At 42.2% G+C, this 72,089-nt stretch overlaps 1 protein-coding gene across 3 annotated transcripts; it reads right to left on the bottom strand.

The window, feature by feature from the left end:
• Positions 1–15,169: 15,169 nt before the first annotated feature.
• On the bottom strand, positions 15,170–56,789 carry CSNK1E (casein kinase 1 epsilon). Of its 3 annotated transcripts, none has more exons than XM_044441054.1 (11): positions 56,709–56,789; positions 52,142–52,229; positions 39,520–39,630; positions 39,245–39,393; positions 38,458–38,686; positions 24,660–24,830; positions 22,575–22,723; positions 21,564–21,756; positions 21,180–21,319; positions 19,519–19,584; positions 15,170–16,692 (listed from the first exon to the last, which is right to left on the bottom strand). In XM_044441054.1, the coding sequence occupies exons 2-10, from the start codon at positions 52,215–52,217 to the stop codon at positions 19,552–19,554; spliced, it is 1,251 nt and encodes a 416-aa protein (XP_044296989.1). In that variant the 5' UTR covers positions 52,218–52,229; positions 56,709–56,789; the 3' UTR covers positions 15,170–16,692; positions 19,519–19,551. The 3 variants fall into 3 exon arrangements, with proteins under 3 accessions (XP_044296989.1, XP_044296990.1, XP_044296988.1); XM_044441055.1 differs by lacking the exon at positions 56,709–56,789 and adding an exon at positions 56,184–56,352 and having other exon boundaries at positions 15,170–16,601; XM_044441053.1 differs by lacking the exon at positions 56,709–56,789 and adding an exon at positions 56,184–56,351.
• Positions 56,790–72,089: the final 15,300 nt, after the last annotated feature.

Genomic DNA, 72,089 nt, shown 5'->3' with positions numbered 1-72,089 from the left:
GCATTCTGCTGCCCGGCGCACTTGCTGAAAGGTACAAGGGCTCTGATAATGTCTGCTGCATCTGGTCCCACTGGAATAGCTGGCACTTTGCCCACCTCCTGCTGCCCCCCCCTAAAACTTTTTATCTGAGGTTTTCTCCTGAAATCAAACGCTCTTCTCTCTCCTGCCCATATATCCCTTTTTACAGAAAGGGGTGTCCTCGACACACAAACGTTAGAATTTATAGGGTGGTCCCACCATTTATAGAACAATTTCCCCATTCCATCCCGCCTGCTGCCAAATTTGTCATCCCTTTTGAATCAGGGTAAGATGACCTTTCAAGCCTTTAAAGACATACATGGACAGCCAGGGGCTCCAGAGGATTACCCATCCCAGGTGTTTTTACACAGTCATTCTTTGTTGTTTATTTTCAGCCATTTTTATTATATTTTTATTGCATTTTATTATCATGTTTTATGGATTGTTGTAAACTGCCCAGAGAGCCAGCTATAGACAGTATAGAAATGAAATAATTAAAAATAATGTGTAAATTAGGATAAGTACATTGGCATAAATAATTCTATGCATTTTCGGTACCTAGCGCCAGTCCTGTAAAAACTGCTTATTGCAAAAACAAGTCTTCTGGCAAATTCGAAAGTGTACCCACTTGTCTCTGACAGTTTGGTTGATCCTAATCAAGATGTTGCCTTGGTATGGATTTGAAATAAAATAAGAACTCACACATATGAAAAGGATTGTTTGCTCTCTTTTTTGCCCTTATTAGATCCTTCTTCTGGTCTGACTCTCATAAAAACCACTCTTGGCGTCACTGCCTTTTTCCTGCTTGCTGATCCTCTGGTGTTTTCCTAGCTTTGGTGCAGTAGTCCCTTCCCCTTCAGAAAGATTTAAATGAGGTGGCTTATATTGATGTATATATTCAAGATAGAAATGTTAATTCTTTTTCAAAGCTTGTGTTTTTCCCCCTTCTCCCTACATCAAGAGAGAATGATTGCAGTATATTAGTGTATATTGATATGTTTCATGATACAATTTGTTGTTGTAGTTATTTTTACCATACTGTGACTAATGAAAAGATTTTTGAAGAATGTTGAAATGCCTTTCCCAAGGCTTTGTGACTGGCAGGAAAAACTTAAAGCTAAAATAGGATGTTATTCTTTGCAATTTAGCTCCACCCATTTTGCCTTCAGCCCCACCCACCAGTGGAATGCACCCCTCCCCCAAACCCTCCCTGTGCCAAAAGAGTTTCAGCACTCCTCCACTGGAAACAAAATAAATGAGATTTCAAATTCCAGGTTAGTATACTTGTGGACTCTACAAAATGTGCATGAGTGGAGAGGCAAAAGGCGACTTGACATGGATTTGAAAATCTGCTTTGTACCCTGGCCAAGGCAGAAGGGAACAGGCAAGGCAAGGGTTAAGTGAGCTTTTATTTTATTTTCAGTTGCGTATCACCCTGGGAATCTTGCACTAATGGATACCCTGTAAATAAAGTAACATGTGAAAAACGGGGGGGGGGGGGAATCTTGCAGCTACCCTTTAAAGCCCTAAACTGCTTAGGATCAGAGTATCATCATTTTAGGAGTGGGCCTCCATAAGGTCTGGTCTACAGATATTATCATCCTTCATCACTGCTTGTGCTGCCTAGGGCTGGTGGGAGTTCTAGCCCTCAAAACCACTGAGGGCCACGGGTTACCGAAGCCAGCTTTGGAGGAAAATCTCCTATATGTACCTGTCCAGAATCAACAGTAGGTGGGTGACTGAATAAGGGAGAGCCTTCTCACTTCTGGCATCCCATTTATAGAAATCCCTTGGTAAGGAGGTTTATGTGATGCCTGCATTATTATCTTTACAATTCCAGGTGAACGTCTTTCTTTTCTGCCAATCACTGTAGAGCACATTCTACAAATTCTGTGGTGTTTTTGTTACATAGTTTTATTTGCCGTGTGTTGTTTGTTGTTTTGATTTGTATTATATTTGAGCTTTTCTGGTCTTATATTTATTCTTTTAGCTTTTGTAATCAACCTACTGAACATCTAGTATGAGATGGATTAAAAATATAATAAGGGCTTGTTTAGACAGAAACAACCCTTACAACTCCTAGCGTTCCTTCAGCCATCCATACTGAATGGAACACCCCTGGAACTGTAGGACTATATTTTCTATCTGAAGGTGCATAGAATTGCACCCTAAATAAATAGAACTAAGTGCAGAATCAAACTAGAAGCTGCGGGAGGAGGGATGGAGTATGGCAGTGCCTGACTTCTACTGGATTTTGACTCCAGTGCTTGTCACTAGGTAGATTTACTAGTAGAACAGCAGGGGGTTGGACCCGATGGCCTTCATGCTGTCCTGCAACTCTACTATTCTATGATTCTATGATGGTTGGTTGTTGGCAACCTAATCATTTTGTGGCAGATCCAAATATAGCAGACTTCCTTGCCGTCCGTTTCCTGCAGAAACCCTCCACATTCCCAACCCTGCAAATGCAGGGAGACCATACTGAACCAGGTGAACTGTGTTGCAGCAAGGAAGGGGCGGTCTCGCACACCCCAATCACGAAGAGGCATTATCCTTGAGTGGAGCTCCATTCAGGGAAGGTGCCTCTGCCCAAATCTGAGGGATTCTATCTTTTCCCCTCATTCAGCATATACCCCCAACTTTCTGTACAGTTTTCAAGGGGCTAGAAGGGCTGCTGTGTGTGACAAGGGGAATCTCCTTCCACCAGTGCATTTATATATGCCTCATTCTGGATCCAGTTCTCCTTATTTATTTATGAAATCTCTAATATTATAAAACCTAATAAATTGCTTTACATATAAATAAAATTTGCATTTAACATTTATCAATATGCATGTAAAGTAAGTTCTTTTATTTTACTTCTAAAGTACCTACATCTAAGACTCAAATAAAATAGGATGGGATAAAGATAAAATGGAATAGTAAGGAAGTGCCTGTGGTTTACAATCTACTAGATACATTCCAGTGGTAAAGGAAATGGAAAAGAAAGAGGAAAGCAAGCTTTGCAGCAGCTATTCCTTTGCAGGCAAGTGGATGGGGTCAGACTGACCTTCCACTTGCAATGTTATTTTTCCTAAGATGCAGAGGGTACAACCTCTAAGCAGCTTTAGGTCCCCTGGCCTGTGGCAGAGGACACAGGACACAGTATGCGTCCATTTGGCTCTGCAGTGAGAGGAGAAATAGGTTGTAGCTGTATGTACTTTTGCCATGGAGGGGGAAGCAAACGCCCTCCTGCTTTGCCTCAAAGCCAAGATAGGGATTCACTGGTGAAGTTTTGTAATTTCACTTGCAGTGCCATGGTAGGCTGAAGTCAACCCAGTGACAAAAATATTGTAGGGCTTTTTTTCTATCTAAACTTGTAGTAGATTGTGCCTTTACTGTACATTTTTATACATAACCACTCATAAGTAAGCTCCACTGAGTTTAATGAGCCCAGGTATGTGGGTATAGCAGAGATGTTGAATTCTGCTTTGATGAATAGGAGAAGAACTTTGCTAGATTAGATCTAGTGTCCATCCAGCTCAGATTTCTGTTTTCCATGGTGGCCAACCAGCTGCCCACAGGAAGCCCACAAACAGGCCATGAGTGCAACAGTACCTTCCTTTCATAAACAAATTGCTACTGAAACTGGAGGTAGCATATGGATAGCAGAATTAGTAACTTCTGACGACCTTATCTTCCATGAATGTATCTTATTCCCTTTGAAACCCTTTTAAAACTGTCCAAATTGATGGCTACAACATCTTGTGGATTTGAATTTCTTAGTTTAACTATGTGGTGTGGGAAGAAATATTTTCATTTATCTGACCTTAATCTCAGAGAGTCCTGTAGGACTATTGAATGTGGTATATAAGATCAACAAGCAAATGAATGAATAAATCTACCTATAAGTTTCATTGGATGACTCTGGATTCTAATTAAAATGTCTCCATATCCATTTTCTCCACACCATGCATAATTATGCGCACCTCTACCATGTCTTCCCTTACTCATATTTTTTCTAAGCAAAATTATCCCAGCTGTTTTTTTTTCTCATAGAAGAGTTCCTCAAGACCCTTAATCATTTTAGTTGCCCTTTTCTACCCTTTTCAATTTTTTATCTTTTTTTAGGTGTGGTGACCAGAATTGTACACAGTTGCACAATGAATCTGTATAAAGACAACATGATCTTGGCAGTTTTATTTTCAAATTCCTTCCTAGTTATGTCTAAAATGGAATTTCCCTTTTTCATAGCAGCAGCACACTTGATCAATATTTTCTACATTATGCGTCCATTGCAACTGCAAGAGCTCTTTCTTGATTGATCAGTGTTAACTCAGATCCCATCAGCTTATAACCAAACTTGGGATTTTTTGCCCCGAAAGGGAATCAATTTACATTTGCTTGACTGGAACTGTATTTGCCATTTTAATGCCCATTCTCCCAGTTTGGAAAGATCCTTTGGGAGTTGCTCATAATCTCATTTTGTTAGTGTCTAATTCTAGAATATTGCATTTCAGTTGTGGGAGGGGCCAAAGGCAGTACGAGTAAAGCCAAAAAATACCACCCTTTTAAAATGAAGAAAATTTCATGCAAAAACTAGGAAACCACAAATAGTTGGCAGCTGGGGGAAAGGGTTGGGATCATAGCCATTTGGGGAATCCCAGAGGGCCAAGCTAAAATCCTAGGCAGGCTATATTTGGCCTGCAAGCCTGAGATTTGACACTATGGGTACAGGATTGCAACCTTAAGATGTTTTGGATGGGTCCAAAGCCTAATATTTTATTCCTAGAGATAAGAAATCTCCCTTTTTTGTCTTCATTAAAGTCTATTACCAATTGCCTATTTCTAATTATATGTTCAAACATCCACCACTCAACATTTAGCAAGAGGAAACTTTTCAAACATTTGTCTAATACATGATTTACTTTTCTTAAAGCAGCTAGGAATTTAATGACCATGCTAGAATAATAGGTAAGAAAAATATTTCCTGTTCTCATCTCAATAGGACACTAGGGGACACTCTTGTTAGCTAGATGCCAAATGCAGGAGGATAACACATATCTAAGACAGGGATTTTGTTTTAACACAGTCCATCTGCTATTGTAGAGGCTGATGGGATTTCTCCATTACACACACACTGCATTTCAACATCCTGTTGCTACATTTACTCCATGTATATCCAGTTAACTTCTTTCTCCCTATGTATTTACCTCATATACTATCAGAATACTCTGTCACTGAGTTTATACATAGTAAACAGTCAGTCATGCCAAGAGGTGGCATGCAAGAATGGCTAAACAATTTCCTGTATCATGGAGTTCTCTTCATTGCAAATGGCTGCTGCAGACAAGTTGGCTTTCCTGTGGAATGCACAGCCTGAATTGCAAGAGTATATGTTGTGCAGATGAAAAGGATGTTCTCTAACTGTCCAATAGCTATAACAAACACATTGTAATTAAGTTGCTTTTCTTTAGTTTTTCTCACATTAGCTTGCCAGAGGAAAAATACTCCTGAACCTTTGCCAGGAAACTTTGTACTTTAAGACTGTTCTCCCAGGTACACAGATCTAGATATAACTAATGGGAGTTTCTTCTGAATAAACTTTTTTTTTTTGTTTAGTCACAAAGTCGTGCCTGACCCATCACGACCCCATGGACAACATTCCTCCTGGCAATCCTGTCCACCGCCATCCCTCGGAGTCCACCCAAGCCCACACCCACTGCCCCAGTGACTCCATCTAGCCACCTCATCCTCTGCCCTCCCCTTTTCCTTTTGCTGTCAGTCATTCCCAGCATCAGGGTCAACCTGCACAGCTGTAATCCTGAGAATATGTGCTAAAAAGTAAGTCTCAGTGGGATTTATTTATATGGTTAGATCATGGCTACATAAATACTACGTACATTATAAGAACATATCTGTCTCCTATTACATTGAAGCTTTATTAACATAATATTTTTAATTAGTATATTTTCTGCTTGGGTAGAGTAGCAGTCCACCAACAAACCGTATGATTCCAGATTGCTGAGGCAGCCACTTAAATGGTAAACAAAGTGATGTGCAAGAATCTCCAGTATGTGCAGAAACTTTTTTTTTTTTTTGAGAAAGGTTCTCAAATTCCCAAATTTGCAATTGTGTTTGAAAAATGTGTGTGTTTTTTAAAATGCACAAAAATGCACATTTTCATGTTTTAGTCAATGAGAGAAAGTATGCACTTTTAAAAATGTGGAAATGTGCATTTTCCTATTTATATGAGCTGAAAAATAGGTAGAAAAATATAAAGGGGAGCAAATCAAAATGAGCATCAAAGTGATTATTTGGAGAATTTAGGTGAGCTCCAAAAGTAATGCTTTTCCCATACCTAGGTAAACTTCCTACCTGACTGGGTGTGTTCACATGTCACTACAACCCCCCAGCAATAAGTCAAGATGAGTCGGTTGCCATGTGAACATCATACATACTTTGTATACTTTCCTGCTTCTCCATTTTTTTTAAACTCTAAGTTCTACTGAAAAAAATGAAGCTTTAGCTTTGCTAGCTTTCAAAAGTAATGGGGGTGGCGTGAGGTTGTAGAATCTCTTTACCTGCAGCCCCCCAGCACATTGCCCACCGGAGGCTCTCTATTTCCATACGTGCGTGACTGTGAACATCCACAGTTGTACATGTATAGATAAAAAGTATTATTATTTCCACAAATTTTTGTGAAATTTAGGGGGGGGGGAGTTAAACAAATTGCTGAACACTGGCAGCCCCTCCAAAGTGCTGCTGGGGCTCTTTGATGGGATTGCTGTAGCCATCAAAGTGGAGATTTTGAACGCCAGCTTGAGAACCAACTTTTCCAATCTCCAGGCCAAAAAAAAAAAAAAAAAAAAACAAATTAAAATAGAAAAAACCCGCAGTAGGGAAGGGGAAAGTTGATGCCAGCCGTCACCAACTGCTGCTTGAGCAGAGCATACTTGAGAAAAGTGGGTTTTTGCCACTTTTACCATGTGAGTCCGTGGCCAGTCCACGCTTCCTATGATGGTGTCAGTTGCCCACCCTGTTACCCATCCATGTGTAATTGGGCATTTGGCATGTGCACCATGACTTTAAAAAATGGAAAGCATTCCCAAGATGCCACAAAATAAATGCTAATACTGAACCCTACACAGCAGTAGGGTTACTGTGTCATGCACACCTAGCCATCATTTAATAACATTCAATGGCTCCTTTAAGTTCAATGCAATCTTCTCTGTAGAATTTGACAGCAGTTATTTTGTGGCACATCTGGAGTGCTTTCCATTTTCTAAAGTCATGGCACACATGCAAAATGCCCAGTTACACACTATTAGGTAACAACGAGGCTGGTCTGCACATATTGCCATTTTCTGTACACCAAACATAATCCTATCACAAATCTGAAGCTTATGTCTTAGATATGTGTATTGGAGTTAAAGGTTACATTGCCAGAATCAACCCACTTGCCCCCAACTGCTTTGCCACATGGAGGAAGAATTTATTTTTGTTTGCTTGTTGAACTACTTGTATACTTCTTGATATCCAAAGGGTTCAGCTCAACACACATGTAACCAAAGCACATACTCGTAAGCCTTGGAACTCAGAGGCTTATGCCAATCCAGTACGCAGAAAGAGATGCAGCACAGGTGATCTTTGCTGCCACTATGCCCCATGCCTGCATTTTAGCTAGATGGCTTGTCCCTTTTCCTTCTCTCAGAGACTGATTTGAAATCTCAAAGAGGCAGCCTCTGTGGTTCATTCCATGTTGGCTGTGTAAGGGGTTGGGCAAGAGGGGAGCCTGGCCTTTGGAGACTCAGCACCAGGGTTAGAGGACTTCAGAACTGGGGCCCTGGAGGATCCTGTGCCGCCCCTTTCTCCAGACAGTGTTGGGAGGCCATAGTATTGTACCTTAAAAGCACAAAGTGGTTTCCATGAAAATTAATATAAAATTTAATGAAAAATATAAAACTATTAATATACTTCCAGAATAGTGTCATTACAAGAAAGGGACAGACCGAGCAAAGCAGATCTTCCTTCAAGAGGAGACTAAGAGCAGCTTGGACTACACTTGAGGGAGTGTTCCAGAGGGTGGATGCCACTACTGAGAAGGCTTGCTTAACTGCCTTTACCTGACAATACGCTGTTTGTCATGGAATGACAAATGAGGCCTCAGGAATCAGTTGACACAGTTACATAGAGACTCTTGTGTTGTATCACAATGCAGTACCACCATAGCTTACATCCATCTTTGCCTTTATTGGAAGTGCCATATCTTGCAAAGTTTAAGAGAGCCACAAATGACAAAGATTGCAAACAACCAGTGCAGATCTTACTAGATCCTCACTCATGTAACATCTTCCTCTGGCGTTTGTACACTGATAAGCAGCAGGCTGCCTGGCAAGCTGCAGGGCCCAGCCCCAGGGATGGTTCTAGGTACCGGGGCTCAGGCACACAGGAAACAAATCAATTGGCATACATTAATTTTAAGTCTGATTGTGAGTCTCTGAAGAACCTAGTCTCCTAAGGATACTTCTACTCGTAGAAAGGGTTCTATGGACAAGGGAGAGGAGGACATTTGAATTCTGGAGTAAACCTCAGGTAGTTTTCAGGGTGGGGCAGCAGTAGGTGACACACGTGTGGGCAAAAAAGGCAGGGGGACCAGATACAACAGAGATCATCAGGGCCTTGTCCCTTTCTTTCAGCAAGTGCACAAGGATAGCTGGGTGGTGGGGCAGCAGCCTTTCCAGAGATTCAGGGCTCCAGTTGTAGTGGGCCATCTCTGTCCAGCCCCACAGTAATTTCTACGCTGTCAGTTACTTTCAAAGCAAAGCGCTAAAGCAGATGCCTCCTAGGCTTCTTACAAAGCTCATAAAGTTTCAATTCTTTTTGTGGTCTGAGAATGTGATCAAATCTGGTTGATCTTGATACAGTCTCTACTCCTTTGAAATAGTGTTTACCTTAAATCAGTTCACTCTTTCTAGGCAAATATCTACCCTTCATCTGCTTTATAGAAGCTTTTGAGTCAAATCTAAATGAGTATTCCCACTAATCCCTTTATGTGGGATTGCTTGAACTAATGACTCCTGGAGACTTTGTTGTTTGGGACACAAGATTTTATATGTGGCCTTCTGAACACTTTGTGAGACTTTAGATACAACATAGCATAACATTAGTGATAAGCAGCAGCCAATTTCCACCTGCTCCAGGAAAACCTTTGTAAGAATGGGAAGATTCCATAGCCTACATAAGTTATTAAAACATACATATATTTATTTATTCTGTGCTATTCCAGTTCAACCCCAGTTCAAAACTCCTGTTCCACCCTCAACACAAGTTTTTGAGATAACACAAAATTGCTCATTCACTTTCAATACTATAAGGACTAAAAGCTTAAATTTAAAAAAATAATAATGAAAGCTGAGATTCTTCAGATGCTGGATCCATCATTTATACCTGTTTCCACAAATTTGGGATTGCCAAATGCAAGAGACCTGTCAGGTGTTGTGAGCACTGCGTGCCCTATACACAACCAGGTCCTGCTGCCCGCCCTTACATCAGCTCTTGCTTTGTGCATTGTCACTTTGACAGTGGGCAGAGTACCACTGGTGTGATTCTGGTGCCTGCCACAAGCCAGCTTAGTACAGCTAAGGACACTGAGCTAGGTTCCAGCTGTCTCAACTATCATAGGTTCACTGCACAGCCTTTAGGAAGATACTTTTTCCCAAGCTCAGTCTCCTTTCTTTGAAATAAGAATATTACCAGCCATTGTGATGGCAAATAAAATTAAAGTTGCATAACATTTTGCATGTTGTGATATAAATAGAATTAGCAGGAGTAACAAATATTCCTAATTATAGCTCCCATGGTCTATCTAGACAGCTAATTATCACAACTACTATATTGTTTCTGCTGTTACAGGAAATGCCTACAACTAGTGCCTCTGCTTATAATTGGTTACAGTGCATTGTGGGAACAATGTTATCTCCTTTTTCTGGAGACGAAGCTGGCAGCCTTTTTGAGCAAATTTTGCAATTTGAGAGACTGTCCTGGGCCTCACCATGGAGTGGGTGTGCTGCAGGCATTAGCGTCAGCCAACAGGCGCCCAGAGGCCTCCCTGGGAAGGAGAAAAATGAGAGCAGCTGGAGGCCTTCGCTTTGCTTTACGACATCCCAGCTTCCGGTGAGCAATCCTGTTATGTAACAAGCAGGAGGGTCGGAGCAACTTGGGTATGAAAAAAAGTGTTTCAAGGCCTTCTTGTGTACACATGACCTATAAAGTGTGTGTGTGTGTGTCTGGTGGGAGGCGTATAGAAGGGTCATAAGGGTATAAGAGGATGCCAAGTTTCCACACTTTCTCAGCAACTGAATAGAATGGTACCTTGGATCACAAACTTAATCCATTCCACAACTCTGGTTGCAACCCAAATTCGTCGTGACCCTAGTTAAATTTCCCCATAAGGTTCAATGTAAATAAGGTTAATCCATTCTGTAACCATGTTTTTTAATCACCAAAAAATGAAACAGTGACAAAGAACAACAAAGATCACGGCCATCTCCCCCCCAAGCCCCTGAGCACGATTGCAGCCATCTCCCCCCTACCGAGCATGACTGTGATTGCACCCTTCTTCCCTGCATGAGCATGACCATGATCGCAGCCATCTCCCCCCCCCCCCCCACTGCGGTCATGGCCATCTCGCCCCCCAGCACGACTGCAATTGCGGCCATCTTCTCTGCACAAGCGCGACTGCAGTCATGGCCATAGACGGGCATGATCACGATCGCGCTCGGGCAGGGAAGACAGGTGCAATTGTGGCCATCTCCCCCCCACCCCCCAGTGTGCCCGTGATCACGCCCATGCAGGGAAGACAGGCACAATCACAATCATCACCCGATGCGGAGTTCATGATCTGAGGCAATTTTTTTCTGAAATTTCTGTTCACAACCTGATTTGGTCATGAACTGAGGCGTTTGTGAGCCGAGGTACCACTGTAGCATTTTTGAGATGGGGGAAACCAGAACTGTACCTAGCCACTCAAATATGACCACTCAATTGTTTGATAGAAAGGCAGCACAATACTGGCAGTTCTATTTTCAGTCACTTTTCTAGCAATCTTCAATAATTGAATGTGCCCTTTTCACCAGCTCCATAGCCAATTTCACTGATTTGCACTGAGCTATAACCCCCATGAACCCATCTATTAATGGTTAGCCACTAACAGGCTGTGTTCACATACAACAAGCCATGCTGGGAACTGCACAGGTATGGCTTGCTCTTACGTGAAGCGTGGCATGTTTGGTTTCCATGACTGGCACCTTAGATAGGGTAGGTTCTGTGATTAGCCTATGCAGAGAGAAAGCAGGCTCCTCATGTGAAGCCTGTCCAGAGTAGTCCATCTCCCCCACTCTGTCTTTCCCCCACTTTGGGCTGTGGGGCAGTCATGGTCCTTATGCTTACATGGGAAATCTTTGAAAAGTGTGCTTGGGAGGACATACTCCCTCCATCCCTGGCACTCCATGTGCCAAGCTGGAGGCAGCAGCAGTGCACCCTGGGATTGATTCCCATCTGTGCTACCATTTGGAGGGAAGATGGAGGCATTTGGAAACTACTCATGAATAGACACCACATGAATGTGTGTACACAGGATAGAAGGTGAGATATCATGCCACGTGGTAACCATACAGCATTGTTTAGCACTATGTGTGAGAACACCCACAGTGTATATGTGAAGCCGAGAATTATTTCCTTTCTCAAAATTGGGACAATTGTTAATTGCCAACAAAAAAAAAATCTTTAAAACCATTACCATCCCTCCCAAGTTTTTATGAAGAGGCAAGATAGAAACCACACTTCTTGCTGTAACAAGGCAGGGTGCTTTAAACAAAATTGTCCTCCTTAGCCAGGGCCGTATATCTGATAGAATGACACCATCCAAGTAGGAGGAGGATGACTTCCTAGTGTAAATTGTTCCCCAGACTGCACCATGGAAGGTAAATCAGTTGCCTCTGTAATTGCTGTTTTGGCACATCTCACAATCGATGCCATACTTGGATACACAGCCAGCTAAGTCTGGCAGGAATGTGGAGCCTTGCTGAGTCAGTTGTCCCAGCATCATCTTGCATAATGAGCCCTACAGGTTTGATGGGGAGCATAGTGCTGAAATTACAATCAGCTGAGTGAAGGGTGTGCTGGGCTGACGTCAAGAGTAGGCACAGTTGGGCACCTGCCAAGGGTGTCTGCCCAGCAGGGGTCTGCTGACAAAAGCCCCCTAGAGTTGCTCTTCTTCTTCATCATTGCAACCTGCAAGGTCACCTACTTCTTGTTCTGGTTCAGACAACAGGGGTGGTGAGGAGCAGGAGATATCCCTGCCTATTTGGTCACCAGCTGTTTCAGTCAAGCAAGCAATAAGAGGTAGGACTCATGGGAAACAGGACAACAGCAGCTGGTGACAAGTGCTGGTGAAAAGCTTCATCTGTTCAGGGTGGGTTGCACAAGGGCCCTCAAAACCCTGGAGCCAGCACTGAAGGTGCATGAACAATAAATACCAAAGAAGAGATTTTTAAATTTGGAAAGAACTCCGTGAAAAACAGCACAGTGCACCTATCCAGGTACTGCCCCCCTCCCGCCACCTGTACACTAAGCCTGAAGCATCCCTAAAGTCATTAGCAACCAAGGATACCACAGCCATCTAAGTATTGCCAGCTGAACTGCTGAGCTGTGCTCAAATGTCATGCGTTATATTTTAATGAAGATACACCTATTTCCTTGTCTTGACTGCCTTTCATCAACACAGTTATGTTATTTCACCATCCTGCTTGATATTGCCTTAGCAGTTTTGCTGAAAGAACAGTCAAAATATTGTAAAATTAGACTGTGCATAGAGACCCCCTCTTGGATTCATACCTTAACATGGTGAGGGGGGTTGAGAGTGTCAGAGAAGTCTTAGTTCTGTAGGTCCAAGCCACAAAAGCTTTGGTTTTGAGTGAAAGGAAGTGTGTCCCTTTAAAATACTCAGAAGTTGCAGCCTGATCCATTCCCAATGACCACTTGAGCATTTTCAAGGAACATGTGCCAAGTTACTCAGGCATATTCCTCACTCCTGACAAGGCATCTCGTATTTCTGTGACATCACTGAGAGTGTAGAACTCCCTCTCAAGGGAGTGTAGACACACACACTGCTAAGGCCTTCTTTTTTCACCAAATACCTAATGTTGATTCAGGTTCTGACTCCATATTTTTATGAACTGACTTACTTTACAATTAATTTTAATGACTTGAGCTGATGTATTGTATGCAATTTTCTGTACTCTGGATTGTATTTATATCAGGACCAGAGGCAGTGTTCTGAGGAACAGCAGGAGAGGGTTGCATTTAACCTGATGTGTTGCTGGTGGGCTTCCCCAAAGCCAGTGAAACCAGACATTAGACTTGCCAGATCTTTGGGCAGGCATGTCATGAGTGGAGCCAGCTGAAGCCGGGGGTCAGACTAGATGGCCTGGGAGGATCCTTCTGACTTGCTGTTTCTGTATCAGAAGTTGTGCTTGTTTTTTTTTTTTTTTTTAATACTTATGCCCAGTTGGGTATCCATTCTCAAACACTTCTCAGAGTGTATTGCTTTTACATCTGGCCTTGCTACCAAATGCTGCTCAAGGCTGCTTTTAGGGAGTGTCAGGGGTTTCCCCAGAGACTGTAACACATGGTCCTAACTTTGGGAGAGTTTTTTTTTTTATTTCTTTCCCCAGCCCTTTCTTATAACCCCCTAACCTGATAGTTTTGGAAAGCTTAGAAACTAAAGTATCTTTTGTGTCATATTTATTGGGTCCTAATACTGACCAGTTGTAAATTTTGAATTCTCTTCTCCCTGGATTATCTTATTCATGGCACAAGACAGCTGTATCTGTTTATGTAAAATAAAGTTTTGTACAGGCTCAGCAGGGGCAAGCTTTCCTACACAGATCTTCCCCCTTCAGATAAATCTCTGCCTGTCTTAAGAGAACAAACCTTCACTAGCAGCACTCACTTCCCTATTCCAAAGTACCAAATACAGAAGGCTTCAGATTACGTCAAGGCCAGGTAGCCACAGCAGCTTCTGCCATCAGTCTTTCCCCCAGTTTGCTGACTTGGTATCAGTTGGGATCCCCACCGAAAGACACTTTTAAGATGTGTGCCAGCTGAAATCGTAATCCTTACCTATGGAGGCTCCCACCTGAGTTGGTGCTACTGCAGATATCAGTTACTAAGTTATCAGATTTGGTACTACTGCAGTTACAGCCCGGGGCCCTGTGGACAAGGCACCCTAAGTGGACTTCTCCTTCAGTATGTATCTTCTCACTGCCATGGTCACCAGCTACTATCAGTCCTCACTCTCTTTTACATCATTTTCACAAATTTGCTGAACAAAGCTGGTGAGAAAGTAGGCTTTGGCAAGTGTCTGAGCCAGAGCAAGAGGCAAGTGAACAAGCAAGTTACAATGGTAAATCTAAGCAACTCCAGGGGGCCTTGTCAGGGGAGCCATGCTGCACTGTGAGCGCTTGAAAAGTGCCCAACCATGCCGACTTTTGACTCTGGCCCTGACTCCAGTACTGCTTCTTCTGTCATTGTACCATAGTGATAGAACCTGGACCTGCAAATAACCTTTCCTTCTGTTCAATTACTATACTAAGAGGATAGTAAGATCTGCTGAAGGATCTTAATAACATTAGTGGAACCATCATTTATCTTCTGTGGCTGAAATGAAATTGTTGAGTGTTATCTTAGGTGTTTGCTTGTTTTTATGCAATTATGGTATTTAAATTCTAATGGAGTTCACAACTACCACAAAGTTGGAAGTGGAATTTTAGGCTTGTGCTTATCCCTTGGACACCAGACAGAAACTCTAGAACTCTGCACCAAATTCGGGCTTTCCACACATTATTCTTTCCTTGAATCCAAAGTTCAGGCCGCATGTGTTGAACTGTTTCACATAGCTCTTCTGCTATCAGACCAATATCAATTATGTATCTGAAGGCCAGATCTGCTTTATTTTTAGGTGTGCAAATGGTGTACATTCTCTTCCCAGTCCATTTTTTTCCTGGAACTTGGAAAGAGAGCAGGAGGAGACTGTATGCAAGATGATACTTCCTGCCCACATGATAGGGTGGTGGCAGGGAGGGAGAGTAAAAAGAGACAGATGCTTCTATCACTTTATCATTTTCTACTTTATTACTTCAAATTAACAACCACGATAAAGCTCAAAAAAGTCCAATATTTACACAGGAAAAAGTACAAAATCCCCCCCGCCCCGAAGTCCAAGGTTTTTTTTGTTTGTTTTTTTAAAATTACAAAGTAATAAAAAGTTTTTTTACTTTAATTAAAAAAAAGGAGAGTGAGAAAGACACAGTAAGCAGGGCAAATAAATTAGGGGAGAAACAAAAAGAACTGTGTGTTAAATAGAAAGAACAAAAAGAACCAAAAAACCAAGCCTCCCACCCCCCAGCTTCAACACTCTCCAACATCCTCACCCCCCTGCCCCCAAAAGTGTGCCAAGCCAGAGGCTGGAGAGTACTGGTGAGGACTGCTGCAATGCAAAACCCAGGACTGATTGGTTTTCTCGGGTAAAACCTAAAATTTAAAAAGGAGGAGGAGGGGAGAAGGAAGAGGGGGAAACCTTTTAGCCAGGGAAGGTTGTGCATCTGAGCAGAGTTGCGTTTTTAGAAACAGGTGGTGCAAGAAACAACCTCTGCAACCATATCAGCCACTCTCCCTGCACTGCCATTCACATATCCCTCCATTTTCCTCAACACCCTCCTGATCTCCTGGAGAAGTAAAAAAAGAATTAAAAACTAAACACACGCAAACAGTTTTTTTGTTTTTGTTTTTTTGAGAAAGAGAGATCCCCAGTACCTGCATGAAAGGCAGGTTACATTTCCACATCCTTCACATTTGCTCCTGCCTTGCACAGCACACATCCCTACCCATATGCACACCCTTTCCGTGCACGCACACACGTGCACGCACGCACACACACACACACGCTTGCTGCTGTGCCAGTATTGTTCACCTTATTGGTATGCCTGCAGCATCTCCCAACTTGCCCATGAATGCACACGGAGGGGCAGCGGTGTCCCCTAGAGAAAGAACGCCTGCATACAAAAAGCAGCCTTCGTCTGCCTGCTCTTTTCCAGAGGCAGTGCCAGCATGCAACTGCAGCCGATTTTGAAAATGAATGTTAAGTCACCTACTGACACCACTCAGGGCTGGAATTTTAAAGTCTCCTGTAAACATCCTCTCTACCCAGCCCTCCATATCTCAAAGTAATTTAAAATTAAGGTGGCAACCATTCCATCTCAGACAAACTAAACCTTAAAAAAATGGAGGCAGGGATTATTATTATTATTTTGGAATAATACAAATAGATCAAAAAGGGAAGTGGAAAGCTGGGGTGACTGGCCACGGCCTGCTGGCATGAGATGGGGCAAGGCCTATGGAGACGATGTTGCACGGTAGCAGTAGAGGCGTTTCTGCAAGGCTCCTGTGTCGGTGACTTGTTGAAGGCAATTGGGCTCGGGAACGCAGTCGGCGATCTCAGAAAAGACATGAACGCCAGTACAGGGCAGCTCCTCTCCTTGTCGCTGGCGGAAAAAAAATTGGGGGGGTTGTTTTTTTGTGTTTTTTTAATTTGTTATTTCGTTTTTTAAAAAGAAAAAAAATACAGTGAAGACACTAGGAAAAAAGGAAAAGAGAGTATTGTTAAAATGTTTTCACCACCTAGTAGTTACGACAGTGAAAGTCTTGTAACAAAAGTCTTAGCATGCTCCCGGACACGTTTGTACCAGTCCCACTCACGCCAATGGAGACAGCACAGGATATTCAGTGGAGTGTACCATTAATTTGCCTTTAAAATCAACAGTCATCAGTTTATACAAAATATTTCCTACTCCTCCCTCAACTTCAAAGTAGGCACACACTATTTTATAGCCAGAAGCAAGGATAGATATTTGTCCTTATTAATGTTTGAAAAGTCAGATCAGGATGATACTAGTATTTCCCCTTCCAGAAATCACATTTCTACATGTCAAGAAAGGTTGGTTTAAATCAGAAGGGATAGTGATTTCATGTGATACCCTCCACATGTTTTCCTGTGGATCTTTGGAACTAATGAGGGCTAGAAAACATCACAAAACAAAACAAAACAAAACAGGGAAACGGGGATCTTCTCAATTCTGAATGTCTGTATCAGTAAAGTAAAACCAAAACCGTAAAGCAGAATCTACATAGCCCCAAGTCATAAATGAATGCTCTAGGGATGCAAACAAGGAACCACAGACAGCTCACTTGACACCTGCCAAGCACCACTCTCTCTCTCATTTCTTTTTTTAACAATGGCATTACTTTCGGTGCCCTGGAAGCAAGCACTTGTCTCCAGGCACTCTGCCCCCTCCATTTTCTTTTCCTAGAATTACATGGGCTCAGAGGAACCTGGAAAGGAAGAAGGTTAGGCAGCTGGAGATGTCTGCTCTGCTTTCCAGTGTCTAGTCAGGTGCCTATTAAAAATAAATGAGGAATCCCCAACCTTCTTGAACCTTTGGGCACATTTGGGAATGTGCAAAACTACTGTGGGCACCACTCCAAAATGCCTCATCAAAGGATTGCTACTTTGGCTTGTACCTATTAGATCAATGGATCTTGGGCTGTTTTGTGTCCATTGGACACCACAGTGTCTCTTTAACAAAGGATCATCTAATTCAGTGAATTGCTAGCAGTATTATATAGCTAATGTTTATTTTAAGTATTTCTGGTGCTAATGTCTAGTAGATGCTTTTGGGGAGGAGCTTATTACAAAGATAAATTTTGTACAGGAACTGATGTATATGCCCCTTTAACTTATTTACCTGGTACATGGAAATAAATGGTCAAAGAACATGGATGCTCAACAAGCAGCCTCTTGACAGCCAAAAGGCTGGTATTACAACATGAGAACGAAAAATACTCGCTTTCAATAATACAATGGATTGAGGACCTTACAGTAATTTGATATAGATGGCATATACGTCTTTGAGTATTCAGTCCACTTGTGCTGAAACCTTTGTATGACTGCCCAAAGTTGTATGTATTTCATAAAAATCCATCTATGTGTATTAAAAATTGAAAAGGGGGGAATTCCCCCAGACATGTTAGGGCCCACTTCATGGGTGCCACTAGAAATGCCCAGTTAGGAAACTTGCTGGTGCCTGGTAAACTTGGAGACCAGGGAAGACAACGGGAGTGACCTGGGCAGTTTTGCTTTGTGTCCTTTTTCCGGAAGAGGTGCGCGCACATGTCCTTGAGCAGAAGCAGTTTGCCTTCTGCAATTCCAGCATAGTTTGCTGAGTACTGTGGGGTAATCTGGGGTTTGGTCATTTGGGGTTCAAGCCCAACATCTGACTTGTATTCAATCTGGGAGCAATCTGCTTGTGACTTTTGGGACTAGTTAGGTTCCCATAGCAGTCTTTTGCGATGGTGCCCACAACAAATACACAAACTTTGCAATGCACCTACTAACCCAAAATGGCTAGGGATTTCCCTGCACCAATCTATAGCAAAGGTTGCAAAAGATGCTTTTGTGTCTGACCATTTTGACATTAAAATCACACACTGCTTGGAGTTTTCTATCAGTTCTACACCTGAGGGGTAAGATTTTTAAAAAGAGCGTTCAGAAATGCAACAGCTCTGTGGTGGAGTCAACTTCTATACTGGCCAAGACTAAAGTTTGCTTAGGTTATCTAAGCTAGGAGGAGGCCCGACTTCAGTTAATACTGGCTGGATTCATTTATGGCTAATCATTTTAAGAACAGCAGCAGCACTTTAATTCTGCATTCCCAGCTTTACACTTATCAATAGTGATTAAGTCTTGGATTTTTCCTCTTCATTGCTGCTTTCTTGCATCCATAGTTCCAAAAAGTGCAGAAATTATGCATATTCCTTTACAAGTGAGCAAAGAAATACAGAGCAGGTTCTTTTTTGAGAAAGGCATTCTGATCAACTATTTGGACTCAAGAGACAAGGCAGTCACAGGCTACTAAAGAACCATGGATGTTGTCATTTCCAAGAATCTCAGGTGGATCAGTGGCAAATTATTGCGCAAAAGTGAGGCCTACAAGGCATGGAAACATCCAGAAGTACAACCAGTTGCCAAGGTGAATGCAACATTCTTGAGGCATAGCATGCCTATCTTAACATGCTGGTGATCACATTTTTCTGAATAAACTACATGGTTTGTTGCATCCTAACACAAAGTTACTGCAGGAAAATGGCTCTCTGGTATTAGGTGGAAAATTATCCAGTCATTTACCAGCAGATAAACAATGTTTGACTCTTCCTATCATGGCTTTTGAACATTTGGGGGCATTCAAATATCTCACCTTCTCCCTGCTTGCCCTCTTTCCATAACCATAGGGCAGGATGCTGGGATTACATGCAGGAAGTATGTAGTGCCACTAAGATCCACCATCCGCATGCACATAAAATAATCCTGCCATGAACAAAAGAGGTGCCAAGGCAGACACTCACCTAAGCAAACACTGGTCCGGTGGAATCCTTTCTTCACTTCCCCAGGTGATCAAATGGCACACTTGTCTGGAAATGAGCAAACAAATGAGCAGACTGAGGAGGGGGCTAGAGAGGGAAGGTAGATGTGCAGCACCAAAACTGTCCAAATGCTTCCTCCAACCCTCCTTTTTAAAGACTGGCCTGTCCCTCCTTTGCAGGAATGCTTTCTGCTGCCTGCAGGTAGAGGAAGATTTTCATAGAAGTACTGCTGAATCATTCAAATAACTGAGTGCACTTCTGCCTGGCGCCCAAGTTTATTTAGCTGTACTTGAATCTGCTGAAAAAAGAGGGTTTCAGTCCTTCACTGGTGACTAGTCAATATGTTGACTAGGCCAGTGACAAGCAGGGTCCCCCAGGGCTCTGTCCTGGGGCTGATCCTGTTTAATCTTTCCATCAATGACAAGGAAGAAGGGGTGAACAGTCTGCTGATCAAATTTGCAGACGATATGAAAACCGGGGCAGTGGCCCCAACTGAGCAGCAGGTTCTCCAGATCCAAAAGGATCTGGCCAGACTATGGAAGTCGGCAGGAGACAACAGGGTGGCATTCAATGTGGAAAGTGCAAGGTCTTGCACTTGTGGCATAGGAATGGCTGTCGTAAGTACAGGTTAGGGGACAAGTGGCTGGAGAGCAACACCGGTGAAAGGGAGCTCGGGGTGCTGGTTGACTGCAGGCTAAACATGAGTCAGCAGTGTGATGCCGTGGTCAAGAGGGCGAACACCACCCTTGGCTGGATAGCCAGAAGTGAGGCTTCTAGATCAAGAGAGGTATTACTACCACTCTATATGACTCTGGTGCACTCACAACTGGAGTATTGTGTTCAGTCTTGGGCTCCTCGTTACAGGAAGGATATAGCCAGGTTAGAATCAGAACAGTGTAGGGCCACAGGGTTGGTGGCCGGTTTGTAGGGAGTGGAGCTGGCTGTAGCCAGGGGTCAGACTAGATGAGGCCCCTTCTGACTTGCTCTGTTTCTATGTTTCCATGTTAAAAGCAAATCCACAAAAGGAGGAAGTAAAGGCAAGGGAAAAAAACCAAGCATGCATCCTAATTTCTGTAAGTTCAAAAAGAGATTACTGCAATAGGACTGCCTTTAAAGAGCATTAAGGAAGTTTTGGCTGGTCCAAAAGGCAAGTGCCTGCCCTCTGTTGGCACAGGCAGACGGGAATGTACAAAGCTCTACCTCAACAACTGCACTACATGCCTGTTGGCTTCCAGGCACAATTCCAGGTGCTATTATTAATCTATAAAACCTGCAAGGGCCAGAGCCCTACATATTGGGAGGGGGGGAGAAATGCCACAAAAGCGTTGTTCTTACTTTGGCACATGAAAAATCATGCAGCAGTGCTATTCTACTTCTCCTGCTGGGCTGAGAGGGTTTTCAAATTATTCATTTCAAATTACATGGTAATTTCTTCCCTTTTGTGTAAGAATGTTCTTGCCATCTTTCTCATGGAAGTGGCAATTTATTAAAACAGTTCCACACAGAAGTAGAATAACCACATGAACCACTGAAGGAAAGACCAGTCTCTACAGTTTGGGGCCCTAATTCTACAGTTGACTTAATCCAGCTTTACTGCACAATCAAATATACATCTGAGTTAATGACCACGAGTAAGAACCAACCTGTGATGCTGAAATCCGTGACACCTCTTGTCGTCCTGTGAGGTCAGATGAGGAGATGTTGGCAGGAGCCCCTCGGTGTAACCTCATGCTGACCTTTCGCTCCCTGTCCACCCGTGAAATTGCTCTGGGGGATGTGTTTCCTGATGGGAGGGACAATTATTCATGAACACTGATTATTTACAAAGTAACAGAAACATAGAAAGATGACCCTTTCTCAAAAAGCTTATCATCTAAGATTCATCCATGGGTCAAATGATGTTTTTATACACACACATGGGGTCTATTTTAAAGCAGGAATTTTACCCAAGAGACGGATGCAGATGCCTGGCTGTGCTTTCACTGTGACTTAGGGGACCACCTGCCCCAAGTGGCATCTTTACTCACCAGACTGCTGGATGCGGGAGGTGGGCGTGGAGGCCATGGGCTCAGCGACATTGCGGAGGCGGTTAGCTGTGGCTCCAGCAGGAGGCCCAGGAGGCAATGCTCGTGTGGCAGAACCCCTGAGCTGCCCCATCCTCTCCTCTCGCTCGTGTTCTCGCCTCTCCCGATCCATGTCCTCAGGATTCCGGGCCGCTCCCTGAAAGATCAAATGCCCCAGAACACAGCTGTCAGTAGCAGGCCAAAAGGATGCCAGCTGCTTGACACTGCTACGCCAGTGGTTACAGCGGTGACTAGATAGATTTAGAGAAGAAAAGCTAGACTTCTACATGCAGGACTGTCTCTGTACTTTAATTTTGCAGAAATGTTTCTTCCAGCCATAACCTGAATAAAACCTGGCCTCAGGCCCCTTCCTTGAACACGCAGGCTTTGCTTTTGATCAGTCTCTATCCTTTTCATTTAGCTAGTCTAAAAAGGGAAATGTGTAGGTAATATACAGAGATCCAATTTGGGGTAGACCTCTCCTACCATGCATTGTTCTGGCCATAAAGTGCAAAGGTATGTGTATGGCTGACAAGCATTCAGGGCTTATTAAAATCTAATGAATTTAAAATCACTTTAATATACTAATTAGTATTTTAGAAAGAACCCTACAATGGTAGCTGGGTATACGAGTACCTTCAGGCCCCTGCATCAGAAAAGAGCTGGCTATAGGCCAACAAGGACTGAGGCAGCCCATGGCAGTCTTACTTAGCCCTCTTCTCTCTAATTCTCTTCTGAGATTTTATGCACTTGGCTCTCAAGCTTATTTCTACACCCACAAATGGTTCTGAACTTGTTCTTTATGAGAAAAGAAGCAAGAAAATTCTCAGTTCACAGAATTCAATACCACACATAGACTGCAAATGTGTGAAAACACACAGCTCAGCACTAAAGAGAGCATTTCCCTGCCCTTCACCCACGTCAATCTGAATGCTCCACCCGGAAACAAAAATTCTCAGAACCAGCATTACTCACAAACTTGAGCATGTTCCAGTCAAACACATAGTCATAGGAGAAACCCTGGCGGTGGAAGAGGTTGCGGAACAGCTGCCTCAGGTAAGAGTAGTCTGGTTTGTCGTCGAACCGCAGTGAACGGCAGAAGTTGAGGTATGTAGAGAACTCAGCTGAGGAAAGAGCGGAGGGAGATGATTTTTCAGAGGCACATCCCCATCCCAAGAAGGCACTGCTACTCCTTCTCCCTGCTGTGGCTTCCAACAGCATTATCCTCTGCAGAGGCCACAGCGGCAGCATTCCCATACAAGAGAAAGGGACCAGGGCCTTCAGGAGCCAGGCCTCTTGCCTCCTTTGCAGTGGTAATGAGGACATTAACTACAGTACTTTTGAATTGCTTCTAATAGCTGTCTTAAGTGTTTTACATTAATGTATTAGCTTTTCATATAGCAATCCTATTTTAACATGGTAATTTCTTTTTTGAAATACTTAACATATATTTTTAAATATGTTCAGTGGTAGACACATCTGTCAATTAAATTAAATCAATAAATAATACTCCCTTCCACCACTGCAAAAACCCTGAATGAACATTATGCCTACACAGAAATTCCAGGCAGGCAGACTGGCAGGGAGGACAACTCTCTGACAACGGTGCCCCTTCACCTATTTTCAGCAAGAAGCCGAGCCTCAAAAGACACAGCCCTCGCTCTTGCACATATACCTCTGTCCCCCTGGGCTCAGCAGAGCTCAGTGGGTAAGCACAAGCCCCTAGCACTGATGTTAGAGGGCAAAGACATGCCCTCAGCGGGAGAGAGCACTTTGCTTGTAGCCAGCAAAGAAAGTTTGTTAATTATGCAAGCTGAGGTCGTCTTCATCCATGTGATGTCCATAAACACCCGCCTCAAAACCCACAAGGCCTCCTGACCCTACTGACTTCTTGGTTTTTACACTGGGTGTGCTGCAAAACAAAGTACCAGCCACCCTCCATCCATTCGTTTCTCAAATTGCCCCAAGTAGTTACCCAGTAGGGATAGCAGAGGAGGAGAGGAGAAAAATTTTAAAAGCAAGAAAATAGTGGGGGGCAGAGAGCAGTGGAGCAATCTCTGGGGGAAGAGGAGGGAAGTGCAAGAGTTGGATGAATGGGGTGTACCACTCAGGGGCTGTGGGGTACATATGCATGAGAAAAAGGTGGCTTGATTCGATCTCGAGAGAGAAAGTTTGGAGTGGGCACTCTTGGACAATTGTATGTGTTTGGGTCACAGTGCTGGGAGAAAGGGGTTGCAAGAAAATGTCTTGGGCCAGGCCTGATAAGTTGGGTTGGCTGCAAATCATTTACTTCCATGCCTCAGCAGGTTGCTCTCTGTGCAATGGGCATTTTGCCTGGCTCTGTGAGGGTCAAATATGTGGCTCAGTGTTTGTGGCCACAATCCAAACTCTGCTTTGTACTCAGTTTCTTCAGTAAGCATGGCAGCCATTTTGTTACAGCACCCTCCCCAATGTGTGCCCAGAGAACTAGTAAGGCTGAGGTCTAGGCAACACACCTGAGTACATACATTCATATTTTCCTATGCAGGACATGCTATACATAGGTCTGAAAGCCCCCTCCCCAGAGGCTAACATGCGGAAGCCCTAAAATGAGCTTGCCTAGTGAATTACTTCACTAGGCACTGACTTTTGTGACAGACCCCTTACTTACTCTTTTCAGATGGCTACTAGGGCTGAATTTCTTAAAACTCAGTATTTCTTGAAATATTGGTGAATGCCTGAGGCTTTCATGACAGGATGGCATGCACACACACACACACACACACACATATATATATATAAAAATACATACATACATATTCTGCCTTTAGAAGATACAACATTCCCCTAGCTCTTAAAGTGGCAGCAGGGTTTCACAACATTTGTGAAGATTATGACTAATCAGTTTGAGTACCTTTGCATCAAGGTGGGCAACCAGTAGTCCTCCAGATGTTTTGACATACAACTCCCATCTGCTCCAGCCAACCTAGCAATTGGGAGGTCCACAAATTTCCCTTACAGGCACACCTAAATGTAAAAGAAGCTAAAAGAAATATGCATGCACACATAGAAAAACCTTACAAGGATAGCCTTTACAGAGCACCTCGATGGGCGTTGACATCTTCTTTTCACTGATACGTTCATATTTCTGGCGCTTTGTGGCAGCTTTCAGGCCTTGCCAAGGCAGCGAGCCAAGATTGAAGTACATAAGCACATAGCCCAAGCTCTCCAAGTCATCACGGCGACTTTGTTCTGGAAAAAGAGGATGCACACACACAGGCATAAGCAGAGATGTTCCAGCAACCACTCAAATGACGTCAAGGGAAAAAGAAAGGCGGGGGAAAATCCCAAGATGGGGATACAGGGAAGCTGCAGAATCTGGTCAATTCTGCCAAGAATCTAGGCGTTTATTTATATTTTAAGATACTGAGAAAGTCCTGTAAAAGTATGCAGGAAATTTCAGCTACAGGCTGGGCTGTCTTGGTGTTGTGTAATACCATGCAACAGCAGGAGACATACTGACTTTGGTCCAGGTACAGAAATCATCTTAAGAGACACAGCTTCTGTGCATATGAAGCTTTTCAAATCGTGTAACTCCAAAGAGGATTACAATAGTGTGTGCATTATCTAGTGCAACTGTTGTTGTTAGGGTTTGGAACAGTGGGGCAGGAGACACACAAACAGGATTTCTTGTGATCAGATGACAGAGCTTCATTATTTGCTCTTCCCTATGATCAGTAGAAGCCAAGTTGCATGAACAACACAATCCCATCAGACCTGGATGCTTTTTAGAATCCAAGCTTTGCTTTAAAAATTCTACCAAACCAAAAGAAAACAACACAGGTCATTTGCATGAAGGTAGCATCCACTGTCTTAAAGCCAGTCCTGGAGCCAAATAAAGCAATATATTCACCAGTTTGGCCCTTGCATTTTGTTTTTTTGCTTTAACCATTGGTCTCTCTTTACAAGCCAGTTTCCCTCTCAATGCAAGTTGTAGCTTCAGGAGAACAATTTTCACCAGGACCTTTATTTATCCCCAGTAAAGGGATGATTCTCCTCCTGGATCTGCTATTTAAAGTTAATTTTTCAATACAGTGCAATAGCACATGTTGAACTTATAGGTTGGTCCCCATAGTCAGATGTGTCTATCTTTCTGCTTTTTTCTATTTGCTGCTCTCCCAAAATCTCAGGAGTCAATGTCTTCTTTCCCTAGCTTACAACAAAACAGAAGTAGTAGCACATTATATTTAAGAGAATATACTTTATATTTAAGAGAAAATTATTCTTTCCAATTAAAGCATGAACAGGGTGAGTGGGAAGAGAAGAAATCCAGTACAAAGCACTCAGGTTCACCATTAATGGACATAAGCATGCTGAACTGTGGAATGTTACCCTGATCTTTCATACTTGGCCTCTAGCATCTACTTAGCCAAGTCCTTCTAGTGTAGTTGGATTTTCCTCCCTAGTATCAGTGCCATTTCCTTGCTGGGATCTTATCAGCAAAAGATGGAAAAAATGTTACTAAGGAAGTGGCCTAAAGTTTTGAAAGATTTTTCCAGGCAGGAAATAAAAAAATCTAACCTTTCAAGCAGAAGTGCAGAATTTTAAACAAGTCAATGTAAGACAATACCATTTTTTTAACATACTGCTTAACTATTGTACACATTTCTCCAAGACTCCCTAAGAACCGATCTAGTTTGTGAACATTCAATCTAGGTTACAAGGCTTCTTGATCCAATTTGATGCCCACCTTCTATACAGTAGCCAAGAAGCAGCAATGGCCCAAGCAAGCTTTTAATGACCAAGAAATTATTTCCGCCTCCCAAGCATGATTTGTGCAGCCTCTCCCAGTCTGGTGTCCTCCAGATATGTTGGAATTTGACTCCTAGCAGTCCCTGCCAACATGGCCAAGGGTCAGGAATGTTGGGAGTTGAGGGCACCCAGTAGGAGAACGTTGCTACAAAACCAACAAAGCATCAAATCCAGCATGTCCCTATACTCTGGAAACCTAGCATGTTCCTGTTTATCTTAGAGTTGTATTTCTAACTAGTTTTACAGACAGGAAAACAAGGAGACAAAAGAAAGTTGAGAGATGCAGTTTGCATTTTCACAGGTCACACAAATTCTAAAGGGGTGATAGCCATGTTCTGTACTATATATTTTTTCTATTCTATTGCCATTAGTCATCCTGACATCATTTGGTAGAAAGGAAAAAACAACGAACAAAGAAGCTTGTCTGCCCAGAATATGATGCAGAGGGGATAGACCTGTATCTTTAAATGCAGCCCTCTTCAGGTTATATAAAAGCAGGGGAGGGGGAATGGCAATTTTAAGATGTATAGTCCCTGCACCTGCCATGCACCTCTTCACAGCTTCTTCCCCAGTCACCCTGGCAGTTCTCCTTTTCCAGCATGAGGGCCCAGCTGAATGAAGAGGCACAGATTTCAGGGAAATAAACTGATGAGAGGGAGGGAGGGAGAGAGGGAGGAATGGAGTTGTCAATTTTTGTTTCTTCCAACCATAAATTAACCCCATTCTGCTTCCCTCTGAGGTGATGATGATGATTATTATTTTGGAAGAGCTCTCACAAAACCTTGCATGCATTTTTGGGTTCATTTCTTCTAAAATATACATTTTTGCATCCTATTTTCTATAATTTAAATGTAGGGGTTATTTTCTTACATTTTCACTGAAATGCAATTTTGATACCACTTTTTTATTTGAGAACTGCAGCAAAAAATTTAGAAAAGTGCAGATATAAAAGTGCAGCTGCATTTTGGTTTGAACAGTGAAACACAACTTGGGAATTATATTTGCATTAAAAATTAGATTGCATTAATTTCTTCCCAAACCCTTCCTATGGGTGAGGGAAAAATATTCAGCACTTCCTCACCTATGCCATTTTCTGGCTGTTAAAAGTCTTTGCTTACCTATATTATGCATGATTTAGCAGACCTGAATGTTAAGCAGTCTGCCATCATCCACTGTGCCTGAGGCACTTTGAAATAACTAATAAAATGTTTGAAGCATAACTGATTCATTAGTTACTTCAGTTTAACCAGTACGTGCAACTGTCTGCCAATGCCTTCCTAAGAGAACAGTACTGGAACTAGTAGAGCAACCGACGAGCAGAAGAACAAACTTTGTGTTTAAAAAACCAGGAATACCAACAATCCCAGAAAGATTGGTGGGCTTCTTCTGGTAGACCCAGCTGTAGGCCGACCATGTGGGTGGATTCACCCAAAACAAGACTTAGCAAGAAGTAGATGCAGAAGTCACTCTGGCATCCACTTTTCGTTGTTTCCTTGAATGCTGGAAGACATTTTGTATTATCGGTAGAAAGTCTAAGATGCCTCATGCTTAGTCAACTTTCTAATATCCTCCCCACCTCTTCCATCTCACACTGTCACTGCTTCATTAAGTGAACTGGCAACTCTTTATAACTTGCCCTTTTCCTGATCCACAAACCAGTGGAAGACTTGGGGTAAAACTACACAAGTGAAGAAGGTGTCTCTTGACTTGGATCTCTGAAATGACTATAAGGGAGGGGAATAATGTACAGCCCCAACACAGTACTCAGTAATGGGTGTAGAACTGCTTCACTGCTCACCACTTTAATCCCCCAGATCCCAGATGCTTTCTCCCCAGCTGGGCTTACTTCCAGGCTTGGCATTCACAATTGGGAAAGAAGAGGAGAGGCAGCAGATAGGAGGTGTCAGGGGGCCAGATTCCCCCTTCCACGTTCACCAGTGACCTATTTTTAAAGAGATGAATCTGCCCTTCTCTACATTATTCCATTCTTACATCTTTGTCTTTTCTGTCATCCCAGCAAATGAGGTATGTTGAGTCAGTAGCTTGCCTGAGCACTTTTGAGCATTCATCTCCCAGCTGATAAATTATGACCCATAATTTGTAGTCCCATTCATACTCACCCCTGCCCCTGCCCACGTGCATGTTGGTGTGATCATCTGAAAAAGGAAGTACGTGCACAAGCAGCTGCTCATTTGTAGGCAATTACATGACTGGGATCCTTCACTGGAAAGTGTGCCAAGGCAAGAAGGATGCCCAGTGCTGGCGGTGGGGCCAGGAAGGCAGTCCTGCTCCCCAGCAATGTATCATACCTCCTTCATGTAAGTAATGCGTAACGGAGGACTGGGTTACAGCAGCAGTCAAATGCAAGGCATTAGACATGTAATGGGACAGATTTTTTTTTCTTTTGCATAAAATCAAGTATGGAACAGTCATTTCCATTTTTCAAATGAGACTAGAGAAATGACTGAACTGGCCACTAAGATCCACTGCATCACAAAGCTCCTCAAGCTTAAAAAGAGATTGTTTTCTGATCTATTCAAAGCTCCATTTGTCCAAAGCCCCTGCTGCTGAATGGTAAAAATCAGAACAGTTGAATCAGTTTTGATTTCTGATCTGGATGCAGGAGACCCCTATTTTTATCAGAGACTGTCTACAACATTTGCAGAACAGCCGCTCTCATCAGCTGAACCCACCGCTGGTGAAGCCTATGTGGCTGTCCCTTAGGTTTCTCTTTCTCCTCACATTCAGCTCTTGCAATTAGGCATAGATGCGTCAGGTTCATGCGGACAATGCTTTATTTTGACATGAAGTCTTGAGTAAGTGCTGGAAGGCTGTTCAGTAGGAAAGCCCTGGGACTCTGCTGTGCATATTCAGCCAGCTTGAGGAAGGGGCCATGGGGGTATTTACTTGCAAACATGTGCAGAGAAATCACTAGTATATTTATGCCCGTCTCCTCTAACTATTCAGACAGAGTCTGCTACAGGCCCTCTCCTGGGCACCTCTGAGTGTCCATTTCAGATATCTTGAGCTCTAAAAGGGTGCAGGATATGCTAGAAGTCATCTTTTGAGCATGTGAAAACTGAATGGAATGCATGAATCAAGAGTTGCCTTTTCAAATCGCTCCTCCCAGTAACAAATTCAGAAATGTCCAGCTGAAGGGACCATCTAGCTCTTGCTCTCTGCTTCCCCACATTCCCAGGTTTGATTTATTCAGGTTTGATTAAACACACACCCTGGACACTAATACTTGCACTGAAGATTCAAATTAAGGCCCCTTACTCTCAGTTTGGGATACCATAACCAGCCAGTTCAAAAGGAATGCTGTTATTTTTGTCCTCCTCACAATCCAATGCAGAACTACAGAACAAAAATGTACTAGAAGATGGAGCAAAAGCTGGGCAGTCAAAATGAAGCCAGCCAGCCAGCCACATTTGCTTGAGCTTATTTCAACCTTACTAACTGCAGAATGTAGTATTTTAAAGCATGGAATTCCAGACTCTAAATAATGGCAAATTTTTGTCAACTGTCCAAAGAGAAGTTTTGTGGGTTCCAATTATAGTTCCTGCCTCCACTCCTCACAAGACTTCAGACAATCCACTTAGGCCTTGTCCACACAAAGTGTCTTTAAAAGGTTTCTGTACTGCAGGGTTGAAGTTGACATACAGGGTCAGCTCGGGGGCTATCGAGCATGAGACAGACAGCAATGTATGAATGGCATGTTGCATTTGCCCCAGAGGCTACAAAGTTGGTAAGCCTACCCTAAAATAGACCATAGGACACAAGTCAAGCAAACCTATAGGTCAATGTATAAAATTATTTTACATTACAATATAAAATTCTGGTAACTAAGCTTGTTTTTCTTCTTTAAGTGAAGAAAACTATCTGAAATGCTATATATGTTCATTCAATAAAACATTCCTGGGCAGAAAAGTCAACAGAAGTGAAAAGTATGTTGCTTATATCTCACCTTTCAAATTTAAATCTCCAGTACAGCTCACAAGATCATAAAAACATTCAAGGTACTTTTTCAAGATTTGCATATTTTGAGATTCAGGGCCCAATCTTATGGGGATGTCCATAACACTCCAAAGCTGAAAGATTACATTCTATGGAGTGTTGTGGAAATAACGCAGAGACAATAGTCACCTCTGCACTCCTATTCCTCTGCAAAACACTTAGATGGCCATAAGTGTGGTACAAAGGAGGCTGTGGCACTGCCATGATATGTCATATTCTGGCAGTGTCAATATGTCCCCTCTCCTCCCTGTCTACTGGAACAGCTCCAGAGTCCTTCTCCCAGGCCTCTTGGAGAAGCAGCCAGAGATGATCTTCCTGCACCAGCTGTGATGGGGGGGGGGGGTGGAATCTGACTGCAGACCCCAGCTACAAGGCCAGAGTGATCTTCTGACCAATTAGCTGTGAATCCTACGGCTGTCTAGACGTTGCTTAGTAGTCACAGGATTGTGCTTGCCCAGCTTCCCCAACTTGATTTTTTCCATCACAGAATGCTAGTTTGTAATTTGCAGCAACTGATCTTATCACTAGGAAAGATAATTATGAAAAGAAAAAAGACTTCACATCAATATTTAAGATTGAAATATCTAGAGCAAATTCAGGTTTGTAGCATTTGGTATCATCTGCTTTTTCCAGCAGCAATGTCTAAACAATCCTTGAATTCTCAAATTAAGTCTGGTAAGAGTTAATGTCCCTTCAACTGGCAAGCAAACTAAAACTTTAGCTGCTCATTTGCCAAGTCCAAGAGATCTATTCATGCAAACAGCAGCGGGGCCTGATTTATGCATAGCTACTACTTATCCAGTGCAGCAGTTAAGTGTGGTTGAAAGACCCTTGACTAAGAATGCCTTCAGCTGGGGAAAAATGCCTACAAAAAACAGCAATGTAAGAAATTCTACACAAGCTTCTCTATCTCGGTGCAGGAACTCAAGCCTGTAAAACTGGCAGCATGGATGAAGGTTTACACACATTTTATCAATCCAGACGTCATTCTAACCAAACAAAACATGTACTCTGTTCACTATAGCATGGTTTGCATTAACCCAAACCATGGGTTGGGCTACACAATGTACAGACAAGCCATGACTTAGAGCAGCTCATCTGTTTTCTTCTTCCATTTATACAACATCCCCATCCTTTGCTGCAGTGGGCTCTGCGGGTGGAGCAGCAACCTTAACTATGATTGGGCAATTTGGACATCATGCCAAATTGTTGAACATCCACTTCAAGATATCATTTATTATTCTAGTTTGATAATTACTGTAGAGCATGACCAGACAGTTCAAAACATTGCACCCAACAACAGTTAAGCATCCTTGACCATGGTATGGTGCAGTGCTCAAGCTGAGTCACTCTGCTATACAGTGCATTTCCTGTGGGAATGCTATCACAGGTGAAGAAGCCTTGAGTTGAACATAGACATGCTTTACAAGAAAGAACAGGACAACCAATGAAGGGCATGGAAGACAAACAATCTGCAAGCATGCCTTGACAACAGTCTTATAAACATCACATCTAACAACATGCTCCCCATTTTGAGAGTCTCCATAGGCTTGCATTTCATATGTAAAGTCAAAGCCAAGGTTTCCTTAAAGGCCCAGAGATAAAAATGTTAATACTAGCCTATCAGAATCAAGACTGTAATTTTCAAACTATGTTTGTAGGAATCCCAGGGGCTCTCAGAAGTTTACTAGGTTCCATGTAGCTGAAGGATGGACTGCCTCCCTGCCTATTACTAAATTTCCTCCTAATACTCAGACAGCCTCAGTAGAGCATTGGGTACATTCTAGGGCAGCGATGGTCAACCTTTTAGAGACCAAGTGCCCAAACTGCAACCCAAAATCCACTTATTTATCACAAAGTGCCAACACTACAATAAAACCTGAATACTGAGGTTTTAGTTTAGAAAAAACAACTCACAGCCAGTCCAAGCATATCTATCTATCTATCTATCTATCTATCTATCTATCCATCCATCCATCCATCCATCCATCCTTGGCAGCACACTGACCAGTCATGCGAAAGCTTGGACGAGTCGTGGATAATGAGTGGCGGTTGTGACATCATCGCCTGGTGCCGCTACTTCTTTCCGAGCATGCGCATGGCCCCTATGTGCACTGTTATCCAATGCTTGGCTGCTGGGATGATGCTGGGGCGACTTGAGAGGACTCTGGGGACTACTGCGGCATGCATGCCATAGGTTCACCACCACTGTTCTAGGGTGTGCACTCAGTTTGCACAGCTTTAACTCCAAACATTCTTGATCAGTGGCCTTAAAGGATGGGGCAGATGGGGAATTTGTATCCAGTACATTATTATTATTATTATTATTATTATTATTATTATTATTATTATAACATTTCTATGCCGCCCCTTGCCGAAACCTCGGGGCGGCTTAGACAACAGCTAGGTCCAGTAGCCTAGTTCAAACACTGCACAAGTCAAGTATACCCAATAACAAAGCCACAAAAGTTTTATCAGAAATCCCTCAGGAGAAAGTTGATGATTAAAGCATTCCCTGAAGGTAGGAAATTTAAAATCCACATTGTGTGCCAGATTGAGTGCCAGATGCAAAAAGATGTGTCAGAATACCCATTCAAAAGTTTCTTTTTGTTAATAAAAGCCACATCCGCAAAAGACATAATCCAATCAAGTTTGTGAAGTCAGACAATAAGCTATGAATGCCAGTCAATTTTTCTGAAATTTTTAGCCTTTGAGAGTTAGGGTGAATCAGCTGACAAAAAACAGTACAGAAGTACAGAATGCCTGCTATTAGAAAAGACGGCCTTCTGACTTTGCCACTCTGACAAGGATTGGCGAAGTTAAGCTTCTGGCCACTTCTGCTCAGGGTAGATGAAAATCAACAATAAAAAAAAAAAAGATCAGATTCTAAAAATTTAAATCAGATTTAATCAATTTTTATTTAAACTGGATTTTTTTTACTAATGAAATTATTTTTGAGGGAAAATCTATCAAAAGATAGTTTTCTATTTAAAATACATTATAGTCTAAAGGTTATTCATTGTGAAATAAGAATTAGTTTTCAATTATGTAGCACGAGGTTGTATATTCAAGCAATGCTTAAATTTTTTGAAAAATGAATTCCATTAATCCATTCACAATGTCATGCTCTTCCAGAGGTTTCTGTAAGATCATTGGGCAATTTTTCTATCTAGAAGATATTATCACAGATGCTTGGTTTTACAGTTCCCAAAACTAAATTTGTGTCTTCAGAGAGCACATGCCTCTTCTTCCCAGCAAAAACATACAGAAAACGAAAGACCTTGATCCCATTGTTCTTTTGCAAATCTATTTACACAGAATCACCTTCTTACCTCTTAGGTGCTAAGTTTCAAATAATTTAATGAATAAAAGAAGATGGTTGACAGTGGAATACAGTACATCAACACAAGAAGCTAAGTGTGAGAAGGGAGGTGCAAGCAATAAAAATGAAAGCAAAACCTTTTGAACAGAATATTCCACAAATCTTTGGATCTTTTTATGTATAGCCTGAGGTTTATCATATTATTCTTTCCTTGGAGGAGAAAGTGTATAATGGCAGCAGGCTGTAAAAAAGACTCAGTTTGGGGATATTTTAATGAAGTTCCTATACCTAAGGGGAAGGCATGCATGCATGCAAATTACATAGAAAGCCATGATTTAAATCTAGTATTACTGACTAGTGATTTAAATCAAATCCACCCTGCTTCTGCAGACAATCTGCCCCTGATGAGTTCAGTTTTTTTCTGCTGGTAACTTGGTCAGCAAAAACAGCAACAAGAATATTATTATTCAAGGAAGGCCATTCCCAACTCTTCCAATCACCTAAACACAGAGGTTCGTGGAGGATCTTTCTTCACAACCTTCTAAATGCAGAGCAAGTGCAACACTTCTCTCCTACTGACCGAAGTGTGACACAGATCATGTTTACAACACAACACGGAAGATATTCTTCAACCCTGCCAACAATACCATTTCTGCTTTATCAGTTTCAACACAGTGAGAAGATATTTTGTAGACCAAGAGCTTCTGTGTAGCTATAAAAATGATTTGCATCTCCAAATTCCCAGCAGGGACAACACCAAATAATATCTGTAACCTGAGGAATGTGGGATAATGCCACTTTTATGCTTTCAGAAGGCAGCAACCAGAAACCAAAACAGCAGTTTACTGGGTCATACCAGTGGTTTATACCAACAATCCAATATTTCACAGCATTTAGATGTAAGTCTAGCTAAGGCTGGACATTTAATCAGGCACCACGAGAGTCACCCTTCAACTGTTCAGTAGCTCAAGCTGGAAAAGGCCACAAGGAGCATGTTGTACCATTCCCTCAGCTCCTGCAGCTGATTTTCCACTGCCTTCAGTCGTATAGTTAAGAGCAGGCAAAGAGGTGGTGCTTGGGATTTGTGCCACAAAATTTGTTCACAAAATGGCAAAAGCTGAGTCACACCGAAGATGTGACTTTGTCTCCAACAAAGCAGAGCATAATAAAGTTAACAGTCATATCGTGCTTGTCCCTGGTATCTGCTGAAAGCCAATACTGTGTCATGACTAGAGTGTTGGGCTAGGACTGGTTCTCGTCCCTACTTGGCCATGAAGCTCACTGGGTGACTTTGAGCCAGTCTGTCTGACAGGATTGTTGGGAGGGTAACATGAAAAGGAAGAGCATGTACACCACCTGGGGCTCTCTTAAGAAAAAGCAAGATAGAATACATTAAGTGGAATGACTATTCAAATAATTATAGGTAAACTACCTATGAACACAGAAGATCAATTTTCAAGATTGCTTAGTGAGTCGCCATTGTAAGACTTCATACATTTATTTGCCCAGCCCTTTTTTAAAAACAGCCAGCTAAACAACGAATCCAACGTCCAATACATAATTAACTTTGTTGGGCTTCACTACTTAGATGGCTTTTTACCAATGCATATTTATTTATGTATTGCATTTCTATACCACCCTACAGCAGAGTACAATTTAAAACATAAACATAACATTGCTGAAGGACCTAATGTTTATGACCTTGAAAGAAAATTTCTATCTGACTGTTGTGAGGTAGTCCCTTCCTTCTTTCCTTCTCTTTATCAAACTCAAAACGAAACCTGTGGACTACAGTCAAAACTTAACTGGTTACAGAGCAGTATAAACTCAAAGTAGCCTTTTACTAAAGTTGCAGCAGAAGCATCTGTCCATGTAAAGAGTTGAATCCAAACTGAAATTTCCTTGCCTTCTCCTTCTTTCAGTAAAGCGGCTGACTCAACCCTCAGGGTGCTCTTCCTTGCTTAAGGGCAAGACGGCAAGAACACTGAAGACTGCATAAGCGGTCTGCTTGTCGCACCTGCCATTTCCTGACCAGGTCAAGAAGCCATTTGCACCACCTCCCACCCTGAAAAGCCTTCCTCCCATTACAAGGAAGGCAGATTCCCATGCTGTCTGAGAAACTTCACTAGGTAACCTTGAAACTGTTGACTCCTCCATTCCACCTCGCTCTACCATGTCTTCCTCAGAATCAGACAAATTTATGTGAGCAGACTGTCAAGTGTGAGAGACAGGCTCTCACCATATAATTCATAATTTTATAAGTCTTCCTTGTGCCCCCATATAGTTTTTTCCCCTTAAACCAAAGGGAAAAACCCTTAATCGCTTCTTTGTAGCTAATGACCCAACTGCCTGGTTGCCTCCTCTGTATTTGTCCAAGTTGTACAGTTCCTTTTTTGAGATGATTTAAACAATGCAGCATAAAGTAGCCTACCTAACTTTTGGTCATTGTGACTAAGTTAGTAGGATTGCCCACAAAATATCTGCTTAACAAGCATGAAGAACATCCACATTTTTTATCAGTAAGAATTTAACATTTTTATCAATAAGAATTTAACATTTGCCCATGAATAAGCTAGCAGGGCTTCTGGGACTCTGGAATGGATAAGCCACAGATATGCTAGCTCCATTCCCCCACTGTCACATTAGATTGCAGGGGCGTGGGAATGGGGGGGAGGGAAAAAAGGAGGAAGAGAAAGAAGTGTCAAGAGCACTTTCATTTCCTATTTGTATTCAAAACAAACAAACAGGCTGTTCTAATTTGACAGTTCAGACACTATTGTTCAGACACCTTAGAAAGCACTAAAGAGGCTCTACTGAGATATTTCAATATGTAAATTTGAACACATCAACCCTTTAAAGCAGGAGAACTAATTTTAAAAGCTTTGTTTGACAGACTCTGTTTTTATCATTTGCTATTTTTTATTTATTTATTTATTTTTCGATTTATATCCTGCCTTTTCCTGTCCTTGCCTTATTTTCCTATTTTTTCCTCTCTCTTGCATTGGGCTATGGATAAGTATCCTTTTGAACTGTCTCTCCACAGTGTACCCCACTGTTTATCACTGCAATAAAATCTACAGAAAAGATTTAGATCTATATAATTGCATCTCTGGAAACAGGAAGTCATGTGCTAATGTATAATATATCTTTTGTTAAACAGCCCAGAGTTCAGGACATGACTGCAGGCCAGGATTCCTACATGTTTTGGTAACCAGGTATCAGAAAGGAGAGTGCTTCCTAGATATTCTGGGAGTTCAGGTGCACACATGATAAATGTTTCAAATGTAAGACTGGCAAGAGAGGGTCTCCAATAAAACCACCTTTGTATTGGACTGCAGACTTGCAATGATAGACTTTATGTAGGAGATTGTTAAAATGTAAAATAAACCAAATAAGCATTTAATGGTTAAGTTTTATTCTGTGGATTTAGCAAAGCATTCATAAAGAATCCAAGTAAAATGTGTATTCTATGAATGCTTCCAATTAATGAGCATTTTCTTACAAAATGTACCTTGTTGAAGCCTTGTTGTTGAGTAGGGATGCATGGATCAGTCTATCCCAGATAAGTGTTATTTTTGCATTCATAATTAAAGTCCACCCTGTCTTTGCAATCTGCAACCCCTTTTTAAAAAAATAATGAAATACACATTTCTATCTTACCCCAAGCTATACATCTTGGTATGCATTTCCAGTTGGTATTGATATTGCAACCTTCAGAGAAGTGCAAGAACCAAGAATCACTTGCATTCCAATCCACCTATTAGTCCAGGAAGTGTGAATGACAGCAAGTCAACACAGAAATGCAGCAGATTCCTAGATTTCAGTTTCAAAATCTCACTCCCTCAATTACAATTTTAACAGAATATCTCATTTCTAGGTACATGCACACTGAACTGAAGAGGGCCTTAAAAGAGAAAACTAGCTCTGGACAAGCTAGAATCACTATGCATCTCACTCCAAATATCTGAAAACGCAACACAATCATCAAATTAATTAGTGACTAGTGATAGAAACCCTTCTACACAGAAATCTGTAGGCACACACACTAAAAGTCATAACTCCTTTCTAGAATTCTACAATTCTCTTGTAATTCTACTAAAAGTCATAACTCCTTTCTAGAATTGAAAAAAGGCTGAATGGCTTATAAAATTTGGCATTCAAAAAATAGTCCTGGTATTGGAAACTATACCATCCTTCATCTAGCTCCTTTTTCTTGCTGGTATCCCAATATTTTTTATTTATTGTGTTTTTCTATCACAGAACAGCTCAATCTTTGTGAACAAAGCAAAATCAAGCAAGGGTCCTGGTTCGTCTCACCAGGGCTCCCACTTCAAGTGGGAGGAACTAAATAACATAGGAATGTTTTATCCCTTGGTTGTTCAGCATGATGTCCAAAACGGGAATTCTGGCTTGATGGGGGAGAGACAAACATGAGTTAGAACTCATGATTAAACCATGACTCTAGGCTGACTAGCCTCAGGAGAGCAATCAGGGAGAGAGACACAAAATGCAAGCCACAACAACCAAGTATTTAAAGACAAGTAAACCTGAGTTGCTGCAACATCCAAATGTAATCTAAGACAGACATTAGATCTTAAAAGAGCAGCTAGTGTTCAAATGGAACCTGGAACTCATTACACATTTTGAACAGAAGCGCCAAAGTATGACACAAATTTTGATTTAACGGATGTCCCCTATTCCCTGCAAGGTAGGGATTGATAGGCTTACCAATCCCAAGGTGAGTGTTTATGGAGGCATAGCGGGCTGTGCCAGTCAGGTTTTTGTTTTCCCGGTAGGGGATGTGTTGGTGAGTGCGGGCGTCTCGGTACTTCTTGGCCAGGCCGAAGTCAATGATGTACACTAGGTTGCCCTTCTTGCCAAGTCCCATAAGAAAGTTGTCTGGCTTCACATCTCGGTGGATAAAGTTCTTGGAATGGATGTACTCAATACGACTGATCTGGTAATGGATTAGGAACAAGTCTGTAAAATATAGCTGCTATCTGCATAGTAAGCTACAGTAAGATGCACACCATTATAAGGTCAGCTTGAGGAGTCATTTAACTTGTGATGTAGCTTGGAAGAGAAGTCAGAAGGCTTCAAGCAAGAAGTCAGAAGGCTTTTAAGTCCAGCCCCCTACACTTCAGCAGGAAGAACACAAAAGCCACAGGCTAGCAGCCAGGAGCAGGTTTCCCTGTGGCTGTTGCCACAGGCCAAAATGTGCAGAAGAGAGGTCCTTCAAGGACATGAAGCTGGAGTGTTTTACAAACATCCAGCTTCAGCAACTCATCTCAAGCTCCTGTCTCCATCTTCAGGGACTGCCCATTAGCCCATCTCTGTCTGTCTGTCTCAGACACACACACCCCACTCATAATTTTTGGTTAGTAGGATCTAAAAAGCACATCCAATCATGAAGGAGAAGACTTACTGCTGTACAGGTGATCTCCATCATCACTCAAATGCAAAAAAACCTTGGTATTAAAGCTCAAACTACTACAAGAACTGAATGAGAACTCACCATCTGATCTGCCAGGAGCAGAACAGTTTTGAGGCTGAACTTGCGGGAGCAGAAGTTGAATAGATCCTCCAGGCTTGGCCCTAGAAGTTCCATCACCATCACATTATAGTCACCCTCTGCTCCACACCACTTAATAGAAGGGATACCCACTAAAAAGGACCAAAAGAAAGTGAGGGAGAAAAGTGAGAAGCGTATGCTTTATGAGACAGATACTTAGCATCACACTCCAAATCCCACTAAACCTGATAGCAACCCCCCTTATTCTATGAACTTACCCCCTCCTTGCATCATCTTGTAAAATTTGCTTTCAATGTGGAGCTGCGGGTGCTTGGTTTTCACACATTCCAGCTTAATGGCTACTTCTTCCCCAGTGGCAATATTGGCACCTGCACAAGAAAACAGAGCAGCAGCAACAATAGATTGTTAGTAGATTTTTTTTACCCCATCCTTCCTCACAAGGAGTTCTTCCCCTTCCCTTTTTTGTCCTGAAAAGAGCCCTGCAATGTAGACTGGGTTCAGCAAGTGAGTGACTGGCCCAAGAACACCCAAAGAACTTCAAGGCTGAGTGGTGTTTTAAAGCCAGTCTCCCTGTTTTTGTCCAGTGATCTCACTATTAACTACACTGGATCTTCATTTCATATGACTTATTTACTTCTGTATGACTTGGTGAAGGGAAAGCACCTGCAAGGAAACAAATCCTACTACTGCATGATTTACTTCCAATATCCACCCTTTACCAGGTGAATTAATTTCAAGGAGCCAAACATTTTATAAATGGGGGATGAGGAAAAAGCTTCCTAGAGAATTCAAAGCAAATATTTTTTTGCTAAATCAGTACCTGAATATAGCCAAGAGGGAGTAAACACCTGTAACTAAGGGAAACTGCATGCAAAGCCACTGGTGATGAAAAGCATACCCACCTTATGAATTCTCTCCCTAACACAGAAGTGTAAACACAAAGCGATACATGTTTACTCCCCAAAAAACAAAATGCAGTGTTGGCCATTACAGGCCCATATGCACAGTCCTAAATCACAGATGGCACTGAAAACACAAAAACTCTGGTACAGCAAAGGTTTGAGTATGTGTTCACCCTCTGCAATAAATACATCACAGCAGTAGGAAATATTTAAAGTGCTGAAGCACCATGTATGTAATGAAGCCATTCCTAAAGGATGCATCAGAAGATGTAAGTAGCACTCTAAATACAAATGCGATGGGATCACCAGTTCGTCCATAATACTAAGGAAATGAGTATGAGTCGCTAAGAGATTAGCAAATAAACTATGGACTTGAACCACGAACGGCTTGGTTAGAATACCCATTTAGCCAAGGATTCATTAGTTGGCAGTAGCAAGTCAATGCTCTTCACTTTTATTAGACGTAAAGTTAAATGTGAACCACCTCACAAGGTAAAGCAGCCTAGCCATGTTTCACATGTTACAATTTAGAAGTCTGAAAGAAAACCAGCTATAGTACAGGGGTAGCTCCTGTGGCTTATGCACTTGATACCAAAATGCTGTGTGATGTGTGAATTCGCCTTCAGGAATGTGATATATAAATGCTGGTGTCACTTTTACTTTGTGTCAGGGATATGGATCAGAGTAGGCAGACATGGAGTCTATTAACTGATGAATAGACTTCAGTCACCATCTGATGTCTCCTGGAAATGCATGGTGCACACCGTCTTTTACCATCATTTCTATGACCCTGCAGCTTTACAAAAGCTATGAATCAGATTTCCGCTATCATCAAGCCATTCTGGTTGCATACTCCTGTTCAGGCATATCATGTCCTGGACCCAACACTGCTTCCAACACACCAGTCTGCAGACTGTTAAGTCAGCAGTGAAATCACTTACAAGACAACATCCAACCATCTTTTTTTTTTTTTTGGGGGGGGGGGAAGTCGCACAATCCCACCTGCCCCACCTATTCATGTATCATTCTGCTCAGCCTCCTAACAAAGTAGTTAATTATTCTTTGACAGTATAAACATTCCTTTTGGCTTATCGATTCAAAAACAAACACTCAGTGGACAAAAATATTCACAAGCAAATTAACATAAAAACTACTATACACACATTACCATTACATTTCTCATTCAATTAAATGTTGACACAGAAATGCTACATTTAGGTGCCATCAAAACCAGAAATTGTTTTAATGCCATACTCAATCACTAAAAAATTAGTTATTCTTATTTTTGTTAAGAGAGAAGGTACTATTTCTCACCACCAACAACCTTAATTAATGTTAATAAGTTCTGTATTATCCAGCAGCCAAAAATAACAAAAGGAAGACATGCTACAGGCTACAAAAATTATACTAGAGCCTATTTCTTAATCTCAGAGCTACTAATTTTGTCATTAATAGGTGGATTTCAGTTCTGGCCACCTCCATAAGACAGAAACTAATGAAAGAATTGCAGCTTACACTACAAGTCTTCACAGGAAGTGCTGTACCACTTCTAAAATGCAAGCACATATTTCTGTTTGATCATTCAAACAACCCTTGGTTTGTGAGTGTGCAGGATTTTCTCTTTCCTTTTCCCTTTACATTTACTTTTCAAAAAGTAGCATCTGAAGTCACAATTTCTTTACTGTGTTAATAATACTTCAGGAACTGCTAGTAAATCCTATTAGTGTCGCAAGTTTGTTCTGCTAGCTTGCTGGCAGTACTGGATGTTGTTGTTACGTGCTGTCAAGTCAGGTTTGACTTATGGTGAACTTATGAACACCCTTCAAAATGTCTTGTGTCCTCGACAGCCCAGTTCAGTTCTTGTATATTCAAGGCTGTGGCTTCTTTTATCCACCTCATATTTGGTCGTCCTTTTCTTCTGCCACTTTCAACATTCCCTGGCATGATTATCTTCTCCAATGAGTTGTCTTTACTTTGCAGAAGTTGCAAAACAGAACTTTCCCTGCTATTGATTTTAGCTTGTAGATTACTCATGTTCAAATATTTAACAGCTCAGCACCAGGCTTGAAATATCATTTTCAGGCATTTGAGACTAATGTGGGGAGCTTTCAGGATGCATGGAATATTCCCCCAAATACCCCTAAACACTACCTTTGCAAAAATTAGCAACAATTCCTCTGTTCTGATACATTTCTGGGGCCTGGGCTTTTCTTCTGAGTCCATCCAAGCAGGGATCATATAGAAAACACAACATCATGGCACCATATTTCCAGATGTAGTGCTGTAACATCACTGAAGACAAAGACTACATTTTGCCCTCCATCCAAACTGGTGTAAGGAGTGTCATCCCTGTTGCTATGGCAATTGCACCTCACAAGGCAGAGTGGAGTTCAGTTGCTTTGGCAACAGAGACGCTTTCCATCTTGCCAGGTTGTGCTATAGCAATTTCACTGCTGCAGGATACAGAATATCAGCCCATTCATTTCGGCAACAAGGTAATGTTTACTAGAGAAGGGAAAAGACAGGCAGCAGCAGAAGAGGCTTTGCTTTTTAGAGAGTAATTAAATAATTTTAGCTTAGCTATAGTGAAAGCATTTGATTACCAAGATTCACATTTAAGTTTTTTAAAGAGATGTGCCCATCATGGCTATGTCTTCTCAAAACAATTCTAAAGAAACTTATTTTTAAACTTCGTAGGGCAGCCTCTTCCATTTCTGTAGGGTGGCTCTATAAAGCCACAATCAAGATCCTGGACTTAGGGTTGCATTTCCAGCAAACATATTACATTTTTAGGAACCTGCTATTAAGACCTTATGGCTGTCAGGATCCTAATGGGAAAAATAAGATGCTGAAAGAAACTTTCAACGGCTAGGGAACTATTTCATTCTATGCAGCCTTCTCAACTCTCCTACCTACCATTTACACAAGTATAAATGAGTCTCATTTCTTTCCCTTCTGTTGTTTTACTATTGAAAATTAGTAGATATTACTTAGTTAGTTTGGCACACTGCCAAATAACCTGTTACACTATCCAACATTTGCAATTTATTTCTAATAAAAATTAAGTCAGGTTGGACTAAACAGAAACACATATATAATTTGATTTGTTTTGTTTTCTAGACAAACTTGTAAAATCTGGCTTACATAGTTGCAGAACTTTACTGTAGCAAACTTGTTCTGCTAAAGAGGAGCTTCTGAGACACACACCAAAGGAGTTATAAAGAGGATGCCATTTACCTCCGAGAGAGGCAACTGTAAGCCAAAACCCCTGAACAGCACAACTACGATCCCTCCCCATTATCTATGTTGGATAGTGATGAGGAGAGCTGCAGGCCAAAAACATTTGGAGGGCCACAGGCTTTCCGACCCTTCCTTATCCCTTGGACACAGTAAATTCTGCTTAGGCACCTTCTGAAATTCTACCTAGCATTGGCCCTAAATGTTGCTTGAATGACATGGAATGTCATCCTCAAGTCTACTACATGGGGCTACAAGTTTCCTAACAAGTTCTCTTCTTTTTTAAAAAAATCACTAGATAGTATAGGACACAAATACCTAGTTCACTATTTTTAGACACTCTTAAGCAGTCAAAGCGAGAGAATTTTTGCGGCACACCTAGAAGCCCAAATGATTTTGGGGACCCGCAATTACTTCAGATGGATGAGATGGCATTTTCAGTTGAAACAAATATTGTCCTATACCTATACTTATCTTTTTTGCTTCTTAATGGTATTTAAAAACAAATTTCAAAGCTGCTTACAAAAAGAATTAAAAAGCCAACAAGAAGATTACACAGAGATATATACTCACAATTATATCATGAAGTTGCCTCATAGCTGGGAAAAAGTCAAATGAAATTAATATGTTTTCAAGGAACACTTAAAACATGCCAACATCATTGCCTGATGTACCTCAGAGGAGAGCTCATTCCACAGGGCAGGGAAAGGTCATCTCCTTGTTGTCACCAGTGAAAACCTCCTAGGTATGGCATGGACAACAGGTCCTTCCAATGAAGATTGTAATTGCCTGGGATTTTGGTACCTTGGGGAATACTGGTCCTGAGTGGTATAGGGCTTTGTATTATAATATTACATGTGCCATAAATAAAGTTTGGTAGCAGACTGTCAGCTGGTGCAGATCCTTCAGCAGAGGCATAATGAATGCACAATAAGACAGTCCAGTCAGTAACCTTGTCACTGAGTTTTGTGCAATCTGCAGCTTCCAAACCCAGCACATTACAGTAATCCAATTTCAAAGTGATCCATCTGTGGATCATCGTAGCTAAGCTATCCCTGCCCAAGAAGTGGTGCAGCAAGTACAGTGGCCTCTTACAGTAGGTATTCCTAGACACAGTGATCACTTGAGCCTCCAACAGGAGTAGTGGTTCTAGAAGTACCATCAAACTGCAGACCTCTTGCTTCAAAGGAGTACAACTCCATCCAGTGCTGGAAAGTCCTCTAATTCCAGAACCACTCTGATTTAGCTTATATTAGTTTTAGTTGGGAGCAAGGAAGGCTGCAAAGAGTTAATAAATATTATATATTTATATATACACCACAAGGTACACAGAAAACAGTGCTCCCTGCCCAGAAATATTTTAATGTGAAAGTTCAAAAGGTAACTTTGGCCCCAGCTTCTGAATCTTAAAACAAGAGGTAGAAGACAGTTTAAGCCTTTGATAATTGGTAGGACTGCTTTTTTCAAATGCATGTTGTTCGGGGAGCAGAATGCTTGATAAAGAATGCTCCATCCTGAAACAGTTCATTCCACCCAACAGCTCAGAAAAAGGAGGCTACAGGACAGAAGCAAGCAATATTTAACTGCCTTCTAGCAACTGAAAGCCAAGAGGTGGTACATATGAGGACTCTTTTATGTTGAGCTTCTTGAATCTTCTCAATCTGCTTGAGCTTCTGTGGGCATAATCATGATCATACAAGACACAAACCGCAAATCTGAAAGAAGAAAGCCAGTTGGGGTATTCAGGGACTAATCCATCTTGCCAGTCAGTCACCCACTCACCCAAACAAGTACCAGTTCCCACTACCTACACAGTTTAGATGGATGATTCTGTATAAAGAAGTTGTCCAGCTGCATGGAAAGTTGGGGAGCACCAAGGTCCAAGGATCCTTTGACTGTTCATTCCTGCTTGGGCATCACATGTGAACCACCTCTAACTCATCCTCTGACACTGATAAGCAATGGTAAGACAGGAAGCTTCAGATTGGGCCAGGGACCAAATCTCAAAAATATATTCGATTCTAGGGGACTCCAATAGACAATGTAAGCAGCCTTCTCCGTCATGCTAACTGAAGTATACTGGAAGTTGTAAATCAGCACATCTGAAGGGCACAAGGTTAGACAAGACTACTGTAAAGCAATATTATGCCAGGTGTCAATCCCTCTCCACTGACGAAATGAGGCCCCCACTTTGCATTTGGGACTAGGAGCCAGGGCTTCCAGATAGGACAAAACCCCAGAACCTTCTTTAAACATTAATCATTGGCCAAGAAAGCAGATAAGGCTTTTGTACATTATTTTTACACAGTTAACCTGGCAGATAAATCCATACCTATTTCTTATTATTCTTAAATGACAAAGAATTAAACATGGCAAAACAAAACAGAACAGAACCAAAACCAAAATCCTAACACACCACAAGAGACATTCTTGCTCTGGTGGGAGGAAAGACCAAAACACAACAGATTGGAAACATAAAATTAATTGGATATACCAGGAGAGAAAAGGAGCTCTGTGTGATCCAAACAGGTTTTCAAAAGAAAGCAAGGGGAATAAGTCCATGCAGAGAAAAGCACTATTACTACTCGACCATTTTTTTTTTAACAGCAAAGCTCTTGCACCCCATTTTAGTTATAGTCCCAAGAGCCAGGTGTGAATTCAGTCTTTTCCTTGAATAAAAGACATGCAGGGCACTTGCATAATACCTAACTCTGTTCTTAAATACTCAGCCATTATCTTATTATCATGCCCAACGTTACTTATTCAGAAGATACATTCCCCTTGGGATCAAAGTTACACAACCTGTCATTTCTCTCTCTCCATTGCATTTCCTCTGCAGGAACTCCTAGTTTTCTCCCTGTCCCCCTCCCTTGGGCTTTACTCTCACTCCATCTGCTAAAATGATCAGCAAACCAAAGTTAATGCTGACATTTAAGGAGTGTTGTCACCAGGCTTTAAAGCTACAACCCAAATGAGATTAGCCAGGAGGGAGGAGGCTGCGGGTGCACATGAACTGACATCTGAGTCACTGGTTTAGGTTTTGTTGTCTGCAGACTCAGGAAAAATGGCTCCCATTTATAACATCAGTGGCTGCAAGCAAGGTATTTTTGCAAGCTGGTCCAGAAATCTACAAGTGATAAGGCTGCACTGAAAATGCCATGCAGCAAAACATACGAAGAAGGCTAGGTGTGTGATGTTGGTTAAAGCTCTAACATACCATAAAGGCCTAACCTGTTTTGTGAACCCTTGACCTGTCACATAATGCCTGTGTTTTCATTCAGGTATAAAAGGAAGAGTCTCTTCTGTGCTACATACAGGAGGATCAGGCACTCTGCCTTGTCCAGAAAGATCTTCAGGAACCCATATTTTATCACAGGACTCAGACCTGAAGGTAAATGGCTTCTTCTACTACAAATAAGATTATGCAGCAACCCAAAGTGTGGTTAGATGCAGCATTGTTCTTTGCAATGCTTCATAAAAGATACCAACGCTATGCTTCAGTGATCCAAGAGATCTGGAAATGATCAGCAGTCCTACGCAACATCCACCCTCCATCTCATTCAGCTGTGTGGGCTGCATGCATCAGAATCCATTCCAAACTGACTGCATATGTATCTATGCACATGTGTGAGAGGAAAAACATCTTACCAAAAAAAAGAAAAAGAAAAGAAAAGAAATAGTTGTCACCAGCCTAACTGTAAAAGGCATTCTTCATGAGCAACCCTTTCAGAAATTTCAATCCACAGATCTGTTAGCAGATACACAAATATATACCAGTATCCAACAGCCAAGCCGCAACTTGTCTCCTCCATTCCTCCCTGTCATTTTTTGTTACTGAACAGCCAAAGAAAAGGCCAGGAATGGAACAGATGGGTGAAGTCAAGCAGGGAGACAGAGAGTTAACAAGCCAGAAAACAAAGGGAATGCATCCCCTGCCCTGTGAGGGAGGGGCATGCAAGCAGGAACTGCCCCGACAGATACCACATTTCCCAGCATGCCCTGCTGCCTCTGGCTCATTTCTCTTCTCCAAGGCACTCTGAGTAGATAGCAGACAAGAACACTTCTCCCTGCCAAGACGTTTCAATTCTATCCTGAAGCAACTTCTGTTAATGTCCTCCCCAGAGTCCAATGTGGCACCAACGTTCAGAAGCCACACCTTTCCCCCTCCCACCCACCAGCATCCATTCACCAGTGCTGTTGAACACAGGCTCCCAAACCAAACACTCTTCACCATAGAAAGCAAAGTCTCCACATTCCAGACATGTGTTTACAAAAGCCATTGAATTACAGAAGCACGGAATGCAAGAGAGGCTTATAGGATGTCTAGTCCAGTACACCCTGTCTCTTGACAGCCTGATCTTCAGCACTCTTTCCAATGTAAGATTTGCTAAGCAACAACGGCATGGCCTCTTTCAGGTTATGTCACCCTAGTCAGATTTAACTAGGCTGGAACTCCGAGAACCCAGACTGAATAAATCCACAGAGCAATTGGCACTTGCAGAAATAGCTGGTTCCTTTCCCTTATCTGCTTTCGTATAACATTGTGATGGAATATAAGCTCATGCATTCAATGAAATCCATTTCACTTGACATTTGTCAGAAGAAAAAAGTGAAAAAAAAAACCTCAGAGGAAGGATACAAATGGACAGCAAGAAGAACAATGGGACCTGATCCATATCACTCCTTTTCAGTCATCCCATGATGAGATCAGGATGAATCTGGGTAATGGAAAGGGACACTCCAGCTCAGTCACTGATTTTTGAAGGTTTCCAAAATCATGGTTGCCCAGGAAGCCAGTGTCTGCCATCAGGCAAATACTTCCCCAAACGCATAACAGGATGGCTGAAACAAAGGCCCCCTAAGGGTCTTGCTTAAATAAGAAATCAACACTCTAAACAAAATTATGCACTTTGCAGTGTAAAGCTATGAGCCAAAGGTCTTCAGCCTCTGCCTATATGATCTTTTCTCAGTTGACATGGAATAAGATTATATTGTTAATTTATAATATTTTAATTGATTTATTTGTGAGCCGCCCCGAGGCTTCGGCGAATGGGGCGGCGTAGAAATAAATAAATAAATAAATAAATAAATAAATAAATAAATAAATAAATAAATCCTGCATGGCATATTGCACCCTTACTTCATCTCTGCATACAATATGGAAGTGCTCACAGGATGCCTGTTGACCACATCTTGGACACAATCATGTCCGTGCAGTGCAGCACTTGCACACATGGTGCTGGTGACAACCATCTGGTCTTACATCCTACATATCAAAGTTCCAAGTTAATTCTTATTGCCTATGTTCTTGCTCCCCATATTGAGCTCCATTTTCTGGAACTGCTGAAAAACAAGCTGAAATATGTAGCTCACAGCAATGCTGAGCTTGTAAAAAAATGTCAGTGAAGTGTTCGCTGCGACCCTACCCGCTGAGTCTTTTAAATAACTATAAATGATACACTACTGAACACTGCAAAGGCAGGAGTAGCCTAGTTGGTTCACAACAGCCTGTCAAAGAACTGTTTAGAGTGTTTAAAACAGAGGGTGGAGTGTTTAAAAATCAGAGGTGGATGAAACATAGGTGATAAAAGCAGCAAGGCCCGCAGTGAATATGCTGTGGCTGCAGGTCAACTTTGCTGAAGAAATGGCTTGTTTCTGAAAAAGAAGTGGTCATTTCTGAAAAAAACAAGTTCAGTTTGATTCAGCAGGCAGACTGTTGCTCTGGATCTGGATTCAACTTTTTTGCTTCTTTAAATACTCACATCCTATTTTATGTGAGTGTAGCAGCAATCCTTACAAAGATATAATATTGAAGCTATTATTTTTCTCAAAAAGCAGATAAAGCTATTATTCTGGAAAACTCTGCTTAAGATGCCACACCAAAGTCATTTTCAGAAGACCAGTTAAAAGAACAGCTCTTTGCACACATGCTCCTGAGCAAGGGGGCAACCACAGATATGACTCAGTTATTGCTCAACAGAAACTGTTCAGCCTTGAAACTTACCAGCTATGTCTCAGTCAAACCATTTCCAGACTGACCTACACCAGTGTTGTACAAGGATAAAAATGAGATAATACTGTGTTAATGTGCCCTGAGATCTTGAAAGCAGGGAGGGATACCAATGAAATTGCTAGGGTAGCAAAAGGCATGCAGGCTTAGGCTTCTAAGATGGAATAAGCAGAAATCCAACCGGAGGCTAGAGCCTCTGTCAAGTAGCAACCACAATTTTTAAAATAAAGAGTCAAAGGAAACAGTGACATAACAGGGAAAGAAGAGTTTTTAGCAGATGCATATAGTTCTCAGCGCCCAACAGGGGAAGACACTCAAACACTATTCACACTCAACCATCAGAATGTTTCGATATTTTGTATATTCTTGTTTTAACTGTATGCTAGTCACTTTGCTTTTTAATAAGTGTGTGTGTGGGGAGAATATAAACATTTAAAACCAATAAAACAAGCACTGTGAGGTATAGTCAAGATTTAACAGGAATTGTTGTTGGGTGAGAGAGCAAACATTCATACAAACTTGATATAAACATATATGAATGACCAACAAAGTTGAATTTTAGCAGCACATCCTAATTTTTAGCTAATCTTTATTGCCTTTTAAAAATGCTTTCTCATGTAACACTTTGAAGATTCTCTGAGGTGGAAAAGTGGCTTATGAAAAATCTATTATTAGAAAATAAGCAATTTAGAGTGAATGTTTAGAAAGAAAAAAATCCTATGGCTCCCAGCATCCCCCTGCTACATCCCAACAGCCAGTATAGCTGGCTGGAGTATGCTGGGAGTTGTAAGGGGTGGGTTTGTTTGTTTTTTAAGTCTAAACATGCATAGGATTGCATTCTTACACAGGAAATCTAGGACAGGACTGCTGAGAAAGGAATAACCCCAAGACACTGTATGGAAGAGACTGAAGCTGGAAAACATTGAAATTGGTAAATCTTGTATCAGTGCCAGAACAGTAAGCCAGAGATGGAGATTGCAATGTGATACCTTGCTGGATGTGAGGAAAGCCAACTACAATGCAAAGGAGGCAGTGTACTCAGAGATATCATGTTACAGATCTCTCAGGGTACAGCTCTTTTCAGTGTAGCACTGGAAGCAAAGGCACACCTAGAACACTTAATTTGCTTCTGGGAACATCATTAAGTGAATGAAATAGAAGAAACAAAACAGTGTCTGGTTATGAGAAGAGATCTATGGACATTTAAAGGATGGACTATTTGTTTTGAAAAGGAAAGGGAAGTCAAAGCAGTGAAAGACACATCATTTAAATAAACTGTCTTCAAAGGCAAGACTGCTCTCTCAACACTCCCTAATCTGTAGGCCATTCCCCTTCCCAATCACAATAATACAGAAGAAAGCATGCAGTGTACTTTTAAATTCTAACTGCCCTTCAAGACCTTTGGATGGCAGTCAGAGCTACATAGGAGATACATAATCTCCCATCTCAGCATACAATCAAGTTGTTATGGAAAGTCTTGCCCCTTCACATGCTCACCCACCTCCATAAGTCTGCTTCTCTACCCTGCCTAGACACAAGAATGTGCCAACCAGAGTTCCTAGGCTGTCTGCAGTCAGAAGTTTTCACAATCTTACTCCTTGCTGTTGTTACGCACTGGCAATTGTCTTGGTGCTCTTACTCCTCACCTCCTCATGACCCTTGTTGTAAATCACAGCCTCATAAGTATTTTTTTATATCAGGGATTACCAACTTTTGTTTCATAGGCAGTGCTCAAGGGCTCAGAAATGCATTGGTTACTCAAAGAAACTCACCTGAGAACAGTGAGCTCCATTACAAAACTGCCACAAGTTACAGAAAGGGCTTCAAAATTACAGAGTGTATGCACTCAGACATATTGTTACATATGAGCCCAATTCTGGATGCCTCTACCCTAGGAACAGGGTCCTTCCTCTAAGAAGTCTCCAAGTTATGGAATATTCCCATAAGAAGAATGCTAAATCCATATTAGCTTTATTGGGCCAACTCAAGTAAAGCTTTATTTACAAATAGCTTTATTGGGCCAAATCAGAGGTCAAAGTATTGTGCAAGCTTTTAAAGTCTTCAAACTCATAATGTGCAAGATGGTACACTCATGCTGGGTATCGTAATCTAACACATGTCCCTCTATTTCTTAGGCCTAGCTAAAACCATTTTATTTTTCCTTTGCCCTTCACCAAGTAATAAACCTTTGTCATTTGCTCCTTGATTATCTTGCTGCTGCTTTTTTCTGTTTCTCTTTTGTGTTGGTTAATTATTTTATTTTGAATAGTAACCTGCCTTGAAGACTCTGCAGTGGAAAGCCTACATATAAAGGTTTACCATAATCATAAGCATCACATACCTGATATATTCTACTGAGAGAGAAAAAAACATGATTAAGTAGTGTGAGATTTATAACCATTTGAAACAGTCCCCTTATGAATATAGTTGTAGGCAAACCTGATTATACCCTTTAGGAATATAGTAACAGCTAGAAGGGGGCCAGCTGAAAATCCTTTAGATGAAAGACCTGGTTGGCCATCCCTGTATAAGTTGCTTCTATTTGAAAGAGCTGTTTTTCCTCTGATCTGCTCTGGTCTCTGCCACCTCAAAACAAGTTAACAGGACATTACATGGCTGAAGAAAGCACAGAGTAACTTAGGAGTTTTTGCTTGTCCCAAGGTACTACTGTTGCACAATCATCTCAGATGCTAAAACGTAGAAGATGCATTCCTACAAAGAGAAACTCACCCAAATAAATGTCTCCAAAGGATCCGCTACCAATTTTTCGACCCAGCCGATACTTGTTCCCCACTCGAAGCTCCATGATTCAGTTGCTCTGGGAATAAGCAGAAGACATGCACAGTAAAGTTAGAAAAGACAACTTAAGCCAGTATATACCATATGAAGATGCAATATTTATTCCTAGACACTCTAAGAAAGGGTTTGATTCCCAGATTCAGTGCATCTTGCATTGATACAGTAAAATCTGGGCTCCATTTTCTGTCAACCCCAAGATGAACCCCTAACATTCAACTTAGCTAACAGTACCCTGGTATTTCTTTAATAGGGTGGTTAAAATATTTGTGATGATTCAGGAGAACAGTACCACCACACAGGTCACCTGAGTTAACTTTAAATACAAATCCATCTTCAGTGGCACACAGACTCAGAAGCAAATCTCACTGAAATCAATGAAAGACTTAAAAATTAACATATTTAGGATCAGAATATTCACTTGAGAAAAAACAGAAGAGAACCGAATGGTAGAAGAAACTAACCCACTTCAGAAATTAGCCCAATTCAGAATTTACACCAGGCACCAATTCCTGATTTCAAATTGAATCAGAGGGGAGCAAAAGGAAGAAATAGGGACTAGCTCTCTAAATTCCTATTCCCTAATAGCATTACTAGTCTACTAAGCAGGTTCCTGCTATGCTTGCTCTCCATACAAATGTATGAGGCAGATTTCTCCATTACATTTTTCACAACATTCACTGCTAGTTCTTGGGCTCAAGTCACATTTGTATGCCTCTAAAATTGGACAGTAGACCCACTGTATCTTTCCGCAAAGTATATTCGTTAGCGTGTGATCCAGCCAAACCTGAGCCTTAGCACCTTTGGTTTCTATGGTGGATGCAATACCTTTGCAAAGCCTTTGCCAAAACAAATTCTGGACACTCGCCAACAATATGCCCCTGGATGGGAACCATCTTGTGTTTTCTCCCTGTTCAAATGAGATATCTGTCTAAAGAAGGGGAGGAGAGACCAATGCTCCTTTTAGAGGATATTGCCATATGGTTAATTTATGTAGTGCATGTTTATTAATACTTTCCCTTTGCAGGCTTTGCTCTCATGGGGTGGGCTGCATGGAAGAACAGGCTAAGATTAAAGAGGATTCTCTGGCTCAGTGGGACACATGAGCTATAGCCATGAGTTACTAGAATAAGACCTGTAACTGGTGCCCTCGTCACATCCAATGCATGCTCGCCACATTAATAATCAATGTATAGAGAGAAAAAGGTAAGTTCCAAACATATTTGTATGCTCCTTCTATGCTTTAACAAATTATCATAAACCCTACCATGCATGGTTCCAGGCATACAAAACACACCAGGACACAGGAGCTACTGCCACAACATGCCTCCAATATCTTCAAGTTTACTTATCGGTAAGGACTACAAAATCACCCCTTTGCATTTTAAAATTCAATCTAAATGCACAATGGAAGTAGAACCCCAGAAAAAAGAAGCAGAATATGTATTTGAGGGAAAGGATTTCCACACACACCCATAATCTGGTGACACAACTGCACATACAAGTATTCTGCCAAGATTCTATGTTCCTATAGATACTATATAATTAGCGGAATAAGAACTGGAAAGAGACAATGCCTTTTAGAAGAGACTCTGGAGATACTCAGTCTCTGAAAGTTAGGAGTTTTTTTAGGTTTCTCTGCCAGCTTGGCTCAACCACATGATCCAGGCTTGCAGCATGAAGCAGGGCTCAGTATCTGAGGGGATACTCATCTCTAGCAGCAGATCCTAGTTCAGGTCACTAGTGGACAACATTTCCACTGATTTTTCCGCTAGCTGTGACATTTCAACTTCCAGCAAAACCTCTTGGTGCTGGGGTATCCCCACACAGCTTTACAATAATACTTCCAACTCCCAGCCCTCCAAATCAAAAAAAAAATTAAAAGCATTTTTCCAGATCATAGAAGCAAGAGAACAACAAGTTTTTAAAAAGAAACAAAACTAGGCACAGAAACAAAGAACAAGACTGCATGAAGCAAAAGCTTTGGGCAGAGGGATAACCAAAGGCAGCAACACCAGTCCATGCCAATGGCTACAGGCAGCTGGTCGCCTTAGGAAAAGCTTCTAGGTGTCTAAAGAAGTGTGTGTGTATGGGGTGGGGGAATAAAAGACTACCTTATCCTACCTCCACCATGACCACATTAGTCTCCAATTTCTCTTTTTAAATAGAGCTAGCTTTTGTGTGCCTTCCCCAAACTAGACCCAGAGCCTAACCCTAGGCAGACAAGATGCCAACCAACAATTCCCTTTGCTAGGGCTCCCACACATGGGCCTAACACACACATTCTGCATGAGTGGATGCTTATAATATATTAATATCCTCCTCTCTGATACACACACACACATGCTCACAATAACTCTAGAAAGTTACAACCCAGCCAGCACCATACATTCACACACACAACTCAAACCTACTGTACCTTATGAAAAATGTACAATCACATTATATAAACATGCATACAGGCACATACACAGTAGCCTCTACATATCTGGTCTGCAGCACTACAAGATAACACCCACACACACACACACAAGAGAATCACCTGGAAGAATGACTGTAAATTAGAGAACTTCCATACTAGGAAGTATGATTTACTAGGAATGGAGAAAGTACCCAGGGCTACCATAGGCCAGATTATCTGAGATCTGACCAGATAGGTAATAGATGCTTCTAGGTTGGAGGAATAAAAGGAAGGGAATACTTCATATTAGCTTCAAATTCTGGGGTGGGGCGAGGAAGGGAAAAAGAGGAAAGATAAATAAGATCTGTTTTTCTAAAAGCACTGTGCCAAAACTGGGTTATTTCCTTCCTGTTTCCCCTCACTTGCCCCCCCCCCCCACTTTTCCCTTGGAACCAAGAGAAGGAAAGAAGGCAAAGAAGGGAGATCAGCCACATAACAAACGCAGACATTAGAAAGATATGAAATGTTGATAAGGTCATCTCATCATTCAGCCACTGGCAGAACTTAAAATTAAATCACCCTCACACAATGCTATGGACCTCTTTAACAAGCAAAAAAAAAATCACGGTTAAAAAAATATGTAGACAGCTGAGTATCAGAAATACGGAAAAACTTATTTTCTAGATAGCACCATGATAAAAAAGCTCGAGGATGGTACAAAGAAGCAACATTTTAGAAGAAATGTGAAGGGAGGAGGAAAGGAAGAGACTTAGCTCCCTTTCACCCTCCCTCCCCACACTTCCAATACCCGGTGCACAAAAGAAGGTAGAGTGATTTACAATAACATTCTCCTCTCTGCTCTCCAATACACACCCTATTTGTCCAAGATTAACACTTTTCGAAATATAATCCTGCTCACTATTGGTCCTCCCTGCCCCAGGAAAAACAAAAACAAAGCGGGCTGGGGGTTGAAGCGACGGAAGGGGGGCAGAAAGAGAGACACCCGTTACTCAGTGTTGATTGTTTGGGAATCATGCACGGATATTCATTATTGGACGCGGAAAGAAAGAAAGCAGTGATCATTTCGGGGGGCCCCGCGGGAAAGACCCCCCAAACACACACGCACACACTAAATTAGACATAATGGCGATCTCGGCCCCCTACCCTCAATAAGTCAAGTAAAAAGAAAAATAGTAACAGAAGCCTTTTTACATGTAGGCAAGAAAGGGGGAGACATACGGAAGGGGACGTGAGAAGGGTAAATATCGCAGAAGTCCCCAAATACGTCCCTCTGAAATCCAGGCGCGGAGGAGGGGGCGCCTACACGATCCTTTGTCTCCATCAGAAATAAAACAAAACAAGTCTCTCGTCGTCCCCCCTTTCTTGGCCTGTCACATAATTCCAGCGCCCTCCCCCCGACCCGAGTGCGTGTCTGTGCGCGAGAGAGCGAGCGCCTCTTCCCTCGCCCCCCCCCGCCTTATCCTCCTCTCTCAGCAAAAAAACAAAGAGACGGAGGGGCCGCCTTTCCCCCTGGATTTGCACCCCAAAACCTGCCCAGATCCCCCCAATATTTACCCGGCCTGGAAGGAGCCCGCCTGGCGCTGCTGCTCGCGGGGCTGTCAGGGAAGACAGACGCTGGGAAGGCAAGGATGACAGAGGATTAGGAAAGGCGGCGGGTCGCCCTAGCCAGCTCCGAGCGCCGCCGCCGCCGCCGCCGCTTCCTCCTTCTCTGCGCTCTGCCTGCTCAACTGCCTCCCTCCTTCCCCGTCAGCCTCTGTGCGTGAGTGTACAGCCGAGACTCGCGCGCGCGCACACGCGCCCTCTCATTGAGTTTCCATTGAGCCTCCGAGCCCAACCCACTGATGTCATCCTACAAAGCCCTGGGCCCTCCCTCGAAGGTTTAAAGGGACAGGTGCCTTGTTTTTGTTCCTGCCCAAGTTCGCCTTCGCCAGCGGAAAACCCGTTAAAGACACGCACCCGCGCCCTGGAAAAGCACCATCCTCATCAATCCCTTGCATCCCTCCAGAAAAGGAAAAGGAGAAGAAAGGGGCGGGGGGAGGAAAGGTCTGCCAACACAATATTGTAAACACAATCGCCTACCTAGTTCATATCTGCACCGCACTACCAAAACGACTGAATCCCGGTAGAAGTGCAGAGAAGGGATTGAAGGGATCCCTGCCTTGGAAGGATGTGTGAGAAGGTAGGTCACGTTCCCATTGTTCGTCTAAGGACGCCAGAGGCTGCGAGACTGAGCGCGCTTTCTTGAAAATAAACTCACTGAACTCGGTGCGACTCGGAGTGGACAAGTAAAGGAACGCTACTGTGCAGCCCCCAGTCACGGAAGTAAATCCATAGTTTGTGGATACCCAGCTCAGAGCAATTCTGGGTCAGAAACTTCAGGCAAAGTGTGGTGGTTTAGGCACAATCCTGTGTGTGCTTAGCAAAAAGTCTTATAACTCGAAGCACAGCTAACTGGGGCATGCTGGGAGTTATTTTTCTGGCTAAACATGTATAGGATTGCTCCTTTATATTCTTTAAGACTGTCCTATGAAATGAACTCGTTTAACAGTGGAGTCCTACATTCTTGTTAGTAAATTCCACTGAATCTTACTACATGTATTAACAGGTACCCCACTAACTGTACTCAAAATTTAAAGATGCATATTTGCAACTTTGTATTTGTAAAGTTGCAAAATAACTGTAATAGTTTTACAATTATAATTTCTTAGCAACATTAATTTGCTTTTATTATCTTGGGCCCTGCACCAATGCTTCAAACCCTAATCCCAAATTTTTGCTGTTGGGTATAGACACATCTCTGGCATAAAAAGTGAGGTGAGATTATCATAGTGGTGTTCTGGTTCAAATGCTGTACAATTAACTAGAAATCTGTGCCTGTCTTCTCAAAAGCAACTTCCACTGACCTCAATTTCAAGTGATTGTGTACAAGATCAAGTTGCATAATTCAGATGACCAGTTTTGGGGCCCATCCATTACAGCAAGGATACATTGCTGGAGGTTAGGGAGGACCTCCGCCTTCCCACTTCCACTAATGTTTCTTCCTAAGGGTTTCCAGAAGATCATTCCTTATGTATCAAACATATCATTTCCTAACATTCCTGTTGTAAACCTCAGCAAGCACACTTACTTGGAGGGGGGACCCATTGCAATCAATAGAACTTCAAGGAATCATGCACAGAATTGCACTGTGAGTTTATAATGAAGACCCAGCTTAAAAGTCTAATGCAAAAGAAAAATTTAAGGACATCAAGTTGCACCTGTGTCACCAGAACTGTCTGTGAAATGACTTTTTCCTTCCTCCATTTGCAAATGCTAATCATTTTTAGCACAGGCCTATGTATGCCCACAAATAGATGGGGAAGAAATGGAAGTAGTGACAGATTTTATTTTCCTGGGCTCCAAGATCACCGCAGATGGGGACTGCAGCCAAGAAATTAAAAGACACTTGCTCCTGGGGAGGAAAGCTATGTCAAATCTAGATAGCATACTAAAAAGCAGAGACATCACCCTTCCAACAAAAGTGTGTCTAGTCAAGGCTATGGTTTTCCCAGTTGCAATGTTGGCTGTGAAAGCTGGACCATAAGGAAGGCTGAGTGCCGAAGAATTGAGGCCTTTGAATTGTGGTGCTGGCAGAGACTCCTGAGAGTCCCTTGGACAGCAAGGCGATCAAACTGGTCAGTCCTAGAGGAGATCAACCCTGACTGCTCTTTAGAAGGCCAGATCCTGAACTGAAACTCAAATACTTTGGCCACCTAATGAGAAGGAAGGACTCCCTGGAGAAGAGCCTAATGCTGGGAACAATAGATGGCAAAAGAAGAAGGGGAGGGCAGAGGAGGTGGTGGCTAGATGGAGTCACTGAAGCAGTTGGTGTGTGCTGGAGTGGACTCTGGGGGATGGTGGAGGACAGGAAGGCCTGGAGGAATGTTGTCCATGGGGTCGCGATGGGTCGGACACGACTTTGCGACAACAACAACAACAACAATGTATGCCCACAAGGGTTGGGATTTCAGTTGGAACTTCATTACAAGGCTTTGCTCCTGTAGAGGTCCACCATGCCTAATGCATAACAGACAACAGGGTAGTGCCTATGGCACGGCCCTGTGGTGTAATGAAGTTTCCTTTGTGTGCATAATGCAAGAGTGGAGCCTGGGGGCCAGATTTGACACCCCCCAGGGCAACAGTTTTGGCCCTCCAGTATTTTCTAAATGGCCCTATGCTCTTTTTGCTGCCACTATTAGCCATCTCCCGGTTATGACTCCCCGCCACCTTTTCTTTTTTGTTTAAGTTTTCATGCCTCTCCAAAGACTTAGTTACTGGCAGCAAAGTCTTTACACTGTAAGATGTTAATGTTCTTTGTATTTTGGTCCTATATCTTTTGCCTCTGGTCCTGCCCGCTTTGCTTTTGGCCTTGCCCACCACTGCAGTGCAGCCCCCACAACTCCTCCAAAATAGAATTTGGCTCTCAGACTGAAAGAAATTCCCCACCACAGTAGAATATGAAGGGGGCATGGGCCATCAACTGAAGCCGATGGACAGTATATTCAAGACAGACAAAAGGAAGTGTTCATTCATTTATGGAAGTTGCTGCCTTGAGGTATGGTCATAGGCACTAATTAAATGGCTTTAATGAGGAATTAAGAACATTTGTTGAAGTTAAGCTTAAAAGTGCCTAAACTCAGACTTCCCCAAATAGCTGCCCTCCAGATACTGGTATCAGTCTACAACTCCTGTAATCTACAACTCTACAACTCCCCAAAGAGGTCCGCCTGGCACCGTCGTTACTGGTTTTTCGGCGCCAGGTAAAGACCTTTTTATTTAAACATCATTTCAATTGTTAAAACATATGATCTGGCCGGGGCAACTTCTTCTTCCTTCTCTTTCTCCTCCTATATTTTTATTTTATACTGATAATTTTAATTTTGTATTTGTAAATCAATATATTTTTTTGTATTTTTATATTTAATGGTAATTTATTATGTACTATTGTATTTCAATGTATTTTATCATGTTGTAAGCCGCCCCGAGGTTTCGGCAAGGGGCGGCATAGAAATGTTATAATCATCATCATCATCATCATCATCATCATCATCATCATCTCTGGAAGGCACCCACTTGGGGAAGGTTGAGTCTTCTGATGCACAGCCTCCAGCTTCAGACCTTTGGTAGCTCAGTTGCTGAGGAACATGAGGAGGAGAGGGAGCTGCTGCACTCATGCCCTGGTTAGTTGTGAGCTTTGCAGAGGCTTTGGGTTGGCCACTGTGGGAATGGAATGTGTATCAAGATGACCTTTGCTCTCATCCAGCAGGACTTCTCTTATCTTTTAGCAATAATGCCATGTGTTAATACTGCTGCAACGGATGGGGGTATTTTGGTTGCTCTGATAAGTCTTGAACCATTTCAGACTTCTTTGCACTTGCTCAACACTGTGCTACTGTCTTTGAAAAATGAAGCAACAAGTGTGCTGTGTATTAGCAAAGCTCTAAGAATGCTTCATGCAGCCTTGCTCTTAATATTAAGTGGAAAACAAAAGAACTCTCAAGGAATTTGAAGATATTAATGAGCAGGCATTGTTATCGGCACTCAGAACCCCTCAGTGTTTGGCTCACATGTAGGCTAAGCCAACTTCAGACAAAATTAATTACAGCCACACCTACAGGCAAGACACGTTGAAAGAATATTACTTATCGCTTTTGAAGTTCCCAAAGCACCTCTTGCCCATGGGAGCATGGCAGCGTATATGAGCGACAGACACTCAGTTGTTATTAATTTATGCAACCCTTTCATCTAGCTAATAGTGTCTGTGGAACTGTGTGGATGTGCCAGGTTATAATGCTTGTCAGAGCAGGACTTTGGGACAGAAGCCCAGGATCCCACATAACAGAATGACCAGGAGAGCCCCTACATGCAACATGGTGATACGTATTACCATCTAAAGAGTGGTGGAGAGGAGCACAAGAAGTCAGAAATTACCCAACTGCATCACTGGTGCTGGAATTTCTTGAGGAAAAGTTTAGGATGCATTGACCAGGCCTCAGCAGCTTTCCAACTCTATCAGCAGACATTACATGACTATAGTGATAAGGTTATGCATTAGAAGAACTTGGTGGGGAGGCATGCTGAGGGGCTTCTGGGTAATTCCATACTTGTTTAAAATGGCCACCTGTGAGAGTGCTTTCCTCTGTACCTTGCAGTGCAAAGCCTTCTTTGATTAGGGATTTGGACTAGATTGATCTCCAAGATACCTTCCAACTTTATGAATCTATTTTTTTTTCTTGAAGGTCATGATTTTCAGATTGCAACTAGATGTTGGCACTCATGTTGCATCTGCTTGGCCCATTTTTTACATGATGTGAAGTCTTGCCTTTCTTTCAAGAGACAAAATAGTGAGAAATCTTGTGTTAACCTTTTATAATGGTCATTGCTGTGCCTTTCCGTAATTGTCTGAGCTTTTATTTTGGGGGTTTTCTTATGATGAGCTTCCACCATCCATCCCTTAGATGTTATTTTGTTTGCAAATTTCTTTCAGAGTCTGCCAGCTATAAGTTGGCCAGTCTTGCCTTATGCTGGCCACCTATTCCTAGGGAGGGCTTTTCATCTTTAGGCCTGATACAAAGCCCATCAGATCCCATTTCTGCCTCTTGTTTGCATAAGAACCATCAGCAGGAAAAATAATCCCCTCACAGACAGAGTCATAATGCAGTAATATTATGCATCCATATGGACAGCACTGGAAGCAAGTGTTTGCCTGAGAAGATCTGTTTGTTTGTTTAAATATGCCTTCACAATTATGAGCCATGCCTACTTAAAATGCTTCTTATCTGAGTAATGTTTTATTCCACCCACAAGGATCCCATTTGAGTCAATGATCATTTCTACTGTCCTGACTGCAAGACACATTTTCAGGACCAACAAGCCTTCTTCTAGTGTTATTGTTTTTTAAAGACACAGTCAAGACAAAGGTAATTGGACAAATCATGTGTAGTTAGTAGACAGGATGTGGAGGGATTTACTGGCAACTGGTCATATCTTGGTAGTCCCCTCCCAAAAAAAGAACAAAGGAAGTGGTTTTAGAGAAAAGACTTAAGAGAAAATACAGATGTGGCTTGATGGAGAGTGCATTCTGGGAGAAGGCGCAAAGCCAGATGTGGGGAAAGAGAACAAAGAAAGCAGATAACAAAGGCACTTTTGTGGACAAGAAGAAACAGGAAACAGCATAAGGGAGGACAAGAGAAGAGTGCAGCCTTCAGTGCAACAGGAAGTGGGATACAGTGTACATCTCAGAAGAGGTCCTATGCAGCATAGGAGTTTTGATAGTACCTAAGTACAGCCTTTCCCTACTCTGTCCTTCCGAAATTTTGGACTACTGACTGGGGGGGGACAATGGGAGTTGTAGTCAAACACATCTGGACAGCTCCAAGTTGGGGGAGGCTGTCTCATCTGTTTTAGCACCACAGTTGGTCTCCATCTCTGTTATCTTACCAGTATGTTTGAAGTAAAACCAACTATTCTGAGAGTTCAGAACAGCTCCTGGACTGATTATAGTTATCAAGATGTGATAGTTATGACAAATCCATTATTTGATCCTTTAAGCCAGTATATCAGGCTGCCCTGGGTTAATCATGGGTGAGGCTTTTCCTTGAATGAAAGGGCAAAGGGGAATCTAAAAGGCAGAAGAGGAGTCTGATTGTGGCTGTATGCAGGGAAAGAACTTTGAAAAGAATTGCTTCTCCTGTTAACCTTATTCTCGGTCCTGAATCTTATTCCTCCTGGACCATCTCACAGCTACGAGCCTGTTTCCAGATGGCTGGTTCCCACTGCTCCTAATCATTCCTTTTCTTTTGTATGTTACAACTAGAATTGCAATTGACTTTCCACGCTACTGGGGGTATTGTGCTTTCTCTGTTTGCACATCCTGTCATTTTCCATCACACCAGTGGGTGTGACATAGCTTCTATGGACAAGGAAGGGAAAGGCTGTTAAATCATCCATGGCTGCGGAGTTTGACCTACTGTTCCATTTGTTCCATTTTTTCCTCACATACTTCCTGTGGCTTGAAAAACTTTAAGAAGCTACAGGAAACTGCATAGCAATGACAACCAGATAACATTGTAGACGGCTCCATGAGAAGTGATTGAACAAGACCCAGCATTTCCATGGAAATCCCAGTGTGGAAGCACACTCATTCAGGACATCTGACACTTGGAGGTTTTTCCACCTGGAGATATCCAGAATGCTTTGAGTGGTGCAGGAAAGCAAGAACCGGGCAAGCCTCCCATGAGGCAGGGTGAAATCTTTCCCTCAGGCTATAGAGTGGGCTGAGGGGTGGGTTGTGATGCTCCTGCCCTCTCCAGGAGGGCCCGCTGCCTCCAGCTGATGCTCCAGAGAGCCTGTTTGTAGAGCAAATTGGCCTGGTAGGGCTTCCTAGAGCAGCTGCCTGCTCAGCAGTGCTAGCAAGTTCTCTGGAGAGCCTCGCCAGTTCCTCTCTCCTGTTGTGACAGATGCTGCACCGAGAGAACAGCTAGAAAGGCTCTCTGAAACAGCCATCTGCCTTTTCATTCTGAGGGACTCATCTCAGTGAGACCCCATGAGGAGCTGGACGGGTTCTTGCTCTCTGCCTCTCCGGAGATTCAAGAAAGGGAGTCTGCAACAGGGAAGAAGTGGGGTGCGAAAGGGGCAAGGGGTGGGATAGACATACGATGTGCTAAAGGGAAGTGGAGCATGGCGTGGTAAACGGTTAGGAGAGAGTGAGGTTGCAGAGGAAGGACTGTGATGTGGCAGTGACAATGTTTCCCACCTTAGGAGATGAGATAGTTTGTGTGCTGGGGCTAAACAAGTAGCCATCTGAGAGAACTGAGAAGAAGTGTGACTTGACAATTCCTTTGGGGGAACAATGTATTGCAGCAAAAGCCTTCTTAAAATTGGGGACCTTAGCCAGGTGTAAAGGCCTTCTGTAATGATGCTTCCAGATGGAGGGCTCATAGCACCTTTGATCAGAAGCCAGTGTGAAAGTACTCTGCCTTTTTATCTTTAAGGGATTTTCTGTGAGAAGAAAAATGATGGAATAAACAGTGGGAAAGCATAGGAAAGATATGAATAGAAGCATCCACAAAATCCATAAAATTCTGTAGTGGCAGCACAGTCTGGAAACATCTTTAGAGAAATTTAATATGACATAGTATATTCTAAGAATATATGCTGTGGATACATCCCAGGTAACTATAATTATCCTACCAACACAAGTGAAAGCATCATATTTTCTTTTGCAAAGGGCTCAATTCACAATCACAATACCTGAAAGGCACCGTAGTAGTAAGAAGGGTGGCTACCAGGAGAAGGGCCTTTTTAGTTGTGGCACCTAGACGAGGGCCAACAAGCTGAAGCTCAACCTGTCCTGAATAGGGTTGCACTTCCTGCAAAGGACAGCCTTGTAGCCTCTGGGTGCTCCTGGATCCCAAGTTGTCACTTGTTGCTCAGGTGGATTATGTAGCGAGGAGCACTTTCTACCAGCTTCAGCTGGTTTATCTGCTGGATCCCTGCCTGGATGAGCAGAGCCTTGCTACAGTTATCCACACAGTGGTAACTTTGCACCTGGTTTACAGTAATGCACTCTACATGGAGCTGCCTTTGAAAATGGTCAGGACTCTGCAGTTTGTCCAAAATCTGGCAGCGTGCCTGCTGATGAGGACTGGCATTTGCAAACATATCATAATGGCCCTTCATAGGCTACATTGGCTTCTGGTTGCCATTTGGACCCAATTCAGAGTGCTTATGGTAACATATAAAACCCCAAATGGCTTTGGGCCAGTATATCTGAGGAATCACCTTTTTCCATATATCCCAAGCTGATCACTGAGGTCTTGACCTGATGCCTTTCTCTGAATCCCTCCCCACAATCTAGTAAGGGAGAGAGGAGAAGGAGAAGGGACTTTTCTGTAATAGTGTCCCACTTGTGGAATTCACTTCCACTAGAAATCTGCCCAGCATCTTCTCTTGTCTCTTTTAATCACCAGCTGAACATGTTCCTTTTCCATAACTACTTCAGCAAGTGAGTTGACTTGATTTTAATGGTTTTTATACTTGTTTTATTGTTGCTACCCCCTTATTACAAATCTTAGCTGCCAGACAATCTTATTTTATTTACAGTTTTGTTCTATTTGTTTTAAAGAATGTTTTAAATGGTTTTACTCATTGTCCAACTTTCATGTTCCCCTTTTTGTTTCATTTTTGTTCATTGTTCTTATTGCTTGCTCTTTATATATTTTATTATGTATTGTTGAAATGCATTATTACTTGAATTATTTTATCTGCTGCTGTATAATGCATTGTGAGCCACCCAGAGAGCCTGATAGCTAAGGGTGTGGCATGCAAGTCTAATAATAAATAAAAATAAATAGCTGGTCATCTGCCAGACAAGAGCAGGGAAGGGATCATTCACCTAAGCTTGCCATTTTAAAACAGATTTTAATCTTTTTCTAAATGCAGTTTTAAAGTGCATAATTGCACTATGACAAACTTGTGACACTCATGTTGCAATGCCACCACTGGAGATTTTGTATGGACTCAGTTTAAAGTGTTAGTTAAGTTAAAACTCTACAAAACTTGTTATCAGATTATCTGGAAGACTATATTTTCTTCTGTGACTGTTTTCAGGTATTAAGATCTGCAAGAGACACCCTTTTTCCTGTCCTGCCAAAATCTGAAACAAGTCTAGTCATAAGTATGCAGTGCTTGGTTTACCTGGCTGTAACTTTTATTGATTCATTTATGTTATTCATGTATTTTTATGTTTGCTGTTATTTTGTACTTTGCTTTAAACTTTATTGCTGTTAGCCATCTTGAATACCCCTTGGTAGAAAAAGCCATACAAAAATAAGAAATAAATAACTTATGAATAAAGAATACAATACCATTTTGGTAGGGCAATTAGTGCTCATTAACAGTTCAGAGGGGATAGATTAGCACTACTAGTGCTCCTGTACTAAAAAAGTGCAAACTGGAAAGATTTCTATATTTTCTGCACTCTGAAAAAGAAATGGAAATACCACTGGGAAAATACAGGAGAGCAACAATTTGAGTATGGAGCCATGTAGACACCCTATAAAAATGACTGAAGAAATCATGACAATTCCACTACATTCTTCTAGTGTGGAAACACCCTTGGGTATAAATGTCTAATATGGAAGCTGAGCTGACCAAACATGGGCCTATTTAAATGGCAGGAATACATGACTATAAGTTCCATTTAAAAAAAATGCACATTAGAATTAGTACTCCATCTCCATCTATGCTATGTGCAGTTGGGCTCATAACCAAGTTGAGCAAGGCAAATTATCTAAAACATTTCAGACAAATTATAACTTTTCCTGACACTCTTTCCATTTTAAACTTGCCATATTGTACCTTTCTCCAGCCTGGTGTTTTCAGGTAAGGGGATTCAGAAGTATTTTATGGAGTCCTCAGCTCTCAGGTAATAGCCAAGGTGTTAAGTAGCCAGTGTTAAACAACAGCCTACCAGATTGAAAAGGTGGTGTCATAGAGGCTGTTTACTTCATCAGCAGTTTAGGCCTCACCCATCTGACAAAATTCTTCTTCATTTGTGAGGAAACAGTGAAGCAACCTTATTTCTGAAAATCTGAGCCCTTCCATCCTAACAAAGACCAAACTGGGACACTGCAAGTTCAACCTACTTAAGCTGAGCAAATTTATCTATTCTAGCTTTTTCATGTCATGGACTCTCTCTTAAGAAAGAGCTCACAGACACCCTCCCCATTCAGGCCCCAAGTCACAATCACAATCCCTATGGCAACTGTAATACTTAGTGAATTTGTACACACATAGGTTAGATAATATTCAATAGATTTCTTCCCCAAGGTTTGTCTTTTAATGGATTTGTCCTTTGTCTTACTTCACATATTTTCTCTGCCATGTGAGGTCTTCTTCCTAGAGCCCATGTTTTAGTCTATAGAGAAATTGACTGTATAGTGTTATCATTTCAGCCTCCCAAATGTTACCATGATGAATACTAGTACTTCAGTCAGGCATAGCGGTTTGGATTCTGCTGTTTATAAACTGGATCCAAAACATTTTTTCAAAGTGGAGCCACAATAAAATCACCATCTGGATGAGAGGGGATTTACTTCCTCTTGGATCTGTGTCTACCACATCATAATGGAATCCCAGTGTTGGTAGCCTAGCAATCCCTGTCATGGCCTATCTGGTGGGCCTTGAGCTCTATCATTTGAAACCCACAGACAGACTCCTTCGTTCCAGGGATTCTGATTCCACATGCTAAATTTTCCAAGGAAGCTTCCGAGTGTGCAAAAGATGTTGTCTCAGGCACTGCACGGGTGGGAATTATTGGATACCTATGCACATGTGCTTCCACACCCCTACAACTAAGGTGGCCATGTGCCCTCCTTTGCACAGGACGATCCTCTGTTTGAAGGACTACCAGAGGGTTATCCTGTATTTTGAAGACATCCTCTGTTTGAAGGTCTGTCCAATCCAAGTCCAGTATAAAAATGAAGAGCCATCAGCAGCATCTGGACAGAAGACATGAGCATGGCACACAGTTCACCTGGACACAGTCTTTTGTACTAAGGCATTATGCTTATATTTAAATTATAATTGTACTTTCTAAACTTTTCACCAACACCTATAAATTAACTTATGTCAATTTTTGGTGTCCTCTTTTCCAGTGTTGCATTTCTCCTTCTTTGATGTTTCATAAGTTAGCTCCTTAGGATGACATCATGAGGCAGAACAAGGCCTGTACTGCAAAGGGGTACTGTAGGACAGCCGAGCCAACTGGAGGGCAGAAGGTACCTGTAGGCACTGGGAAAAGATGCTTCAATCTGCCTGTTTTCTCCCTTCTGACTTTCCAAAGCTGCTACTCTGGCAAAGCCATTTTATAGAAGACTCCTTGTAGCATAAGGACACTGGGGTAGACCTTCATCTTTGCCAACAAAATGGAAATTGCATGGCTACACCAATCATAAAGAGAGTGGTTGCTGCTAAGTGAGTTTTTGTAGGTACCCAGGTGTTTTGTGAGAATCCAGGTGGGTCAAACCAGTGTAGCACCACATGCATATTTTGCCTTATATCTTTGAAGTATGAATGCTGTTCATAGATAGATTTTTCTTCTAGTGCTTCTCTGCTAGGAGCTTACTATCTCTCTGTGCTTCCCTAGATTATTTGAAGCGATCTGGTACTAAAACAGCACTAGTGTCGAGAGGAGTCATGACTGGAAACCTGCCAAGTGTCCACACCCCAGCAGGGACCCACTGAACTGAGCTGCTCCTTTTCTTCACAACTGTGAAGACAACTGTGGTGGGGGTGAGGAGGAGGAGCAGCAGATGCTACTGCCTACATGCGTACAGGCTCTCTGTCGAGCAAGTGCTAACAGTGATGAGAAAGATGACGAGGAGCAAGAACAGCTGGTGACCATGGTGGTGAGAAGGTAAACACTCTGCGAGAGGCGGTCCATGGAGGGTGGTTTGCCCAAAGGCCTTCAGAAACATGGAGCCAACAATGCCTTAGAGACTTCATGTGTGGACTTCATCATGCTGTTCTCCTAAATCCTCTCTTGCAAAGGAACTCACACATAGTTATGCAAATGAGGCATTCGTCCACTTATAAATAAGTCTCTTGGCAATTGAAGTGTCATTTCCTGTAATAGAGATGCTCAGAATTCACACCGGGTGAATGCGCACAATTCCACTTTCTTCCTGACATGCTGCTTTTCTGTAATCAGGAAAGACACTGACATTATGTTGCAGTCCTTTTAAGTAAACCAAAACAAAACAAAACCCCTAATTACAATTACCCTAGTACATTTAAGTTTAAAAATTAAGTGGCAGATGCCTAAATGTGTGTCCATCATTCCAGCCAGAAGGCAGCTGACTTTTTTTTCTGAACAGCTGAGCAGAATTTCTGGCCTGCATGTTTTCCATTGTCTCTTCATAGGTAAAGAGGATAGGGACTTTTTGTTTTTCTTTTTAAATGCAAGTTGAGAATTTAGGGAAGGTGTCTGAATTACACTCAAAGAGCCCAGGTATTTTAGTATAAAACTCCTAAAATTCCACACCATTGTTTATGTTGACTGAAGCTTATAGAAGTTGTAGTTGAAAACATGGTTGAAGTCCAACAAAGTTCACACATTTCCAAACTTGTGATTGCATTCAAAAAGTGCACTTTTTAAAACAAATGCTTAATTTAAATTGCACATTTTCAGAAATACACTTTTTAGAATTTTTTCAAATATTTTCACACTTAAGTCAGTGGGCATGGGGAAGAGTTCATGTTTAAAAAGTGCACACTGAAATGAACACTTTTCCTGTTAAAAAAAAGGGGGGGGGTCATAATGGAAACAGGAGCAAGGTGAATGGACCATCAAGATGAAGGTTGGATAATCTTGGCAAGTTCAAGCATCCCCAGTTCTCTGATTCCTGATAGAAGCAGAGTATGGATGGGCCATAGATGCAATAATCTATTTTGTTCTCCTGTTCAAGACAGCTTCACACGAGTGATCATTGCATCAGAATATCTGGGGATTCCATGTTGGCGCCAAGTCTGTATGAATGTTGTCTCTTGGGGATAAGAGGGCTTTGCAAAACCAATTCCTCAAGTGATCCAGTGAAGTATATTCAAATATGCACATATGTGGGAAAACTCTGATATTATCATGCTATCAGATTCTGTGACATCAGAATTTTAGAACTGTGCATTACAACCTGCCCGCCCTCCCATGCCCAAAATGGCTTAAGTGAGTAGGTGGCAACAGAAGCAGTACAGAAAAAAAGATTCCCCCGTTCCTTTGCCTGCTGGGTTGTGGTTGTTTGCACCATGGCTATTTTCTTCCTTTCCCTTTGCCCTCAGTGGGCAAAGATGATTAAGGCAATAACTCCATCAGTTTAAGCCTTGATCCACCAGGCTGTGTGCTAGCATGGACTAGAAATAGCAACCAGCCCAGCTGAACCAATGAGCAGGGATATTTCAAGTATTTTCACTGTGAGCATACATGGCAAATCTCTTTGGTATAGTAGAACAGCAGGATCAAATCTTGCTCCTAGCAGCTGTGACAAGACTCCCCGCTGGCCTTCAGGACATCACATATACCCCAAATTTTGATTCTTAATGTACCAATGCAATTTAAATAGCCATTCATTTTAGCAAGGTGCTTTTGTTTCAGAGGCTACTACAGTGATTTCAGCCTTCTGTTCAACATCTGGGACCTGCAAGAGACGAGACGAGAAGAGAAAAGAGACGGGACGGGACGAGATGAGACGAGGAGAAGAGATGAGGAGAAGAGACGAGAAGAGATGCTAGAGTATGGAACGCACGTGTTCAGGATGCCTGCCAGGCAGGCAGGCAGGCAGGCATGCTCCATTCCCAGAGACTCCCTTTCTATTTCTCCCACGCTCAAACCTAAGAGTGGTTTGAACTTTTGAAATGCAGCTGTAGCCTTCCCCAGTGAGACAGGCTACAACAATCATCATTCCCAGCCAGCACGGCCATGGCCACCTTGCTGGTGATAATATAGATTGTAGGCCAACACATCTAAAAGACCTCGCCTTGGGAAGGCTATGCTGTGTACTGTGCCATCAGACTGGAACCCTTGAGTCCACTTATCAGATGTGTCTACCATTATCCTCAGTTAGTACAAATGGATATAGAGAAAAAGTACAAACAGCAGAATGGCTAAATTGCCTTGAAATGGAAGTGGCACATTTTTGCAGTCTTAAATGTACAGATAAGCCTAGTGACCTTGGTAACTGGTGATAACATAATCTTCCTAATTCTTATCACTAATTCTTACTACAGCAGCAATTGGGCACTATCCTTATCTTGTATTTAAACTTTGCACTGAATTGTCACAAACTGTCCTAATTTTTCATTGGCTCACTCTTTACTTTCCCCCCTCATACACACTCATTAAGGATACAGCTTAAAGCTTATGTTGCATAAATCTGTTAGTCTTTAAGGTGTTCTCTGTTGTTTTTGTTACAACAGGTTAATACACCTATCATCTTGGGAGATGAAGTTCGGTGACTTCCAGGGGTCAGGGGCTTCATTGCTCCCACTGAACCCACAGGGAGGTGCACTCCAGCCCCGCTGCAACTGCCTTTGTTACTGTGGTGGTAGCAGCAAGAATAGAGATTTTTTTTTTTTTTTTTTGCAGGAAATGAGCAGCAGGGAAGGTTTGCCTTGTTTCCAAACAATACTGAGCTACCAGGAGAATTCCAGGAGCACAGTTCTGCTTGCAAGCAAGGTTTGTGCCCCTTGTGTGCTTTGCCTCCTTGCAAACGTGCTGCAATTTCTACCATTGTGTGAACACATTCAACAGCTCGGGAGTGCAGCAAGCACTACCAAAAGAGCCATGGGGGGCGTGTGTTGTCCACCCCAATGCAAGTGCTAAATGTCATGGCCTCTCCCCCACTGGAGGCCTTCAGGAGGCAGCTGGACAGCCACCCATCAGGATGCTCCAACATGGAGCCCTGCATTGAGCCGGGGGCTGCACTCAATGGCCTTATAGGCCCTTCTATGTATTCTGTGGTTCTGTGTTATTATCTTAACCCATGTCTCCCCTGTGTCCATTTCACTTTTATTCCCCATATATTAAAACAAAACTCAAGCTCTTTCCACCCTGTGTTATGAAGAAATTTCTGAATTTTTAAAAAAGAACCAGCAAACTGAGTGGAATTCTTATCCATCTTTAGAGCAAATGTGGGGAAACAGTTTTTTTCTGTCAAGAGTAATTGATCCACAGGGAAAAAGATAATCAGGAGCCATAATACATGATTGATTGGTTGATTGACTGCTATATACTAGAGAGGCCAATCCTAACACTACTTTAGAAAGCTCTGATTTCAGACCTTTTGGGATATCCAAACAAAATAAGGGCATTCTTCTTCCATTTTCTTGATGACATGCTATAATTAATACTGATGTTAAACTGGAATACACTGACATGGGTGCAGGGCTAGCCTAAATATTTCTCCATGCTGGAGTTGTGACATCAAGGGAACTAAGCCTTCAGGATGTTTCTGCAAGGACTGGCAGGGGAGAGCTGAGGCTGGATTTCCCCCTGTGTGGAGACACCGTGCTGACTGTCCTCAGAAGGAAGGATCCAGATGATCCTAGAGCCCCTGGAATGCCTTCCCAAAGAAGAAAGAATTGCAGCATTATTAAAAATACTATAAATGAAAAGAATGATTGTAACCCCTCTGAAGAAGATGCTGGCCTCGTGTTTTGACCCGAAGCTCTGACTGATCACTGTCAAACAGAAACTGTCCTGTTGGCCAGCACTCCTATCCTGGAGCACTTTTAAGAAGCGCCTCCCTGCAGGCTGCTCCCCTTTCTGGCATTACCCTGGGACAGCCTGGGACCCGGTGAAGTTTGCCTAAGTGCACCAATTGCTGGGAAACTTGGGCAGATGGGTGCTGTTGCACTCATATCCTG

The sequence above is a fragment of the Varanus komodoensis genome, unplaced genomic scaffold (genome assembly GCF_004798865.1).
Source record: "Varanus komodoensis strain SLA01 unplaced genomic scaffold, ASM479886v1 scaffold39, whole genome shotgun sequence".
Taxonomy (NCBI): Eukaryota; Metazoa; Chordata; class Lepidosauria; order Squamata; family Varanidae; genus Varanus; species Varanus komodoensis.
This window is presented reverse-complemented; position numbering and strand designations above follow the sequence as displayed.

Excerpts from the sequence above, each read along its gene's own strand:
- CSNK1E (XM_044441054.1), bottom strand. The coding sequence starts at position 52,217 with ATGGAGCTTCGAGTGGGGAACAAGTATCGGCTGGGTCGAAAAATTGGT. Across the intron at positions 39,394-39,519 it reads CAAGATGATGCAAGGAGGGG|TGGGTATCCCTTCTATTAAG; the intron begins GTAAGTTCATAG and ends GGTCCTTTTTAG. Across the intron at positions 19,585-21,179 it reads CACGGATTTCAGCATCACAG|ACAAGTGTGCCATTTGATCA; the intron begins GTTGGTTCTTAC and ends GCTCATTTCCAG.